This window comes from Mya arenaria, chromosome 5 (genome assembly GCF_026914265.1).
Source record: "Mya arenaria isolate MELC-2E11 chromosome 5, ASM2691426v1".
Classification (NCBI taxonomy): Eukaryota; Metazoa; Mollusca; class Bivalvia; order Myida; family Myidae; genus Mya; species Mya arenaria.
Window position 1 is genome coordinate 14,289,553 of NC_069126.1, and position 72,089 is coordinate 14,361,641.

The 72,089-nt window shown below is 35.2% G+C and overlaps 4 protein-coding genes across 6 annotated transcripts; 2 read left to right on the top strand and 2 right to left on the bottom strand.

The window, feature by feature from the left end:
* Positions 1–436: 436 nt before the first annotated feature.
* Positions 437–7,562, bottom strand: LOC128233673 (uncharacterized). The gene is made up of 3 exons (XM_052947469.1): positions 7,443–7,562; positions 5,202–5,304; positions 437–3,501 (listed from the first exon to the last, which is right to left on the bottom strand). Exons 2-3 carry the CDS (start codon positions 5,302–5,304, stop codon positions 2,681–2,683), a joined length of 924 nt encoding a protein of 307 aa, XP_052803429.1. The 5' UTR covers positions 7,443–7,562; the 3' UTR covers positions 437–2,680.
* Positions 7,563–10,412: 2,850 nt separating this feature from the next.
* LOC128233665 (ATP-dependent zinc metalloprotease YME1L-like) lies at positions 10,413–40,818 on the top strand. Of its 3 annotated transcripts, none has more exons than XM_052947451.1 (20): positions 10,413–10,573; positions 14,349–14,498; positions 15,297–15,480; positions 16,510–16,593; positions 16,901–17,010; positions 19,018–19,249; positions 26,945–27,021; positions 28,786–28,876; positions 30,106–30,165; positions 30,953–31,045; positions 31,987–32,119; positions 32,375–32,437; positions 32,712–32,827; positions 33,806–33,850; positions 34,826–34,936; positions 35,573–35,724; positions 36,272–36,395; positions 36,933–37,006; positions 37,460–37,543; positions 39,336–40,818. In XM_052947451.1, the coding sequence occupies exons 1-20, from the start codon at positions 10,544–10,546 to the stop codon at positions 39,600–39,602; spliced, it is 2,280 nt and encodes a 759-aa protein (XP_052803411.1). In that variant the 5' UTR covers positions 10,413–10,543; the 3' UTR covers positions 39,603–40,818. The 3 variants fall into 3 exon arrangements, with proteins under 3 accessions (XP_052803411.1, XP_052803414.1, XP_052803413.1); XM_052947454.1 differs by having other exon boundaries at positions 26,951–27,021; XM_052947453.1 differs by having other exon boundaries at positions 15,300–15,480.
* A 2,878-nt stretch (positions 40,819–43,696) lies between these two features.
* On the top strand, positions 43,697–46,123 carry LOC128233674 (GATA zinc finger domain-containing protein 1-like). Its single transcript, XM_052947470.1, has 4 exons — positions 43,697–44,074; positions 44,383–44,445; positions 45,186–45,366; positions 45,702–46,123. Exons 1-4 carry the CDS (start codon positions 43,772–43,774, stop codon positions 46,004–46,006), a joined length of 852 nt encoding a protein of 283 aa, XP_052803430.1. The 5' UTR covers positions 43,697–43,771; the 3' UTR covers positions 46,007–46,123.
* Positions 46,124–46,989: 866 nt separating this feature from the next.
* On the bottom strand, positions 46,990–59,860 carry LOC128233672 (probable mitochondrial glutathione transporter SLC25A40). Its single transcript, XM_052947468.1, has 9 exons — positions 59,688–59,860; positions 58,682–58,899; positions 56,808–56,875; positions 56,096–56,226; positions 55,406–55,579; positions 54,803–54,912; positions 53,579–53,660; positions 53,176–53,253; positions 46,990–50,347 (listed from the first exon to the last, which is right to left on the bottom strand). The coding sequence occupies exons 1-9, from the start codon at positions 59,770–59,772 to the stop codon at positions 50,232–50,234; spliced, it is 1,062 nt and encodes a 353-aa protein (XP_052803428.1). The 5' UTR covers positions 59,773–59,860; the 3' UTR covers positions 46,990–50,231.
* Positions 59,861–72,089: the final 12,229 nt, after the last annotated feature.

Genomic DNA, 72,089 nt, shown 5'->3' on the forward strand with positions numbered 1-72,089 from the left:
CCAAACACATTCTGATTAAATTTGGTGATATAGCGATATAGCAGGTTATCAATCTTGTCCAAGATAGTATGCCAACACACATCCAGACACAATTCGATGGTGACTTGAAAAAGGCTTTTAAAGTTTTTAAGCGGACAAAACCATGTTTAGGTAATTTCTGAAATTAAAGGGCAATAACTCCAGAGAGACTAAAGCAATATGGCTGGTCATCATCTTTTTTAAAGATAATATGCCAATACACATCTGACCAATCATTTGGTGATGACAAGACAAAGGCTTATAACATTATTAAGCAGAAAAAAACAAACTGCATGCCACCTGCCCATTCGTACGCTGCAAGTACAACCAATATGCGTTTTGTGCATGTTTGTTTAAAATAGGCATGTGAAAAGTTAAACTAATATGATAACCATAAAAAGACAGTCAATTTAAGAGATAATTTTATTTAACTACGTACAAAACTTATATACAAAAAAATATGTCAAAGAACAGAAATACAACATTTGTAAGTTAAATGTTTGTAACATCAAAACACTGGCACTGGTAATTACACAAATTTAACCTGAAAAATAGTCTTAAGAGACAAAAACATTTTATGATACACATAAACATGTACAAAAATAAATATATTGAAAGAATTTGCAAAAAAGTTGTTAACATTCAAATAAAAATGATCTTTATTCATAAACATAAACAAATTAACAGATCAAAATAGAGTATGTATGTGTCTTTAAAGTTTTTCCCCAATGACAGCAAGGACACCAGGTGTATTACCACACCACAGCTTTTTTCCAAAAACATACGAGCTAAAACACGAAATAAATACTCTCAAAAGATTGTATAATATCCCTTTATAATCACAACTAATGAATATTTAAAATATCATCACTTAAGTAATTATGCAGATAAAGAGACAGATAGAAACAATTACAAACTGTGTAACATACAAATATATATAAAATTGCTAACAAAATCTATAAAGCTCAGCTCTGATTATTATTAACTTGTTAACTATGACTTCAATTGAATAATAAGTTTTCTATCTCATACTAACAAAATCTGATAAAACCTTTTCACCTTTGGAAGTTTATCCAAAATGTTGGAAGTTTTTGTTCTTCGAAGGTCTCAATTTTGGAGGTTATATCCCATTTCTAGGGAGTACTACATAATTGAATAGACGCTCTAGGGAAGTAAATAAAAAATATATAGATGTACATGTATATTATAAAAATAAAACAACAAAGTACACATACTACCATATATCACAAACTTGTAATGCCGAGTAATTGAACAAGCGATGAGTAATTCGCCAAAAAAGGTGAATGAAATCTTTGAGATTTTTATCTTTTTGAGTATCGAGTATTAAGAGAATGAATAGGCCTGTGAACTCTTTAGACCCATTTGAATTGCATTATGATTATAGTGAGGTATATCCATGTCTTGAGGAACACAACTATATTGGTATTTCACAACTCAAATTAATAAAATAAAATGTATGTAAAATAAACAAGTCATGAATACAAATCATACCCTTTTGCAAGACATTAAGCAATAATAATAAAATGTGAAGGAAAAACCAAAAGATCTCTTGAGTACAACTTAAAAAATACAAAATATAATATATACAGATCCACTATAAAATGCCATATTTGAAAACAAATTCTAATTGAGGTATCAAAATTACTAAGGTTAGGGTTTTAGCTCAAGAGAAAAAGAAAGGTGCTGCACCTTGTATTTTTTTGGCACCACCATGTTCCCATGGGCACCCTTCATACAACTAAATGCCAATTAAGACAGTCAAATATTTCTTTTGTTTTGATCAAAGCTTTTTATGATTAAATTACATACACACTTAACATGTTGGCAGTTGAAACCTATTATTACTTGAATTTAACACAATTCCTAACTTTTTCATAATGATTAATTAAATTATACACAGCTCTATACAGTGTGCCCTTTTCTTCGTTAGCACCCTGTCCCTCTTCTGCAGCACCCGGTCCTTTATAAAAACAAAGCTAAAACCCTAGAGAGGTATTCACAGTATAAGACATGGTCACATAATTCATTATACACAAGCCATGATTATTTTCAGAAAAGCATATTTATTTTTTATGCCAAGTTATTGTCAAAGAAATATCACAACATGGTCCATAATGCTTTAAAACAGGCCACATGCTCGTTAAGATATTTACCCAAAGAATTAACAACCACGTAACCATACAATTCATATCTGTGTCTGTCAAAGCAGATTGATTTAAGGTATCCTGTGGGGTAGTGTGAATTTTGGGTGCCTGGTGACCCTATAGAATTTGGGTATCGCCGAAAGGGTTTATGAGTAGAACAAGTATACGTGAAACAAATACCGATAACAATATTGAAAACTAGCCCTTTGGGCCATGAAAGATTGAAGATTAAGCCATTGAAGAATAAGCCGTTTTATGTCCAATTTCAATGGAAAAAAAGAACAAAAATTTGAACTGTGATAACTTCATCAAAACTGTTGTATCAGTCATTTATTTTACATGATCTCATCTTAATAATCAGCAATCAACACATTTTTCAAAAGATACCAGAATAATATGGGGTCCCCAGGCACCAAAATTTAACATATAGCGTAAGTATTCATAATAATGCCCACTAATCAGTATACAGTAACCTCCCAGGTCCACAATTTTAGATTCTAAGCAAGAGTTCCTCCTTTAACTTCATCTGAAACAGTGCCGGCAATGGGGCGTGTTCTAGCTCTGACGAACATAATGACAAACTTCAGCAACAGAACAAGACTGCTGAACGCAAGCAGAGCAACAATGAAAATGGAGTTGCGGTAGTTGTCATCCAAATCATAGTTTTTCAAATATGATCCAACCAAGGCTACCACAACCACGATATACGGGGTTAAGGTGTAGCGAACATACTTGTCGAAAACAAAATGATCCAAGATGAACCATACAATGACTTCGAAGCAGAGGATTCCAAGTACAATGCTTGATGAAGCTTGCATAGCCACGCCCCAGTAGTAGGTCAAGACAACTGCGAAGTTCAGAAGAGTTGCAATGGAAACCCATGTGGCAAAGAAGGCCATTCCATTCTGGAGGAACAGTCTTACGAACCAGATCTCCTTTGAAGCTCCATTTTCTTCAAGTCTCTGGATATTATTGTACAGCCCCCTGAAGCTAATGATCAAGCAAATATAGAGGGTAAAGGGCGTGAAAGCTATGTCCAGTAAGGCCCAGTTTAGATACAGTCTATCCCAAAGGAACAACCAGGCAGTTACAATGACATTATTCAACATGAACACAACATAAAACGCTGGAGGTAGGATGTTAAGCTGGTAGATGTATTTGCTCCCGACTCGTCGGCAGATGGTGGTGAAGGCGTAGATGAACCATATGGCATTCCATACATAGATGATGCCCCATATCAATCCAAACGCCCATCCGGCTGGTACAACACTGAGGTAGTACGCATCTGATATATCACCAGTCTTATTTTTGTAAAGGCCTGAAATAAAAGAATGACAAGAAATTGTAGGAATGATGTAATCTACGTGTATGAACACAATTAAGTCTCAGAAAATATTTTTCACTGATTTAAAAAAATAGCCCAAATATAGGGCAGGATTTTTGTTTTTATCTTATTCTCATTTCAACACTGAAAATCATTGCCATTCTGTCTTCGAACATTTTTGTCTTGGTACATTGACATATCTTTCTTGCAGGAAGAAACGACCAATATTAATTCCAAAAGGAGAAAATCAAGAGCTGGCAGTATCAGAATAACCGCTTGGTGCTTAAAAAAAGATTATGTTAGGAAACTGGACACAATTGCTATGCCTTACTAAATCTGCATACTGAAAGGTAGAGATCACTTGTCTTTTTATAAACTATCAAATATTCAAAATTATGTAAGATTATTAACATGATAATATGATGAAAGAGGACCAACTCCCACTTCAACAACATGTTTCAACTTTAGAAATCTTCATCAATTGAGAGCAATTAAGAATAATGAAATAAAAGTTGTATCATAACCTGGGCTTCCATTAAGAATTTGAAACTGGAAGTATGAACTTCCTGTCCATCAATATTGGAAGTTTTTCAATGAAATATGGAAGTTTAAGTCTCCCCAATACACTTTTCCCAGTATTTTTAAAAGAGGATGACAGATGTTAAAAATCAAATAATTTGAAACTATATATAAAAAATTATCTTGCCGAATTCACAGATTTATATTATAATAATTCATTTCACTTTAAGACTGATTGAAATTGTGAGCATAGAAGTAATATTGACACCAGGTTTTGATATTTTGAACTTCCAAGCTTTTGACTTTGGAAGTTTTTTTTCAAAATTATGGAAGTTTTTGTACTTCCAAGGAATTAAGTTTGTTAAGTTTAAACCTATTTCTAGGGAGTAATATACTTCCAAACTTCCTTCAACGGAAGACCTGCATAACAATTTGATAGTCATGAAAATAGTCTTAGGAATCAAGGTACATGTTCACAAAGGTGGTATGTACAAAGAATTAATGAAAATAAGCAAATACTGTCATAACTTTTCATTTACTTTTACCTTGAACATTAAAACGTACTGTCATTTATATTTCCTTCCTTTTACTGATAAAACATTGCAGGCTTTTCCTGAACTAAGAGAGTCAAAGACCCTGACTATATTTTCTAACCACAAACTCCCAATTAAGTGTTTTTGAACTTAAAGGCCTAGTTTAATCCTTTTTTAAGTGACCCCCCCCCCCCACAAAAAAAAAACAACAACGTGTATTTGTACACATCGTCTGTGTATTGATCATAATCTAATTGCCTCATTGTCTTATCAGATCTCTGATCTGAATTTCTTGCTGTGCAGTTTTATTATAGAAATGGAACCTAATTGACCCTGAGCCAAAAAAACAAATATTAAAACCGGAAATTGGCCCCTACTATGACATCAGTGCAATTTGCAGGAGATGCACAGCAGGGGATTGTCATGCCAAACATTCATTTAAAAAGTGCATCTATAGGACCCCAAAATAAACATCAATTGAGTGCAAACCACATTCTGGGACCCCATATTATTACCAGAGACTGCAATTTGTCAAGCATCAGTGGCACTGGAACCCTAACTGATAATTCCTAGGAAAGACCCTGCATTGCCGACAGTCCGGCCCGTGTTAATAGAAAAGTTCTTTGATGAAAACTCTCTTACCTGGAATGACATCAGTTGAAGATAGGTAGGACAATGCTAGTGTTATGGCATACACCAGGGCACCCAGCAATATGACTGCAATTCTTCCACCACTATGCGGCATCTGAAAATATACACCGATATGGATACATAATAGGATATGTTTCAATAATATAATATGTATCTAGCTATTGATTAAGAATGGTTGTTAGGTTTAATTACACTCATAATTTAAAGGTTGACCCTAACTGTATGGTTATCCAGAAAAAATTAATTGCAGATTTAAATATCTTGGTTCTCATTTTCTCAATCGTGCACAGTCCTCTGCACCTTCAGTCAGTTTTGGCTTACATACTTACACTTCAGTCAACTTGGACTATTATATTCTAGTCATCTTGAACCCTCTAATTTTCTGTCATCTTGTACCCTTCATTCTCATTCTCTAGAGTGATGATGCGGGTCACGGACATTACAGACCAGACATAATGGACCATATTTGGGGGCATTACGGACCACATTTCGGGACATTAGAGACCATGATTTATTATTTTACACACAGCTTGTTTTAACTTTACAACGTACCATATTTACGGACAATTAGTTATAATTGAACTCACGGTTTGTTTTCACATTAGAATGTAACGTATTTTGAATATTCAGCAAACAAATTTCAACTAGCAGTCACCTGAAGGCATGTGCGGGACTTTATCAGTGTGTGTATAGTGTAAACCACATGATAAATTGCGTCATAAATGCTATGTCAGTATTCAGTAGGCAATATTTTGCTTCGGATAAAGACTTTAAACAAAGCTAATTTTACTATTTCTTTACCATTTTAAATGAAACATAGCGCAGTCTACGCCGCTTACAGAGCCCCGCCTTCGGTCTTTTACCAGAGTTTGATTGAGAGCTTAGTTTCTTAAAACACTTCGACAAACCTTTTCACAATACTGACGGAGCACTGTCAAAACATTATTTGGCAAACATTGCATAGACTGCCTTTTGTATTATTTAAAATGGTGAAGTAAAAGAAAAGTTATCTTTATTTTAAGCAAAATAATATTTAATATTACCTTCTGATGTAGCATTTATGACCTAATTTACCACGTGGTATACACACTGTTTATGGCCCGTGTGAATAAAAATGCTGTCATTGTTTGATGCGCTATATATATGTATATATATTGTTCTTGTACATTTGTGTGCCATGTTTATAAATATATATAAATTCTTATATGTGCTGGATTTCTTTTTCTGTAAATATTTGTTTGTGTTCTTTAATCTGTTTTAACTGATGATATTTCACATTTCTTTCATCATGGACATTATTATTTAACATATTTATATTATATTATTAAAAATAAATTTAAAATAAATTTAAAATAAAAAAAGGGTTACAAAATGTGTTTTGGTTGTTTATGATGACAGCTGCGGGAGATAATAAAATCACAAAGTACGAAATGACTGTAAACCATACTGTATGGATCCAATACAATGCAACCGTCTCTGTGGCCTAGTGGTTAAGCATCTGCCTACGGAGCGGGAGGTCGTGGGTTCGATCCCTGGCTGCGTCATACCAAAAGACGTTAAAAATTGGTACAAGTAGCTCCCTTGCCTGGCGCTCGGCATTTAAAGGGTAGTGCTTGGAAAAGTGGTGTACTCAGTTCTGGTTTAACCTAGGAAAGTTGTACCCGGTGTATCGGTGCTTTACACTGAGCACGTAAAAGAACCAAGGGGTCTCTTCGAAAAAGAGCTAGGGTATCGCACCCGGACTTTCTTGTATCCCACCACTGTCTCTTCAGCGTGCTGTCCCTTCAGCAAAAACAAAGGACCCCGTTGGAAATAAGTGCTTGCACTTTCACGGGTTATCCTTGACCGCAAGGTCTAAAGAAATACATACAATACTCCACTCCCACTCAGTTTGGACTTTCATGGCCACACCCTAGTCATTCTAAAATGCCGTCCAGGCTTCTTCTTTTTTTTAAAGATGTTTAGGACAGGCTAAACATCATTAAAAAAGAACCCTAGACAGGCTAAACATCATTAAAAAAGAACCCTAAACAGGCTAGACATCATTAAAAAAAGAAGCATGGACGGCATATTAATTAGAATGACTAGGCCACACTCTCGACCTCACTCCTTTAATCGTGTTGTTCGTCTTGCAGTTGCAACTAAGAATTACAAACCCTGAGGCTGTGTAGTTCCATAGCCATTTCCTCATCAAATACATAATGGTAAACAACAACTTTTACTAGTTATTACCTTTAGTTTTGAGTAGTCCAGACAACACTGTACCAGTACTCTTGTACTAAATCTTGTTACGCAACTGACTTTTTGTGTAAACAATGTACATAAGATTGCGAAACGTGCCGTGATCGTGCAATTCCGTTGTGCCTCAGCTATCTGTACGGATATTGCCGACAAAAAATAACGAACAGATTCGGGCTGTTCCGTATATTAGGTCAAACAGCAGAAATATAAAATATTGTGAATCTAAAGAAAAAAATCTGAGAGGACATTTATAAAATGTACAATACAAATTTTGATGTCTGACATCAAAGACGAGGCCGACTAGGTTTAAATGTGAATCTAAATGAATCAGAATTCGAAGGAGGGTGACAGGTGTTTCGCGTGAATCTAAAGCGATTTTTCAAGCGTAGTACTTTCCCTTGACAAATGGTATATATATAGTAACCTGACTGCGTCAGACGGGATCTGGACATGAAAACAGTTCCTTAAATGCATAGTTTTGAATAGTTGAAATAAATGTGAATTGATAAGTATTCGATGTAAAAAATATCCATAGTCCCTTGTCCATTGAAAATAGTACACACGTATCCATATATAGACGCGGGCGCCGCGTCTAATAAAATGGGCACACCTACTAGTCTGCGGTCAAAACAAGCGTTATTGGCAACAATTAACGTGCACATTCAAATAGCAATACATTGCAAAACGAGTCATTAATAACGGACTGTGTCTTCCTACATTTCAAAATTTTGAAATCACGCTTACCGGCACAAAATAATTGCTATAGGTCCGACTGCCTGCATATATTTGGTTTGCCGCTCCTTTACCTCGTGCGTACGTTACGCCGAGATCCTGTTCAATTATTCAAAGGAATGGCGCCCTATGGTTTCCTTTGACACTGCATGCCAATTTGTTCTGAGTATTTGTACTGGCTAGCAGAAAAGATGGTGCAAGAATTGTGCTATGGGAATCAAGTCTATCTACAGCAAAATGAACACCATGAAGGCAGTACTGCTTCTGAGTTAATTTGTTGAATGCAAACTTGTTGTTTTATACTTTTATAACTGTATACTACTGGTTACACGGATACATCTTTACCACAAGAGGTCTAGAGCAATATGCTCTTATTATTCTACTGCTATCAATTGGAGAAACACGTAGCGCTAATTATTATTATACCAGATTTTTTGAGCGCTAATGATCATTATTCAAAAGGGGCTGAATTTCTCCTATATCTGCACGGGAGTGCGGTTGGGTCATTCCAAAAAAAGCAGCAAATAAGCGCGGCCAGACATCTTAACATCCTTCTCCTTGTCTAATCCTAGAAGCAACAGCTAGATTTAAAATGTTATGTTTGTAGCAGCAGCTGTATAGTGGGCCTCTTATCTTTTTGTCAAGACCTACAGAAATTATGAAAATAATAAAACTGAAAGGTCGGTATCTCAGACACCTTGCATTGGAATGACCCTGGTAAGGGGTTGATTTCTCCTTTCAGCGACCATGTACAGGACCGCCTGGATCCTAATCGTCTAAATTTCAACATATATTGCGGCGAGCAGTCTTTCTTGGCGCTACGTCGTATAAAGACGTACCTGAGGTCGACAATGGGACAGTCTTGAGTAATAAGAATTAACGGCACTTAAAGGCCTGGTTTAAGCTTTCTTTAAGTGACCCCCCCCCAAAAAAAAAAAATAAAAAAAAAAAAAAAAAAACAAAAAAAACAACAACAACAACAACAAACGTGTATTTGTACACAAACTCTTTTAATTGATCTTAATCTTATTACCTAATTGTCTTATCAGATCTCCAATATGAGTATCCCGCTGTGCATTTAGGGATGGACCCTAAATGGCCCTGAGCCAATAAACGAATACACAGAAAATTGGCCCCTACTGTGACACCAGTGCAATAAGCAAAAGATGCACAGCAGGGAATCATCGTGCCAAAGATTCTTTAAACTGTGCCTTTAAAGTATGGCTTTAAAAACTAAAAAAAAACAATGTACGTAATCGCATTAATAAAGGAGCAGAAGAGACACATCACTTATTACAAAGCAATTTGACGTTCATAACGATTTGCCCGTGAATCGTATGTACAAAACTACCACAAGGCTGTATAGATTAATGTGACGTATAAAAAATAAATAAAAGTGTCATGTCAGAAGTATCAAAGAAAATTAAACAAGTGACACCAATGACCAGGAATAAACAATAAATTTCACACGTTTTAATTATTTTAAACCCAACTGATCAAATTAAAGTTGTTTCGCATCTCAATTAGCACCGCGTTAAAAATTTACCAGTGAAAGGCAGACGTCTTTTAAAGGCTCGTATGAGATTTTTTTTTCCATATATATGTTAACTATTTGAATCTTTATTCACCCCATTATTGTTTTCATATGAAAAAAAAAACACTTAAAATATAGGGTACGAAATGACTATCAATAGCTATAGGTACGAACTAACCAAAAATCGGAGGGTACGAAATAGCCAGGGTACAAAATGACTAAAACCTTTCCTATCCCATATGCGAGACGACTGGCAGGAAGGCAATCGGTACGTATTCCAATGATATACAAGTACCTTGATTTCTCCAATCATTCTTACAAATTATAAACATATGTACGCGTCATGGTATCGTTACCTATTAATGTTTAAAAGGTGTGTAAGCAGTCCGGTAGCATAATATACATACATTATATAAATATGATTCATATAGACCAATTCCGCCCATATTATTTAAGAAGATTTAATAAACAATACAAGACAATATTGGAATGGTATGAATAAAATACTGACGAAAACGGAAGTGAAAATGTAATATTTAAATGAGGCAAATCACCCTCTAGCCGTACTTTGATTTAATCTAACAATAAGTGCGTGCTGCATGGCCTAATCCGGATCCACAAACGTTTGCAGTCTTGATCTATTTAACGCTTTGACCAGTAAACCTATTTTTCATTGGTTGATTGTCATGTATTGTCCAATTAAAGTCTTCCTACCAAATGGCCAAGTGAGCTGAATGTCATCGAAGAAAATGTGATGAAAATTAGGAAGACATTTCTTACGTAATTGAAAGATTTTACTATTTTTAGATAGACAACATAATCCGAAATGTTTGCCCAGGCCACACTACAACCACCGGTAAGTGTTTGTCATAGTGAGATTCTATTTTGATAAGTAATTCGATTTTTTAAGATGAACGTTATGGACATATGCGTTGTTGATAAACCTGGCTTCATAATAAAGATTTAATTATGTAATGTCGTAGAAATCACCATCTACTGACAAAATCCTAGCGAAGGAAATAGACTGCCCAACTTCATTAGAGGAGTCTGGTTATCACCAATATCACGGACACATTCTGCTTTTAAGACATGGATTGGAAATTGCCAGCTATTGGTCAAACAAAATGAAAAATATAATTTCCCACAGTACTGATTGACATCACAATTCCGAACACTTTTGGAGGTTCTCCACATTTAACTTGGATAGTTTTTGTTGTAGTGAGTTAAAATTGCATATGAAACATCTTTGGTTAATGTGACAACATCTGTCAAAGTACAGATTCACGATCTCATCAATTTTATGTCGAAAATCGATCATTTTATGGACAGCAAATCACCCTTAAATTTATGCTATGGAGGGCACAAATATAATTAATAAGTATGCTATATTAAATAAACACTTAGCTGCAAAGTTATTTATTGTATGCGATGTTTTTCAAAACATGCAATTCAAATGTACAGCGTGATTTCTATTTATAAATATCTTGAATGTAGGTCAACATAACTGCAAAACCTAAAGATGCGCGTGCGCCCTCTGACGTCATTCCCTCGCGTGCTACATTTTGATCTTTTGCGTATAAACATTGAATGGCATTTTTTAAGAAAAATACTCAACAAAACAAGATGAAACTTCGCAAGTGTGATCAAGGCAAGCCTTTGTATTGATCTAGATCATCGAATGATCGAACACGGTAAACAAAGGCGTGTTTAAGCTGGTGTTCGGGCTTTGTGCCCTGTTCGGATATGTTCCGTCAACCAGTATGTAGCGTGCAGTTATTTAGTAATTCTGAAAGTCTACGGTCAGAGATAATTGGTGAGCTCCGTAAATTTCCATCAGCTCCGATATGATATGCAAATTAGCAAGGACATTATCATATAACCACTAAAAAGAAAAACAATCTTTTTGTATTTTTTAATGATGCAAACCCATTTAAGTTGATATTTATTAATTTATTATGAATTAGTTATGAATTATTTGGGTAAATAAATTAAATATTATCACAGATGTGGTCTCAGATGATTTTTCACTGCTCAGGAACATTCAAGATAAGCTTAGTCAACAGAGGAAGTTTCCAATCCATGGTTTATAGGACAGTGCCAATATATTGTACTCCTGACATGAAAATACAATGTATTTAATGGTTCAAACTTTGAGACTGTCTATAATAGTCCTATTGTAATGAGACAAGACCAACTTTCTAGTATAGTCCTATTATAATGAGGCAAGACCAAGCCGGTGATGGTTTAGAGTAACTGTCCATAAGAGTGTGCGAAGTTAAACAACAATGACTAGTGATTTTCCATAGTAATACTGTTCATTTCAGCCACATATAGGGAAGGTTCCAATAAGATTCAGTACAGTTGAATAAACACACTGAAATAAAGTGGTTTATATTAAGAGTGCATGTTCCTAAAATCATAAAACACTCATTAATCATTAACACTTCTATTCGGAAGGTTAAATATCTCTAGGCAGTTCAAATCTGTGAAGCCTATCTTTCATCTAAGTTAGCTGTCTTTGTGTTGCCGTAAAACATCCTGAAGAAACCACAAGTAGTTGAACCAACAATAGTTTTGTATCACACGTTACAAAACCTTTCCTAACATCATTTGAAAAGCTTTTGATGGCTTATGACGTAATACATATCCCAACATGGAACTGCTTACAAAACTCCAAGAACTTAAAAAGGGCCAAAACGCAGTCAAGAAAAGCAGTCAACATAAAATATGAGAAATGCAGCAGACAACACTTTTAATGAATGTCGAAATATTCACATATATATATATATATAATATATACAATAATTACCTTTTGTTAAAGTTGTTTTCTGAACGAATTAGGGCCTAATTTAATTTTAATTTGGAATATTTGGCCTACATCCATGAAGCTGTTTATTGAAAATAAAACAATTATTAAGGCTGATATAGTTTTTGATGTGTGAGTTCAACTTAATTATGCAGTAAAATTTAAAATATTTTTTTTTGCATCAATTATAAATATTGTGTGCCTTTAACTTGAAATATAACATTGTTTTTATGCCCCCGAAGGTGGGCATATTAAAATCACACTGTCTGTCCGTCCGTCCGTCCGTGTGTCCGGCTCAATAACTCGTGTCCGGGCTGTAACTTTCCCTTGTATGGACAGATTTTAAAATAACTTGCCACATGTGTTCGGCATACCAAGATGACGTGTCGCGTGCAAGAACCGTGTCCCTACCTCTTAGGTCAAGGTCACACTTAGTGTTTATTCACAATGGAATGCTGCATATAAGGACATAGAGTATAGGTTGTCGTGTCCGGACTGTAACTTTCCCTTGTATGGACAGATTTTAAAATAACTTGACACATGTGTTTGGCATACCAAGACGACGAGTCGCGTGCAAGACCCATGTCCGTACCTCTTAGGTCAAGGTCACACTTAGTGTTTATTCACAATGGAATGCTGCATAAAAGGACATAGAGTATAGGTTGTCGTGTCCGGGCTGTTACTTTCCCTTGTATTGACAGATATTAAAATAACTTGCCACATGTGTTTGACATACCAAAACGGCGTGTCGCGTGCAAGACCTGTGTCCGTACCTCTAAGGTCAAGGTCACACTTAGGTGTTTATTCACAATGGAATGCTGCATATAATGACATAGAGTATAGGTTGTCATGTCCTCGCTCTAACTTTCCCTTTTATGGACAGATTTTAAAATAACTTGCCACATGTGTTCGGCATACCAAGACGACGTGTCACGTGCAAAACCCGTGTCCCTACCTCTTAGGTCAAGGTCACACTTAGTGTTTATTCACAATGGAATGCTGCATATAAGGACATAGAGTATAGGTTGTCGTGTCTGGGCTGTTACTTTCCCTTGTATGGACAGATTTTAAAATAACTTGCCACATGTGTTAGACATACCAAGACGATGTGTCGCGTGCAAGACCTGTGTCCCTACCTCTTAGGTCAAGGTCACACTTAGGTGTTTATTCACAATGGAATGCTGCATATAATGACATAGAGTATAGATTATCGTGTTGGGGCTGTAACTTTCCCTTGTATGGACAGATTTTAAAATAACTTGCCACATGTGTTCGGCATACGAAGATGACGTGTAGCGTGCAAGACCCGTGTCCCTATTTCTTAGGTCAAGGTCAAACTTAGTGTTTTTTCACAATGGAATGCTGCATATAAGGACATAGAGTATATGTTGTCGTGTCTGGGCTTCAACTTTACCGTGTATGGACAGATAATAAAATAACTTGCCACATGTGTTCGACATACCAAGACGACGTGTCACGTGCAAGACCCATGTCCCTACCTCTAAGGTGAAAGATACACTTAGTGTTTATTCACAATGGAATGCTGAATATAAGGACATATGAATGTAGGTTGTCAAGTATGGGTGGTATTTATTTATGTTCAGAGGCAATTTAAAATAACTTGCCATATGTATTTGTTTGATCTTTAACTTTTCATGTACTGACCTTGTTCATAGGTCAATTTCACATTCGGGGGGCATTCGTCACATACTGTGACAGCTCTTGTTTTGATGTAGAAATTACAACATCACAATGACACATAATCATATTTTTTATATTGAAAGGTTAACTTCAGTTCACACCTTTTTTATATTGTATGTTACAGCTCCTGGCTGGTGTGATGTCACAAATGTCCACATTGATTGCTGCTGCCAGACAGAACATCCATTTGGCCAGACCACAGGCTCACAGGTCTGAGACCACTGCAGCATATACAGGAAGGCACAGCAAGAACACAGAAGAAAAAAGGAGCGAGGTAATGTTTGCTAAAAGCGATAATGGTTCAATGCATTACAAAGATCTATAGTTACAATGCATACATGGGGTATTAGCTAAAGAATTATGGAAGAGTGCTGCACTATTTTAAGTATCAACCTTCTGCCCTCATGGAGACCAGCATGGGCACCCTTCTGCCTTCATAGAATTAAATGTTAAAGATGTTTATTTTTTTTAATCAAACATTTCTTTTTTTAATAAAACTTATTATATGATTACGCATGCATGCACATTTTACATATTGGGCAGTTTAAACCTATTTAAATATCACTTCAAATAAACACAGTCATTGAAATAAGACTTTTGGGTGAACAAGTCCGAATTCTTATCCTTTTGCTTGGCATCAAGTTTTTGAACAAGCTCTGCTATATAAAATTCAGAATTTTAGCAAGCCCATATGACATTTTACCAGTGCAAAGCTCGGGGTTTGTGTTTATTTTGACTACTGTTTCTGTCACATCTGATGTTCAGATTCTATTCAGCCCAAACAATGTGCCCATCTTACCACCCTGCCCCTCTTCAATAGCACCTTGCCCATTTTGAATACAGTGATAGATCATAATGAGAGGAAGTGAAGTGTACAGGAACCGCAATTTTTTCTAACTTTTAAAAACATAATCAAAAAATGAATAACTGACGATAGTCCATAAAATAAAGTTGTCATTTATAGGTTGACTTTCCAAATAGTTGACTGCAATTTCATATCTAGTTTTTATAGTTGACATCTTGTAACATCTTATTATCTTTTTATAACAAAAAGGCGCCTATTTTCTTTCAGCAGAATAGAAAAGCAGATATCTCTCTCAGTGCAGACCTTCAGCGATGTATAGAACAATTGTTAGAAAATAGAAATTTGCAAAAAGTGTGGCCAATGTTCCTAACCCCCCAACCAGATGCCAGGAGCTACCAAAACTGGCGGAGCTCCTATATATCCTCGCCAACATTCTTTGAAAACAAATCAGGTATGAAATATTATTTAGAGAACTAGATACAATAAGTGGAAATGTGATGTGAAGTTACAAGTTCATAAACCTTAAATATACTTGTTGTTTTTTACCTTCTGCAAATTTTATATCATTAGAAAACACGAATACTGTAGCATACAATTAGCAAATTTGATATCGTTAGAAAACACAGATTCTGTAGCATACCATTTGCAAATTTGATATTATTAGAAAACATGGATACTGTAGCATACATTAAGTAAATTTAAAATCATTAGAAAACACGGATACTGTAGCATATATAATTTGGCAAGTTTGATATCATTAGAAAACTAGGATACTGTTAAAAATGTTAGTAAGCTTGCCAGTCACATGAAACAACTGAGATAAAATATCAGAAATAGAAGCCTTTACAGAAGTGTTGGAAATCGGTTAGGGTTGACTATTGATAATCTGTTTCACTCTAAGTATTAAACCATATTCAATTGGTTTTTGAGAATACCTTAATTGTTTATTCTTGTTCAATAACTCGTTATCCTTAACTATGCTTATGTTATGTGCACGTTAGAAGTTTTTTACTGATGTTGTTGCTTTTGGTCATATTGTTAATGATTAGAACTGAACACTTCTGAATTAAATAAATGAACACAAAGAAGAAAATTGGCGGAAACTCACCAAAGCAAATGAACTGGAAAAAGACACAAAAATCGCCTGTTGAATTGATGATGGATTATGACCAAATACAATTCATTGTCACAGATTTCAGGCCCATCCAATCAATTTTCAATTCGTTTCCGCCAATTCTCTTCTGCATTTATTAATTCGGAAGTGTTAAGTTGTTATGATCGTTAACAATATCGATCGTCTGAACATCACTACTACACAGCAGTTTTTGAAATACACCTGTTTTATCTGACAATGAATATCACTCAACTTAACCAATTGTTGTTGGTTTTTCACCTCACATTTTTAATACAGCACTGTAAATGTTATATTTCTTTCTTGTTTTGTTATGAAATTAGCACTTGTTATACTGTTAATTTTCAGGTTTTGCCGAAGAGCTTCTTTACAAGACTAGTCATTTAAATCCTGCTCTTTTGAAAAGTATTTCATCCCTAACACAGAATCAGGGTATTACCTTTGTTTGTATTTTCTCTAGTTTGTAATATTCAAGTTGCTTGGAATTTTAAACCAGTACTCAAACTGATTTTTTTGAATTTTATAATAAAAAAAGTTTTGTTTATTAATTAATGAAAAATGGAAATTTTGTTCTAGTTTAGAACTTGGGGTTAAATAAAGAATATAGAAATACTTGACCCTGATCAAAATCAAGTAAGTTTTACAACAAAATAAATAAACCTGCCCATTCTTTCCTTGTAATTGCTTTTATGTCTTCAGTGACGTGTAATTAGTTATACCGTAGATGAATTTGTTACAGCTGCAGTGCTGTTCACACAGAAAAGGTTCATTGGTTTGTATATGAATGAATCAAGGAACCCAGTGAAGGGGACCAAGAAGAGACCACTCGGATTTGGATTTAAAAGCAAGGTATGGAAAAAAATGTTTGCTGAAGAAATTTACAGGTATAAAAAGGAATTGAGGTAACCTCCTGTTGAATATTGGCTATACCTTCAAATTCATAAGCGTCAGGGTTCCTAGTACACTGACGTTTTGAAATTTGGCAGTTTTTTTTGCTCAGATGCTGGCATTTGGAGTCTCTTTTAACAATAAATTACTGAAGTTAGATGGACTGACACTTCTTATACAGTGTGTGTATACCATGTGATAAATTATGTCATAAATGCTGCGACGAAAGGCAATATTTTGCTTCAAATGAAGACTTTAAACAAAGATAAGTTTAAAGTGGAACTGTTTTATTCCAAAAAAGAGTCATAAATAACCCAGATAATAAGGTTGGGGTATGTTATCGGGCAGCGTCAATAATTTGTGGTCTGTTAATCAAAGTCAAGGTCACACAAGGTTTCATAAGTGAAAACTCTTTGTATTTTGAATTGTCAAGTATGTTACTTTACCATGCATTTGTTGGTTTTAATATTTACTTGGCATAAATGTTCCCAGCAAAACAGAGTAATGTCTGAGGTGTCCCACAAAGAGTTGCTCTGATTGTTTTTTATGAATATTTTGATATTTATCCCCCGCCGAATCGAAGATTTCGGGAGGGGGAAATTGTTTTGGCGTTGTCCGTCCGTCATTTCGTCCGTCCGTCCGGTACCATATCTTGGTAGGCATTGATCAGAAAATGTTCAAACTTGGTCATAATGTTCCCCTTGATCATATCTCGACCTATTTTAAAAGTGGGTCACATGGGTCAAAAACTAGGTCAATAGGTCAACTCTTTGGAACATACTAGAGGCATTATACATGGTCAAATATTCATGAAACTTTATCAGTATGTTTTCCTTGATGAACTCTTGGTCGTAAATAAAACTGGGTCACATATGATCGAAAATTAGGTCACTAGGTCAAATCTTTGAAAAATCTTGTCCGTAACCATATCATGGTAATGATTGGTCAAGTTATGTTCAAAATTGGTCATGATTTAAACCTTGATCAAATATGGACTACTTTAAAAAGTGGGTCACATGGGGTCAAAAACTAGGTCAGTAGGTCAAATCTTAGAAAAATCTTTGGAACATATCAGAGGCATTATACATGGTCAAATATTTATAAAACTTAATCAGAATGTTTTCCTTGATGAAATCTTGGACTTATTTAAAACTGGGTTTCGGGAGGGGGATATTGTTTTGGCGTTGTCCGTCCATCATTCCGTCCTTCCGTCCGTCCGTCTGTCTGGTACCATATCTTGGTAGGCATTGATCAGAAAATGTTCAAGCTTGGTCATTATGTTCCCCTTGATCATATCTCGACCTATTTTAAAAGTGGGTCACATGGGGTCAAAAACCAGGTCAATAGGTCAAATCTTAGAAAAATCTTTGGAACATACTAGAGGCATTATACATGGTCAAATATTCATGAAACTTGATCAGAATGTTTTCCTTGATGAACTCTTGGTCGTAATAAAACTGGGTCACATATGATCGAAAATTAGGTCACTAGGTCAAATCTTTGAAAAATCTTGTCCGGAACCATATCATGGTAATGATTGGTCAAGTTATGTTCAAAATTGGTCATGATGTAAACCTTGATCAAATATGGACCACTTTAAAAAGTGGATCACATGGGGTCAAAAACTAGGTCAGTAGGTCAAATCTTAGAAAAATCTTTGGAACATACTAGAGGCATTATACATGGTCAAATATTTATAAAACTTAATCAGAATGTTTTCTTGGTCCATTTCTCTGCAGCCATATTACATGTTAATATAGGAGTATTCCACCTTCTTTTCATTTCCAAATCATGAATCTTGCCTAATCAGGCGGGGGATATCAATTCAACGAATTTGCTTGTTTATATATAGCATGTTCAGGGTTCACTGAAAGAAGGACAGCTGTTAAGTTCCATTGTATTTACAAACTGAATTGAATAAAATAATCTTTGTACACTTGCCGTTAATTTCTTCGCATTTATTTTCAGCCCGTAGATGACATAGATCACCTCAAAATGCCGAAGGTTTTGACAGAAGATGACAGGTCAGTGCAGAAGAAAGTAAAACTGGCGTACACACTTGGTTTCGTGAGCGGCGTAAAGTCGCCACAAACTGATGACAAAACGAAAATGAAATATGGCCGAATACTCCTGGGTGGACTGGTCGTGCTGGGATTTTTTCTATTTTTGAGAGCCCAAGTTGATGGAATGGGAAAACAAAGTATGTGGATTTTAAATGTATATTGTTTTCAGTAGATATTTACACAATTTTATTTTTGAAAGCCCAAGTTGATGGAACGGTAAAACAATAATGTAGATTTTAATTATATATTGTTTTCAGTAGTTATAATTTTAAAGACATATTTACACAAAGGTTTTTCTTTGTATTAGCATGTCTGTTTTTAGCTCAACTATTCAGAAAATAAGGAGGGCTATACTACTCGTCACAGCGTCGGCGTCGGGTTAAAGTTTTAGGGCAAGTTGGGATTTTTATGCCCCCACAAAGTGGCGGCATATAGGGTTGCCCTTGTCCGTACGTACGTACGTCTGTCTGTCTGTCTGTACGTACGTACGTCCCGAAGATTGTTTCCGATATAATTCTTGAAAACCGTTTGTCCAATCCTCACCAAACTTTAAACACATGTTTGTGACCGTAATATCTTGATCAAGTTCGATAGTCATGGAAATCGCTTTAGTCATTAAGGAGTTACGGCCCTTTTTTGCCAAAAATACTTCAAAAATATATGTTTCCAATCTAATTCTTGAAAAGTATGTGTCCAATCCTCACCAAACTTTACATACATGATTGTGACCATAATATCTTGATCAAGTTCGATAGCCATGGAAATCGCTTTTGTCATTTAGGAGTTACGGCCCTTTATTTGCAAAAAAAGACTTGAAAAATACGTCCCGAAGATTGTTTCCGATCTAATTCTTGAAAACTGTTTGTCCAATCCTCACCAAACTTTTAACACATGTTTGTGACCATAATACCTTGTTTTTGGTAAAATGTTAATTGCAAAAAGACATAACTGTCATTTTAAAGTAGGTTATTGATGACTAAATCCCAATGTTAAAATGAGTGTAGAAAATTACAGTAAGTGCAAAACGTTAATCATTGTGCAGTTTTATTTTTATCGCTTATTATATATAATTAGTCAACTAATATGATTAACAAGGTACCAAAGCTTTAAATATCTCGAAATTATGTTTGCTTGTTATGAAAACAAAGTGTATACTCAATGGCAAAAACATTTTAACTGTTTTGAGTTTTGTCATATTTTTTAATTTATCATTTATACTGATAACATTTTTATGCCCCCACAAAGTGGCGGCATATAGGGTTGCCCTTGTCCGTACGTACGTCTGTCTGTCTGTACGTACGTACGTCCCGAAGATTGTTTCCGATCTAATTCTTGAAAACCGTTTGTCCAATCCTCACCAAACTTTAAACACATGTTTGTGACCATAATATCTTGATCAAGTTTGATAGTCATGGAAATCGCTTTAGTCATTTAGGAGTTACGGCCCTTTTTTGCCAAAAATACTTCAAAAATATATGTTTCCAATCTAATTCTTGAAAAGTATGTGTCCAATCCTCACCAAACTTTACATACATGATTGTGACCATAATATCTTGATCAAGTTCGATAGCCATGGAAATCGCGTTTGTCATTTAGGAGTTACGGCCCTTTATTTGCAAAAAAAGACTTGAAAAATACGTCCCGAAGATTGTTTCCGATCTAATTCTTGAAAACTGTTTGTCCAATCCTCACCAAACTTTTAACACATGTTTGTGACCATAATACCTTGATCAAGTTTGATAGCCATGGAAATCGCTTTAATCATTTAGGAGTTAGGGCCCTTTATTTCCCAACAATACTTAAAAAATATCTTATCCGATCTAATTTTTGAAAAGGATTTGCCCTTGTGCAGATTATCCTGAATAATCATTATGGCTTATTTTCTGTGACAAAAAATCGAAGTGGGGGCATCCGTGTCCTATGGACACATTTCTAGTTACTTATAAGTCCAATACCCTTCATTCAATTCCCTTAATACTTAATATACAGTTGTTCAGGACCATCACATAATGAGGTTAGACAACTCCATATTATCCTTTATACAAATTATAGCCTCTGATTGACTGTGGAAATTAGGTTAAAGTTTGAGGGCAGGTTGGGATACATATTTATAACTTCTATACCCTTCAATTAATTGACTTAATACTTCACACAGTTGTTCAGGACCATCACACAATGAGGTTACATAACTCCATATTATCTTTCATACAAGTTATGCCCCCTGACTGACTTACAAACATTGGTTAAATTTTAGGGCAGGTTAAATTTTTAAGGCAAATTGGGATTTTTTCTTGTCCCATACCCTTCATTCAATTGACTTAATACTTCACACAGTTGTTCAGTGCCATAACATAATGAGATAAGATAACTCCATATTATCCTTTATACAAATTATAGCCCCTGATTGACTTAGGAACTAAGCTTAAAATTTTAGGGCAGGTAAAAAGTATCAGGGCAAGTTACAATTTTTTCTCATAAGTCCTATACCCTACATTCAATTCACTTAATACTTCACACAGTTGTTCAGGACCATCACACAATGAGGTTACATAACTCCATATTATCTTTCATACAAGTTATGCCCCCTGATTGACTTAGAAACTTAGGTTAAAGTTTTAGGGCAGGTTGAAGTTGTATGGCAAGTTTGGATTTTAATAAAAAATATTTTAAACCCTTCATTTAATTGACTTAATACTCTGCACAATTAATAACGACCATCTTACAATAAGGTTATATAACTCCATTTAAACCCTAAATACGAATTATGGCCCTTGATTGAATTTTTTTTTTTTTTAACCATGTTTTCACTAAGGGAAAACAAGTTATTAGAATGACGTATGTCATTGTTCCGGTGGGCTGGTCGGAGGGCAGTGTCAAAGTCACCTTATGTATCAAATAATTTTAGCTAGGTTTGACATATAGCAACCAAACTTGGTATATAAGAAGAGATGATAGAGACCTTTCATGGGAGTGCATTTGAGACACCTAGGATCAAGGTCAAGGTCAAAGTTACTATTAATAGAAAAATGGTTGATATTGAATAACTTAAATAAGGGTCGACATATTGTGAGCAAACTTGGTATATATGAAGAGTTAAAAGAGACCTTTCATGAGATTGTGTTTTAGACCCCCGAGAGTTTTGGTCACTGTTTACTTTTTTATTATGCCCCCCTTCGAAGAAGAGGGGTGGGTATATTGCTTTGCACAGGCATGTCGGTATGTCGGTCGGTCGGTCGGTCCGTCGGTAGACCTCATCAAACTTCACATGAAGGTTGGGCCTGACCAGTAGATGACCCCAATTGATTTTGGGGGTCATCGGGTCAAAGGTCAAGGTCACAGTGACCTTTAATGGTAAAATAATTTTAAAGCTTGTCCGAGTGATAACTCAACAATGCCTGCACCCATGGCCCTCAAACTTGACATGGAGGTTGGGCCTGACCAGTAGATGACCCCTATTGTTTTGGGGGGTCATCAGGCCAAAGGTCAAGGTCACAGTGACCTTGAATGGTAAAAGGTCGTCCGAGTGATAACTTGACAATGCCAGCACCCATGGCCCTCAAACTTGACTTGGAGGTTGGGCCTGACCAGTAGCTGACCCCTATTGTTTTTGGGGCTCATCGGGTCAAAGGTCAAGTTCACAGTGACCTTGAATGGTAAAAGGTTGTCCGAGTGATAATTCGACAATGCCTGCACCCATGGCCCTCATAATTGAATTGGAGGTTGGGCCTGACCAGTAGAAGACCCCTATTGTTTTTGGGGATCATCGGGCCAAAGGTCAAGGTAACAGTCACCTTGAATGGTCAAAGGTTTTCTGTGTGATAACTTGACAAAGCCTGCACCCATGGCCCCCAAACTTGACTTGGAATTGGGCCTGACCAGTACATGACCCCTTTTGTTTTTGGGGGTCATCTGGCCAAAGGTCAAGGTCACAGTCACCTTGAATGGTAAAAGGTTGTCCCGAGTGATAACTCGACAATGCCTGCACCCATGGCCCTCAAACTTACCTGGAGAATTGGCCTGACCAGGAGATGACCCCTATGGTTTTTAGGGGTCATTGGGCTAAAGGTCAAGGTCACAGTGACTTGGAATGGTAAAAGGTTATCCGAGTGATAACTCGACAATGCCTGCACCCATGGCCCTCAAACTTGACCTAGAGGTTGGGCCTGGCCAGAAGATGGTCCCTATTGATTTTAGGGGTCATTGGGCCAAAGGTCAAGGTCACAGTGACCTTGAATGATAAAAGGTTGTCCGAGTGATTACTCAACAATGCCTGCACCCATGGCCCTCAAACTTGACATGGAGGTTGGGCCTGACCAGTAGATTACCACTATTGATTTTAGGGGTCAAAGGTCAAGGTCACAGTGACCTTGAAAGCGAACTCGACAATTCCTGGACCTATGGTCATCAAACTTGACATGAAGGTTGGGCCTGCCCAGTAGATGAGCCCTATCGACTTTGGGGGTCTTCAGGCCAAGGTCAATGTCACAGTAACCTTTAACGCAAAAAAGTTAACAAATCTTCTCCCACTGATATCTCAACAATGCCTGAACCTATGATCATTAAACTTGACATGGATGTTAAGCCTGACCAGTAGATCACCCTTATTGATTTTAGGATTCATAGAGCCAAAGGTCAAGGTCACAGTGATCTTGAATGGTAAAAGGTTGTCCGAGTGATAACTCAACAATGCCTGAACCCATGGCCTTCAAACTTGACTTGGAGTTGCATCTGACTTGTAGATGACCCCTTATGATTTAAGGGGTCATTGGGTCAAAGGCCAATGTCACAGTGACCTTGAACGAAAAAAACTTGTCTGTGTGATAACTTGACAATGCCTGCACCCATGGCCCTCGAACTTGACATTTAGGTTTCTGGTGACCAGCTGATGACTCTGGATTTTGAGTTCATAGAGTCCAAGGTCATGGTCGTAACACAATCTATCCTCACACTTTAATGGTCATAATCTTAAAACTGCCTTAATGGCAACAAATCAGCTGTCATTTCGGTCCATACGTATTTCATTCAATTGTCCATATAATCCTGAAAACATGGCGCTCAGGGGGGGCATAATGTTTGACAAACATCTCTTGTTTGATTTTTTTATTGCTATTGACAGGCACATATATCATTATTATATTCATTTCTAAGTTAAAGCGGCGTAGTCGAGCACCCTGTCTTATGACAGCTCTTGTTTCTCTCAGTATTAAGTATTGTTTATAAGCTAGAAATGTTGGTACTGCTTTTTTATATATTACTGAGAATATGAAAAATTTCATTAACAGAATTAGAAAATTACAAATGAGGGTGTTTTTTCCATTAACGAGAATTCCTAAAAATGCCTCCTGTTTGGTAATGCAAATATTCATTGATTTAGATGTAATGAAATTATTTAGTTCATTCTATATAAAGATTGTATCATCAGACATTCCCAGAATAAGACTTAGTGTTCTATGGTTTCTATCTCCATGTAACAAAAGTCACATAGATTGGTTTCTTTTAATTTACATATATACAGATATTTATTTGTTGGTATTATTTTTAACAAAAACTTATACTGAAAACTTCTAGGGAGGAGTCTATTGACGTTGTTAACGTTTGTCTGTAAATAGTTTTCCATGGTATAATGTCACTTAAGTTTGGAAAAACGTGTTGCCATTTAATTTCAGATTGTGGTTTGAAAATATCTTTTTGCTGTAGTGAATAAAGAAGTTTGTTTAATTTTGTTTAGATGCTTGTATTTTATCAGTTTATTTTGCTGTTGCTAAATGGTTGATAATTTCACCTTTAAGTTTCAATTTAAAGGCTGCTGGTATAGAGTTAACAAGTGTTAGATACTTTAGGAAATCTTGTTTATGAATATCATATAAAATCTAATTTCATCAAATTTGTAGCAAGAGTGGGTTCTATAATCGTATATATATATGGGTGAATAATTTTATACCTTTCTGAAACCATCCTTTATAAAAAAAAGTTATTTTCATTTTGTTTCATTAATTTATTATTCCATATTACTGATTCACTCAAAGGTGTGTCATGGTTTTCATAATGTTTATTTTGTATGTTTAACCATGACGTTAAAACATCGTTAAGAAAAGTTTTCTCATTAGCGATTCGCTTGATGAATCATCGGTCTGTGTCGCATTCAAAAATTAGGTTATTTCCATAGTTTTTTAGTTTTTTCTTGCATAAAAACCTTCCAATCCCCTGTATTAGATGGGTCTAGATATCTTTTAATCCATAATGTTTTTAGTGAGCGAATAAAGTTTTCTATATCTGTTAGTTTCAGACCACCATATTCATGGTAATACTGATGTAATACTTTTCTTTTGATTTTGTCAGGTTTATTGTCCCATACAAATTCATACATCAATTTTTTGATATCATCAATTGTTTGTTTACTTGGGTCTTACGACAGCTCTTGTTTAAAGAAAAGAATAGAGGTTTTACCTTGTGATATATGTCAGTTGTGTGCAGCAACTTGAATCTAAGCCATAACTTATAAAACTATAAGAACATGAGACTTGGAAGCCATGTTAATACCGTCATATAAGTAGCGAGTCTCAGTTGCGAATAAAGCATTCCTTAAGCTTTTCCTGATGTTCATAACAGACAGGCAGTGACATCTGCATGTATGCTATTTTTGTTCAAAATCTTGAAAATAAAAATAGCTGCATTGCGCTTTAAGAGTCTAGTTAAAGTACTTCTCTGTTGGGCCCAACATTTCCAACCATGTTTCACATTATTTTATCATTAGGTATGAAGTGAAATAAATGACAAGAGTTTCGTATTAATCACTTTTGCAAGTAGGGCCCAAAAATGGTTTGGTTAGGGTTACATCCTTTTCAACAACAGGTACCCTACCAAAAAAAAAATGTTTTTTTACACCACCTAAGAGCCCATTCTATCACAAATTTATGTTCATTTAAGCCTTTGGTGGAATTTTACGGGAAATATATTCTACAGCCAAAAATGCATTTCAGTACAATTTTTTGTTCTTTAAAAAATACTTAGTATATTTTATGATCTAGAATTACGGTATTTGTTTTTAAATATTGACAAAGTCTTTCTATCAACACATTTTATGAGAAAATATTTTTCCAAAAAGAATGAAAACATGCAAGATTTTGAATACTAGTATGGTAAAATGAGTTGAGATTGAGATTTGACTTGAGTATTTTTGTGATATTGGGGTCAAGAGTGCTTCCATCTAAGCTTTGTTGAAGATATACGGTACATAAGACAACTCTGGAAAGTTTGCTTAAATTTCCTTTGGGTAACAGATATTTTCCTGCCAACTGTTCCATGGACATGATAAGGGAAAGAGCATATTCAAGGTCATTATTATCAGGCCCGATACCACAAAAATACTTAAGTCAAATCTCAATCTCAGTCTCAACTCATTTTACCACATTTCATCAAAAGTTATTAAAATCATGTATATTTTACACCCTTAAAAAGTGCATTCTATCATAGAATATGTTGATTAAGGTTTGGTCAAGATTCCAAGAGTAAAATATTCTACAGCCCAAAATGTATTTCAGTACAATTCCTTTGTATTTTAACAATCAATGAAGTATAGGTTTTGCTCTAGATCTAGTTTTCTTTGAAATAATGACAACATATTTTTATCAACTCATTCTATGAGAAGACATGTTTTCAAAAAAGTTAAAAATCATGCAAGATTTGAATCATGCTAATATTCATTCATGTGGTAAATTAGGTTGATATTGAGATTTGACTTGAGTGTTTTTGTGATATTGTTGCCAGATTTTGGCTGCCTTTATGGTGTAAAGGTAACAATGCTTTTGTTGGAATGATTGTTAGTCTTTTAGTTTCAGACTTGATGAACATGCAGAGCTATGAGATTGATCGAGAAATGGTCAATGTTACCTTTGCTGATGTCAAAGGGGTAAGTTGATAAGATTTTAATCAGTGTGTGGTACATGTAGGTCAATTAATACATCTTATATACGAGGGCCATTTAGAAATATGTGGACACTGCACATTGAACATTTCTTTGAGGTAATAATTACATTTAAACAAACCTTAAAATTTACAGATTCTTTTCTCTTAACGTGCAAAATTTGATTAAGGTACATTGATTTTGCTTTATGTAGTTATATTTTAACGCTGAGGTAGAAGAAGGTTGCACAACCTAATGACTTTAAATAACATTGTTTTCTTCCAAAATAAGATTTTGACCACAGAGTAATACACGTCTATAACAATTGCAAAGTTAAATTCATCTTGTTGTTAACCAGGTTTTCAACGAAAACCGGGTTATTAGAATGAGGTTGTCGTTGGGCGGGCGGGCGTCTAACATTGGTTTCTGTTCAATAACTTTAGTTAGCATTGATATATATTGATGAAACTTGGTCTGTAGGTTGAGAGGGGTGGGGCTAAGGTCAAGGTCACTGTTACTAAAATAGAAAAATGGTTTCTGCCCAATAACTGTAGTTAGCATTGATAAATATTGACGAAACTTTGTGTGTAAGTTGCTTATGTGAAGAGCTAGCTTGCGATTGCTTTTGAGTGGGGAGGGGCTAAGGTCAAGGTCACTATTACTTGAAATAGAAAAATGGTCACGGTCACTGTTACTTAAAATAGAAAAATGGTTTCTGCCCAATAACTTTAGTTAGCATTGACAGATATTGATAAAACTTAGTGTGTAGGTAGCTTATGTGAAGAGCTAGCTTGGGATTGCTTTTGAGGGGGGTGGGGCTAAGGTCAAGGTCGCCTGTTACTAAAAATAGAAAAATGGTTTCTGCCCAATAACTTTAGTTAGGATTGATAGATATTGACGAAAGTTGGTGTGTAGGTAGCTTATGTGAAGAGCTAGCTTGGGATTGCTATTGAGGGGGGAGGGGCTAAGGTCAAGGTCACTGTTACTTAAAATAGAAAAATGGTTTCTGCCCAATAACTTTAGTTAGCATTGACCGATATTGATGAAACTTGGTGTGTAAGTTGCTTATGTGAAGAGCTAGCTTGGGATTGCTTTTGAGTTGGGAGGGGCTAAGGTCAAGGTCACTATTACTTAAAATAGAAAAATGGTCAAGGTTGCCTGTTACTAAAAATAGAAAAATGGTTTCTGCCCAATAACTTTAGTTAGGATTGATAGATATTGACGAAATTTTGTGTGTAGGTACTAGTAGCTTATGTGAAGAGCAAGCTTGGAATTTCTTTTGAGTGGGGTGGGGTCAAGGTCACTGTTACTAAAAATAGAAAAATGGTTTCTGCCCAATAACTTCAGTTAGCATTGATAGATATTGATGAAACTTAGAGCGAAGGTAGCTTATGTGAAGAGCTAGCTTGGGAGGTGGGGTCAAGGTCACTGTTCCTAAAAATAGAAAAATGTTTTTCTGCCCAACAACTTAGTTGGAATTGATGGATAGTGATGAATCTTAGTGTGAATATAGCTTATATGAAGCTGCAGATTGAACTTGCTCATACAACAAATTAATTGGCTATAATTTCTGATTGCCCATAACAAAAACCAGGTTTCGTCGCATTGCTGCGCTTCTAGTTTTTTGTTTTACATCTTAATTTCATACATTACATGCTTCGTGTAAGCCTTTGATTGTTATGTGTTTTTGGAAACAATGGATCTTATAAGATATAACATGAATATTTTCGTGGGATTTCTTTGTTCACATAAATGATTATTGTATTACAGTGTGATGAGGTGAAGGAAGAGTTGATGGACATTGTGAGCTTCCTCAAGGATAATGAGAAATTCGAGAAGATGGGTGCCAAGCTGCCCAAAGGTACCTTTATTTTCAAGGCTTATTGTATTAAGGTCTCTGGGGATAATTTCATTATGAATCCTAGGAGCTGTCTTGTACCAAGGAGAGATTCTATTAAATAGCCTCCTGGCCCATGTACAGAAACATAAACACAAAAACAGTTGTGCAGTTAGCACAGTTGTTAGTGCACTTGCTTCTCACCTAGGCGACACGAGTTTAATTCCAGGCCTGGGCGCATGTGAGTTTGTGGTCGCTAAGTCAGACAAGTGGGTTTCCTCCAGGTCCTCTGGTTTCCCCCACAACACAAGACCAAACTCTCACGCAACATCATGCCGACGAGATTGATTAATATAAGTTGCAAATGCTTGTTACACGATCATTAAATTAAATAAGTTTTAACTAAACAGAAAAACACACAGACATGTACACAAACACAGAAACACACAGGCATGCACTCAAACATAGAAACATGCAGACATGTACACAAACACAGAAACATGCAGACATGTACACAAACACAAACATGCAGACATGTACACAAACACAGAAACATGCAGACATGTACACAAACACAGAAACATGCAGACATGTACACAAACACAGCAACACACAGACATGTACATAAACACAGCAACACACAGACATGTACATAAACACACAGTCACAGACATGAACACAAACACAGAAACACAAGGATATTAACAGAAACACACAGACTTGTACACGAACACTAACATGCAGACATGTACACAAACACAGGTACACAAGGACATGAACGCAAACACAGGTAAACAAAGACCTGAACACAAACACATAAACACGCAGACATGAACACATAAACACAAGGACACGAACATAAACACAAAGACATGTACACAAACACATTAACACGCAGACATGAACACAAACACATAAACATGCAGACATGAACACAAACACATAAACATGCAGACATTTACACAAACACATAAACATGCTGACATGTACACAAACACAGGTACACACAGACAGGAACACAAACACAGAAATACACAGACATGTACACAAACAAAATGATGAAATGAGGTGAAAACCAGAGAAAGATAAATCTGACTTCAAGATTGGCTTAAGTAGCTGTTTTGTCACCTTTTTTTTGTTAGTTGGTTATCTCAGGCCAAACATACTATTACTTAATTGAGGCCTTAAGTTATTACCACTTTGTTTTTTGGTTAATGTCCGATTCATGACTGATGCTTTACTTTACATTTCAGGAGTTCTGTTGGTGGGTATTCCTGGTACTGGAAAAACTCTTCTTGCCAAAGCTGTAGCAGGTACTGGTTTCATTACAGGTCTTTTATTAAGAATTTGGAGCGGGAAGTATGAACTTCCTTATAATTAATTTTGGTAGTTATCTCTGAAAAATGGTAGTTTATGACTCTGACATGAACATTAAAGAATTTGTCCATTATTGTACTGGCAAACGTGAAGCAACATTGCCAGTAGCTGGGCAAACATGAGTTTGTGTGTTAGATGATATGATTGGAGATATAGTAAATGTCATCCAACCAATTGTGGTGGTAAGTGGACAACTATAATTATCAAGCAGCTTGTCTGTTTTTTGATATTTAAAAAAGAAGAGGTATTGTGATAGCCTTAAGTGTTGATGGCATAGGTGTCATTATTGTATTACAAACACTTAAACATTGGCCAGAAATCATGAACTGTTCAAGGTATTCAAATGAAACTTAGTAGGCATGTTGCCAGAAACAATACACACAAATACAGCAAGGCCTTTAACAAGCTTAAATAAGTTGATTTTATGCCCTGTTTATCAAAGAGAAAAAAATAGGAGACAAGCAGTGGCGTTGCTCCTTGAAATATCTGATGTTTATGTAGCGTTTTATTTAGGTAATATAAAAACAATTCAGTCAAAAGGAAAATGAACATGATAATAAGCTTAAGTTGTCTGTATTGCTCGAGCTTAGTATTTTTTCATTACAATATTTTTATGAACTGTTCTTTATGCTACAAGCATTGAACACTTTAGTTTATCCAAATTTAATATGCTATATGACTGTATGCATTTGACATTGTTAAAAGATCTCTTGTGTGATTCAGGTGAGGCTAATGTTCCCTTCTTTCACGCATCTGGTTCCCAGTTTGATGAAGTTTTCGTGGGATCAGGGTCAAAGAGAGTGAGGGCACTCTTTGGTAAGCTGATATTTTATTATTAAGGACTTTTTTAATCCTTTGATTCAATTAGATACATGAATGAGTCATTGTTCATGTAAATGCATGATGGATATGTTAACCATCTCATGTTTGCTAACTTTTAGTTTAAATATATTTATTCAGGTAAATTATTCACCTATGAACAACAAGTACAAAAATGAATAAAGGATTGGAAAACAAGTTTGGCAAACCTATGTAAATTCCTCTCCCTGAGGTGAAAATTCAAAGATAGCAGTTGTCATAGAAAAATTGAATGTGGTACAAATTCAAGTGCAAAAAGGTTATCCTAGTAATAGTTAGAGTAAAGACAAGGGCTTTTATATAAGAAGCTAGTCACGTATATTTTGAAAGAGAAAAATTGAATAGTACAAGAAAAGAAAAATATATAGAATAAAATTGTCTTTTAATGTTTGAAAGGATTTGTAATGGATTGATATTCATGAATGTATGAAAATAAATACATGCAGGTATTATCCCTTCAATCGAAACAATTATAAAGGAACTTGTTAATTTGCAAGAAATTAACTGATTCAGTGTTTACATCAAATGGATTTGATATTTACATTAACTAATGAAAAATTGAGCTGTTCTTGGCGTATGCCTTAACCCCAGAGGTGATATGTGGGACGAATTTTACCCCAGATGTCATTGGTTTTGGTGTTTGTCTTTCACCTGGCTCATGAGTGGGGGTATTGGTCTTTCACCCATGAGGTCATGGGTTGGGATGCCTGCCTTTCACAAGAAGTACTTATTTCTATCTGGGAAACCGATTTAATCTGAACTCATTTTTTGTCTTAATCAAGTTGAATGTAGTCAATCTGAGAAAATAGTTTCATTTGCAGGCAAAAGCAACATATGATGGCACACGATTTTTTATTATTTGAAACAGTTTTTTATCAATCTCCATTACACTATTACAGAAGAGGCCAAAAAGCAAGCTCCATGTATAATATTCATCGATGAGATAGACAGTGTCGGGGGGAAGAGAACAAAGTCAAGTATTCATCCATATGCGAACCAGACAGTGAATCAACTTTTGGCAGAGATGGATGGGTAAGTAATGGCAAAGTACCTGTATTTGTAGGGTAATTTTTAAAAAAACTAAAATCATGACTTTCAGGAGTCTTTAGTGCATAACTGTACATGCGTAAATGTATTTGCATGTACATGAGCTAGATTTAATATCGTACAAACATTTAATACAGTCAGTGATTGGTGAATAATGTGTATGTAATTGTAAGCACAAACTAAAACAACACTTCTTAAAAAAACAGTCTAATGAGCATATACAAAACCTTTGTTTTACAGTTTCAATACGCGAGAGAATGTTATTGTTATTGGTGCAACAAATGAGAAAGGCAACTTAGACAAGTAAGTGTTTAAGCTTTAATGTTATTATATATAATAAAGATATGCTCTAATATAATTTGGAAAGTGAGTTGTTCTGTCTGCAGGTACTGCAGGTAGCATACAAATAAATGAAGCCCATTTCAATGCATCACTTGTAATGTTAACATTAAGAAAAAGAAAATGAACTGTTTAAAGTGTTATTGTACCGCTTTGAGCTCCAAGTTAAATACAGTTGAACATTTCAGGGCTTGACTGAGAACAGGCAGGTCTCATACAAAACTGTTATACATTTCAGGGCTTTACTGAGACCAGGCAGGTTCGATACACAGATAGAGGTTCTGGCACCGGACATGGAGGGAAGGAAACAACTGTTTGAGCTTTATCTCTCCAAGATAAAGACCCGCAATGCTGGTTAGAATTTCTGGGTTTTTTTTGTCTGTGTAGAGTGTAGTTTGGTCAATTAATTATGATTCAGATTTTTACTTGTATATGTATATCAAATGTGTTTAGAAATCTAGTTTATAACTGTTCTAAATTTAAAGATTTATAATTTGTTGTGTTTAGTGAAAAAAATGGATTATTGGAACAAATAAGCTGTAGGTAATTTCATTTAAGCATACATCCCACCCAAAAAACCAAAACAAGTTCAATAATGGGAGAGTTCCTGTTTGCCGTTTGCTATATGTTTCAAAAATTGTATCTTAAAATGAAATAGTTCTCTTAAGTGTTTTTTGTATAATCATCATTTAAAGTCTGTGATACACCATGACTTTGTTCAAAAATCAATTCTCAAAAGAAAAATGGTACTGGCCATTAATAATTATAATAAACATGTATAATTATTCTTGAATTTATTCCAAGTATAATGGTGAAATTATTTCAGAAATGTATGAGTTTGGCATTATTTTATCCTGGACAAGTTTGATAACTTGAGTTACTGAATTGTTTCCCTTAATTATAGAAATCACCTAAAATTGGTCTTGTCTGATCAAAATAACTTGAGAAGCCTTTGTCCAATTATCACCAGATTTTGTCAGAATGTGTATGGGTATAATATCTTAGACTATTTTGTTAAAAAGCCATATAGCTTTGGTGCCGCATGTGATCATAGAAAAATATCTCAAATTGATTTTGTCCGATCCATAACTTTGTCTTGTCATCACCAAATTTGGTTAGAATGTGTATGGGCAGAATATCTTGAACAGTTTGATAACCATCCATATCGCCTCAGTAGTTCCAGAGTTATGACCCTTGTTTATACAGTGTACGCTCTTTAAATTTGGCTAATGTTCAACCACTTATCACCAGACTTGGTGATGGTGTATTATGCGACAGTTGGTGCTCTTGTTCCTCTTAAGATTTTATTATAATAGAATTTTTCTCTTCCAGACATTGATATTGACGCATTAGCAGCATTATCTAGAGGGATGACAGGTAGGGTAGCTAGTATGACTACATTCTTGTAAATAATTACCCCAGTATGCCTTTTGTTATAAAAAATAGAAACAAGAAAGCTTGTTTGACATCTCAGCTATTTGATAGAAAATTGCTTTTCTAAACACAATTAACACCTCCTTCCATGTGTTTGGAAGTTGGTATGGTTGTAATTTATATATAGAGGTGAAAATGTCAGGACTTCCACATCCACATTTCTACTCCAATCTTATTCAAACTTGGACATAATGTAAATGGAAACAATATCTTTTTTTTCGATTAATGGCCAAATCTGACAAGTATGTCAATAGTTATTGCCCTTGATTTATAAAAAACAAAACATTTAACATTGTTTCCAAGCTCTAGCTTGACTTTTGTGTTTACTGCCATATTTGTTCTGTCATTTTTTCCGTTACCATTATTTTCCAGACATCTAGGTCAAGTTTGAATTTAGGTTTGTTTGGTGAAAAAGTAGGACACTATAAAATAACAAAACTAAAAATGAGTAAAAAAGACAGTTTATATGTTATGAATGTATTAATTTAATGGAAATTGCCTATTACAGGGCCTAAACAAAATTACATTTGGTTCGGGTTACCCGATCCTACCTACGAAATAGGCGCCGACCCTGCCATTTTTATAGTCATTTGGGAAAAAAATTAAAAAAACTATAGTGAGTTTTAATATGTAGGTCAAAACCTTGAAAGCTTCATACAGAAAAATACTTCAACACCATTCTCCAATGATGTTTATATAAAGCCTTATAAAAAAAAGTGTACCTACCATACCTATTTTTGAGGACGTAACCCTTAACAAACCTCTTTTTTTGACCTAGGAGAAAAAGTAGAATAAGAAGTATATGAAAATAAATTCCTGCTATTTTCTCTTGACCTCGATCAGGGTATAAATCAAAATTATTTCTCGGTTTGACCTGAAATTGAAGCATGTCTGTCATGTTATGATGTACATTCTCAGGAGCTGAAATTCAAAACATGGTGAACCAAGGGGCCATCATTGCCACTCTGCGCAATGGCGAGAACATCACAATGGATGACCTGCATGAGGCCAGGGACAAGGTTGCCATGGGTATGTCCTTTAATCATTGAAAATCCATTGCAGATTTGTTGGCACCATATTCTTAAAGTATTAGTATCTTGGAAAACATTTTCTTATTTTTGACAACAGTAATTTTAAATCCCATCTACTTTTCATCATTTCTATTCAAATGAATTTATTATTTAAACCATTTTCTTGCTCATTTTCATACATTTGATGTGAGAACAGTGTTAGATTTCTTTGAAATTAGTTATATATTCCTCAGGTATTTAATTGTTCAACACAAAATAATTTTCTGTGTCACAACATGTTGACCTCAATTTGTCATAGTGAAAGTGTAGTGTATGGTTCTTTAAATAGCACCAACAGCTCTATTACTATGCTGATAATCTGTGGGCCATTTTAAGAAAGATCTTAGTCGAATTTGGTCAGAAATTTGAATTATCTTAGTATTATAGTTCTAATATATTGCTGCATATTTGAGTGAATTGAACTTTAGTCAGTATTATGAATATGGAAAACGCTTAGGAAATTGAATCACATTTTTGACGTTACTATAGGATTAAGTTAATATAAATTACCACTAAAATTTGTTATTTAAACAGTCCCCTGAATACATGTCCAACCTTGCATTTTAAAGTCTTACATCATTTTTTTTATTTGAAGGCCCTGCTTGGAAGAATAAGAAGATTGAAGAAAGTGAACTGCTGAAAACTGCGTACCATGAGGCAGGCCATACAGTGGTGGCATTCTACACGAAAAATTCAGCAGAACTGAAAAAGGTCACCATACAGCCCAGAGGGAGAGCCCTCGGACATGTGAGACAATTTACAGTTTGAACGCCATAATGCGAACAACAACTTGGTGTAAAGGGCCTTCCACAATGTAAAAGTGGGTGGGGAAGGCCAAATATTAAGATGTTTGAAAAGTTCATGTTTATGTAAGTTTTGAGGGACAATCTTTTTCAGGAGTAGAACAAACACCCTTTGCAGCATATTTTGGGGTATTAGAAAATTTAGTGAAAACAAGATTTTATTCGGTTTAAAAAGCATTTGCATTTTTTTAGGAAAGTCATAGAAATGTATTTTTGTATTGAAATGCTCTAGACTACCCAATCAACAATGTCTTGTTGGTATCTTAATGATATCTTTTCAAATAAGAAAGATTTTCAAGAAAATAATGCGAAATATTGGTTTAAACACAATTGGTTAATAACATAATTTTGAAAGACAACATATGTAAAATGAAACTTCTCAGGCTAAGAACACATGTATGTTATAATCATTGGTGTATAAAATGCAAATTTCTTCTTAAGACTTCTGCTTATATTGACCATTGTGAAACTCTTTATACCCTTGTTCACAGACTTCAGCATTGCCAACGAGGGAAGGAAACACCTCAAAATCCGAATGTCTGGCATCCATGGACTTGTGTATGGGGGGCCGGGCAGCAGAGGAACTCCAGTATGGGGCAGACAATGTGGAGGCAGGTGAGTTCGCCTTGGCCAGAAAGTTCTTATGTTCATCATAACATGCCATACTTTGTTAATAAGGCTTGGCCAAAACTCATTGTGAAGTTATGCTTCTCTTTTAAATATTTGATAATTCGTTCAGCCTTTGAGAAAAAAATACAGTAGCTTGTAAATGTAATACATACATAATTGGAAAACGTCTTCAAATGAAACTGATAAGACTTGTAATGTGAATGGGCGTCTGTATGTGAGTTTATTTTGTAATCTAAGACAGACTAGTGAGTTTTCTCTGGGTTCTCTCGTTCTCCCCCCCCCCCCCCCCCCCCCCCCCCACAAAACAAGACCACACTCATGTATTATCTTTCCAAGAGAGTGGCTGAGTGAAAATTAATATACCTTTTTTCACAATTTTAAAAGAAAAATAGTTTTAAACTCATATTATTCACTGTAAAAATGTACCTATTACACTAAATATAGATATATACAATTTTATTCTTGAAGGCTATTTTTAAAATTTTGTTTTCAAATTTAAAACACCGTATTTTTTTCTTATAGGAGCAGCTAGTGACTTTGAACGGGGCACTATGATCGCTAAAGCTATGGTGATGAAATGGGGAATGTCCGATAAGGTACATGTATATCCTAAACTAGATGATTTTAAAATCTTTTGTCTTGAGGTACATTGCACATATTTTAAGATTAAAAATGTAAAAATATCCTGGTTCTTGTGCTGTTTTATTTCAAAACATTAAATAATGCAAAAAATAATGGGCTTCCTCACGTTTGCAAGGATGAAATAATATTTTCACCTTGATGGTTTGATAAATTTATAAAAAATATCCCCGCATTTGAAAGATCTTTTCATAGTATTATCCACACTTTATATTATTGTAGGTTTTCCAATCTCTTGGCTTAACCTCTTGTAACAATTAGTAGCAGAGTGCCAGTTTATTTATAGAATAATACATGGTTAACCATGGCTTTCGATTGATAATTTCCCCAGTGGCAGTGGGAAGAATAATTGCTGTGGGTAGTAAATAGTAACGTCTATTATGATGGATAAACTAATCTAACATTTTTAGGTTGGAAAACGGTACTTTGATGAAGGGGGTGCTAGTCCTCAGATGCAGGAATTGGTGGACCGGGAGATCAACAGGCTGCTGGATGTAAGTCAGCACTCCTTATTCCATAGTTTGTGTTTAATTGAGTTTATCAAGGTCTGCCCGCGCCCATTGGCTGCATTATGGCTTGACCCGGCCATGACGCCATCACGACTTCAATTGTGTTTAAATGCCAAAAGTGACATGAGATAGAAGTGACAGCAATTCGCAGTCAAATCCAGACATTGGAAGACTTGAAGAAACACACTGAGATACAAGAGATCCGGGTGCGATACCCTAGCTCTTTGCAAAGAGACCTCTTGGTTCTAATGTGCTCTGTGTAAAGCACCGATACACAGGATTGTGACACAATGGTCCATGGTCACAATATGTTTTTTTTTAATAAGTTCGCAAAGTTTCTACATTTTATTTACAAACAACACAATGGTGGAGTTTTAAAACCATATTTCAACTCAGAAGCAAATGTCCGACTTCATAGCTTGGAAGTCCGAACCAGACTTTTAGGCTACCGGCAGACGGCCCAAAGCACAACATTTTGCTTACGTCATATACATGTGACCTCACCTGGCTAGCTTCGTAGCTCAGGTATTTCCCCAATATGTGCTCACGTGAATATGCAAGACCGCATTGTGTTAAAAGGATACATCTTTCCTGGGTTGAACCAGTACTGAGTACACCACTTTTCCAAGCACTACCCATTAAATGCCAAGCGCCAGACAAGTGAGACAACTTTTAACGTCTTCGGTATGACGCGGCCCGGGATCGAACCCACAACCTCCTGCTCCGTAGGCGGACGCCTTAACCACTAGGCTACGGAGACGGTTTCCATATTGCATATCAATAAACCTGAATTTTTATAATATCGCATACATTTATGTACATGTACTTGGCTGCATGAAAAGGAACATACTCTAATCGCTGTATAGAAATCTCATTATTAGCAAGCTCAGCAATTCTGTAGCTAGTGATTGACTTTCAGTGTCAGACTTGTGCTTATTCTGGTGACTGTGTCTGTAGCTTAATTTAAAACATAGGAACATGACAATTGATATTACATTTGTTTTATTAATGCTTTCCTGAATGGAAATAAAATATCTTTTTATTGTTGTCAAGGGCTGCAATTCACAATGTGAAGGATACTTTTCTTTTTCTGATCATCATATGAAGTCACAAAGCCACATTTCAGTTGATTCAAACAATACCAGGCTGTGGACTGGCTGATCGTTATAAATGATTAAACAAATTTAAACTTTCATTGTCAAACACAGCTCAATGACAGCTTTGTTTCATCAAAGTTTTACTTAAGTAGATCCTATCAGACAATATGAAGATAAAAACTTTAACAAGAAGGAAATACAAATGGCTTTCAATATGATGTTAACCAATCCTCATTTTCCTACTTCTATGTGAAAAAAGCTCATACCATTTCCTACTTTGAGTCAGCACTGGTAAGCCCATCGATTATTACACTGAATGTTGGTATACATTAATGTACCCCCTCTTTACAAAGTGAATTGGTTGCTGAATAGGAATCACACACATCATCCCGTCCGATCCGTCTGTCCCATTTTTGTGTGGTACATATTTTTCTTATTCATGGTCAGAATTTTAAATTATTTGGTAGAAGTGACCTTCATAGCATGAGGTTGTGTCATGCACAAGAGAATACCCTACCCTATCTCCCTACCCTAATGTCCAAGGTCACAGCAACTTTTTGAACTTTGTATGCGTCTGTCAGTCCATCGTCAGATTTGATTTAACAGTTGTCTTCACAGGATTACTAGCGTTCTGTTCAGAATGAATTTTGGTATTATTTGTAATATTTTTATCTTTTTAGGAGGCCTATGAAAGAGCTATGAACATCCTGAAAAGTCATCAGACAGAGTTAAAGAGACTTGCAGAAGCCTTAATGAAATATGAAACTCTTGACGCTGATGAGATCAAAGCCATTATCGAAGGAAAAAGCATAACACGGAGGCCAAGGGATAAGAAAAAGAAGGAAGAAAAAGTCAAATCTGCTCCAGGAATTTTAAAACTTTTAGATGAGAAGGATTCTGTTGCCACTTTGAAGTGCAGTTCTGAGTCAGAGGGGGGCACGGGATGATGTTGTCGGCAAACATAAAAATATGCTGGGTTATTGCGGCATCTGAGCATTCATAATGTGGTACAGTTCATCTGGTTTATAAACACATTCTTCTAGGTTTGTTTTGAATCATTTTGAAATTGACTTTAATGTTGTGTTTAAAAGACAATAGAAACAAGGACACTTTCTGAATGTTTTTTTTAAATTTTGTATGAGAGTATTAAAACTACACTCCTCAAATTGATTAAAAATGTAGAAGCATAAATCAACTACCAGTGTTTGTTTTCCAGTTGAAATGAAATTTAAACATTTGCATTGCCTGGCACATGCTTCAGGTCATGGAAAACCACAGCTCATATACACTATATGCCTATCATAAGGGGCAAATCTAATGCTCATGTTTTTATCATATGTTTTATAACTAAAAGATCACTCAGACAGTATTATCTTATTAGTTATTACCCTAAGGGTTGTTTTACCTTTTAAGGCGGGTATTTTAACAGATAATTTTCGTTATTTTGTTATATAGTAATCTTACCTTTATGATCAACAGGAATCAAGTGTTCACAGTGTACCAAACTATCATTCACTTGTTAGCTATCAGTATGTTTGTACCGGGGTAAACATTTTTATCATTCAGAATAATTTGTGCGTCAACACGGTTGAAAATGGTTACCAGGTTGACAGAAATAGACGTGTAACAAGTTTTAAGTCGCTGTTTCCCGTTCACACTTATGTAACTGGTCTTTCACTTAAAACTATTTCAATTTATTTTTGTAATGTTAAGGCACATTTCAAATAGTTAGGTATGTAAATAAAAGACAATTTAGGTTTTAGCCAAGCAGCCAATGAGATTGTATGTACATGAGTGGTTCATTTTAACGACAAAGTAAATTGTTTACAAATATCATTGTATTACAGCATTTATTGTTCATCTTCATGTAAAAAGAAAAGCTTTAATTTTGATTGGCAATGTTTCAGTTTTCTTTTCAAATAAGAAAATTAGACTATTATTTTTACAAGCCCTACTATATAAAATTCAGAACTTAAGCAAGCCCATAAAGCATTTTACCAGTGCAAGCCTTGTTCTAATCAACCACTGTGGTTTCTGAACTTTGATGCATGAAAATGTTAACTAAGGCTCAAAAGACACTTATTACAAGTCTTGAGATCATGAAATGTGAATAAATTCTGTACAAAATAAGTTGTTGATATTAATAAAATATTAAGAATTAAATATATATTGTTTGTTATTGTTTTTGATATTAGACCTCCAATCAAAAATAAGATTGATGTTAGCAAGATGCCTAATCAATGAAAAGGTCTTCGTATGCAAGACGCCCAATCAATGAAAAGGTCTATGTATGCAAGACGCCCAATCAATGAAAAGGTCTATGTATGCAAGATGCCCAATTAATGAAAAGGTCTATATACGCAAGACGCCCAATAAATGAAAAGGTCTATGTATGCAAGACGCCCAATCAATGAAAAGGTCTGTATGCAAAACGCCCAATTAATGAAAAGGTCTATTTATGCAAGACAGCCAATTAATGAAAAGGTCTATTTATGCAAGACGCCCAATTAATGAAAAGGTCTATTTATGCAAGACAGCCAATTAATGAAAAGGTCTATGTATGCAAGACGCCCAATTAATGAAAAGGTCTATTTATGCAAGACAGCCAATTAATGAAAAGGTCTATGTATGCAAGACGCCCAATCAATGAAAAAGTCTATGTATGCAAGACGCCCAATCAATGAAAAGGTCTGTATGCAAGACGCCCAATCAATGAAAAAGTTTTTGTATACAAGACGGCCAATTAATGAAAAGGTCTATGTATGCAAGACGGCCAATTAATGAAAAGGTCTATGTATGCAAGACACCCAATCAATGAAAAGGTCTATGTATGCAAGACGACCAATTAATGAAAAGGTCTGTGTATGCAAGACGACCAATTAATGAAAAGGTCTATGTATGCAAGACGGCCAATTAATGAAAAGGTCTATGTATGCAAGACGCCCAATCAATAAAAGGGTCTATGTATGCAAGACACCCAATCATTGAAAAGGTCTATGTATGCAGACGCCCCATCAATGAAAAGGTCTATGTATGCAAGACGCCCAATCAATGAAAGGGTCTATGCAAGACGCCCAATCAATGAAAAGGTCTATGCAAGACGCCCAATCAATGAAAAGATCTATGCAAGATCCCAATCAATGCAAAGGTCTATGTTTGGAAAACGCCCAATCAATGAAAGGGTCTATGCAAGACGCCCAATCAATGAAAAGGTCTATATATGCAAGACGCCCAATCAATGAAAAGGTCTATGTATGCAAGACGCCCAATTAATGAAAGGGTCTATGTATGCAAGATGCCCAATCAATGAAAAGGTCTATGTATGCAAGACGCCCAATCAATGAAAAGGTCTATGTATGCAAGACGCCCAATCAATGAAAAGGTCTTATGTATGCAAGATGCCCAATCAATGAAAAGGTCTTATGTATGCAATACGCCCAATCAATGAAAAGGTCTATGTATGCAAGACGCCCAATCAATGAAAGGGTCTATGTATGCAAGACGCCCAATCAATGAAAAGGTCTATGTATGCAAGACGGCCAATCAATGAAAAGGTCTATGTATGCAAGACGCCCAATCAATGAAAAGGTCTGTATGCATGATGACCAATCAATGAAAAGGTCTATGTATGCAAGACGCCCAATCAATGAAGAGGTCTATGCAAGATCCCAATCAATGAAAAGGTCTTCGTATGCAAGACGCCCAATCAATGAAAAGGTCTATGTATGCAAGACAGCCAGTTAATGAAAAGGTCTATGTATGCAAGACGCCCAATCAATGAAAAGGTCTATGTATGCAAGACAGCCAATTAATGAAAAGGTCTATGTATGCAAGACGCCCAATAAATGAAAAGGTCTATGTATGCAAGACGACCAATCAATGAAAAGGTCTATGTATGCAAGATGACCAATCAATGAAAAGGTCTATGTATGCAAGACGCCCAATCAATGAAAAGGTCTGTATGCAAGACGCCCAATCAATGAAAAGGTCTGTATGCAAGGTGACCAATCAATGAAAAGGTCTATGTATGCAAGATGACCATTTAATAAAAAGGTTTATGTATGCAAGACGCCCAATCAATGAAAAGGTCTATGTATGCAGACGCCCAATCAATGAAGAGGTCTATGCAAGACGCCCAATCAATGAAGGGGTCTATGCAAACGCCAAATAAATGAAAGGGTCTATGCAAGATCCCAATCAATGAAAAGGTCTATGCAAACGCCCAATCAATGAAAAGGTCTATGCAAGACGCTCAATCAATGAAAAGGTCTATGTATGCAAGATGCCCAATCAATGAAAAAATCTATGCAAGATCCTAATCAATGCAAAGGTCTATGTTTGCAAAACGCCAAATCAATGAAAGGGTCTATGCAAGACGCCCAATTAATGAAAGGTTCTATATATGCAAGATGCCCAATCAATGAAAAGGTCTATGTATGCAAGATTCCCAATCAATGAAAAGGGATATGTATGCAAGGTTGCCCAATCAATGAAATGGTCTATTCAAGACGCCCAATCCATGAAAAGGTCTACTGGTATGTATACAAGACGCCCAATCAAGAAAAAGGTCCTTGTTTGCAAGGTGCCCAATCAAGGTCTATGTATGCAAGACATCCATTTAATGAAAGGTCCATGTATGCAAGATGCCCATTTGATGAAGAGGTCGATGTATGCAAGGTGCCTAATCAATGAAAAGGTTTATTATGCAAGACGCTCATTCAAAGAAAAGATTTTTGTTTGGAAGATCTCAAATCCAAGAAAAGAGGATCTATCTAAGTAGTGCTTCAAATATCTGTGAATTTATCAGTGAAATAAGTATGCGGAGATTTCAAATCCTTGGACACTAACAAATGTATATTGAAGTGCAATCAGAACAGTATCGAGTATTCCCTGCAAACTGAATTTTGTAATAATTGGTTTAAAATGGTACCAGTGCATGTTCACTGTCTTTTTGTGCAATACCTGTTGTGTGCTCCTTTCTTTCCGTTTTATTTTCATGTCGTCATTTTTTCTTTTTTATATATTTTCGTTGGCAGAATAAAACCAAAAACAAAAAAAGAAAGAAAAGTGCTCTTTTCGCATTTATTCCTGTCAAGATACAGGGATTGATGCAAACATGCCTTTGGGAGTGAAGCCAGTTTGTGCTGGTTGTAAAAGCAGCACATCGACCATGTGGAGCAAGAATGAAAAGGGAGATATAACGTGCAATGAATGTCTCACAAAACCCACTCCTGGCGTTGGGAAAGAAACGAATGGTAACGGAGTTATTCAGGTTAAGAAGGTGTCGTCTGCAGTCGAAAGTGCTCAAGATAGGGTGCTAAGGAAGAGTTCTAGAAATAAGCCATCTAAATACAGAGTCGCTAACTCCAAACCCATTGCAACGAAGGGGAAAAGTAGACGCATAATCTTCAAGAAAAGTGTAAGAAAAGTGTGATTTGTTATAAATTAGTACTGATTTGTCTTCTTATATTTGCAATAAATTATAGATTTGCGGTATCAATCCAAAATTGCTAGTACAAAAAGATAATGGGTTATTGCAGTGCTTTGACCGCTCCACCTCAAAAAAGTAAACAAACTTGAGTGTGTCCAGTGTATTCATCATGTTACTTTCTCGCAGAATCTTATACCTTATTCTTTTAAAGCAGTCAAATAGGTATAATTTGTTAACTGGTATAACTATATAAACTTCTTTTAAACTATATAAACATCTTTAATTTCCAATTTCAGCAACCAGTCAAAGCACCAACAGCAGTTTCCACTGTGGTGACTGGTAACAGCATCTTCCATGATGTAAGCCTCTTTAAGTGTCTTACTTAGAAAATCTTAAAAAGTGATTCTATCTCAAAAAGAGATTCAAACAGATTGCTTACTAAAAAAGATAAAAAATCAGCTCTCAGCATTCTACAAAATTAATTTTAGATTATGGAAGTTTTTGTATTTCAAAGGCATCGGCATGAGTTTTAGCTCACTTTTAGGGAGAATATGACTTTAAGGTTGTGGAGCATTGAATGATCATACCTTTTGGGATCTTTTGCTCTCATTAATTACATGCAAATTTTGTATGAAATACAACATCTATGGCCTGTTAATCAACTACACACATCAAAGAAAGCTGATTGCCACTTTCAGCGAGTGAGCATTTTCTTTTAGGTACCAAAGTTTACATACATTTATGTACTATAATAATGTAGCTTGCATTGGTTTCTCATCAACCAGCCAATTAAATTCGGTTCATTGAAAACCTGTGAACTTACTGTTTGAAATCTGTTTTGGGATGGTACAAATAGATTGTCTCTTTGTTGCTAATATGATCATGCTTTTATTAGCTTGATAATTAGTACGCTTTGCTACTTTTTAATGGTTAATTGGCAAACTGTTGTTCATTAAATATTGTCTTACATGATAGAGTTTCATATTATTTTAATCCAATTAAAAAAAAACATAAACTTGGTTTATTGGTGTTACTTTTTGTTTTCTTTTACTTAGGTAATCTTGATAACAAGATCACTATTTCTGTTGTTTTTCCTCAGGGTGTGTACTACCAGATTGGTGATATAGTGTCTCTGGTTGATGAAGACGAGAACCTGTACTACGCACAGATAAGGGGGTTTCTGCAGGATCAGTATTATGAGAAGAGTGCGGTTATAACATGGCTTCTTCCGACCAAAATCTCTGATAGAAGCAAGTTTGATCCAGCCACCTACATTTTGGGTAGGTGGAAATTATTTGTACAGCTTTAATCAACATTGGTACTAAGCAGGCAGCAGTATAACATAACCATGAGCAGTTAAATTTTCGGCAATATGTATTGTGAAATAAGTGAGAGTGAGGCATTACCCTACCTCGGGCTGATGTTCAGGGGCCTGTTTTAAATAAGTTCTTTACAAAATGTATTGATATCCTATCCTGAATTTCAGTTATGGGATAACACTTTGTAATTAGCAAGACTTTATCAAATAAGATAATCATATTTTACATCTATTGTAAATTAATTTCTTCAAATTGATTTAACAAATGGTTTAAATGTGAACATTTAAATTTTTAAGGACCAGAAGAGGACCTGCCACGTAAAATGGAGTACCTAGAGTTTGTATGCCATGCTCCATCAGAGTATTTCCAGAGTAAGACAATGCCATACCCTACCATCAACAGCAAACCAGACCTCTGCTATATCTGGTCGACCCTAGGGCCCGAGGTTACGGAGGCCCCCACTGACATTGACGACATTTACGGGCCCAGTGATTATGTTAAGAGTGACTCACCGATGCAAGTGTTCCCTCAGTCAAACAAGAGAGCGAAGATTGAGAAAGTGAAAATTAAAGAAGAAAAAAAGTTTATTGTTGTAGAATGAGAATTATATCATGTATCATGTTTTCATTGAATTTTGAATCAATTTCATTTGTAGAATGTTGAATTAGGTATATCAAGTTTTGTAAAAATGAATACTCGATATATAATAAAAGTACAAATAACCTTCGACAAGTTTCTTTGCTAGTGTTCTGTTCCATTCAATAGTCATGAATTAATTTTTTCATGCATACTTTATGTATGGTACAATATCTCAAAGCAGACAACAAAAGATGTCTTGTGCAAAAAACACTCTGTGATGGAGCACAGCTTGTTCTTTTATCAACATTCTGGCTCCAGATGGGGTTTTTGTTGTCAAATTGACTTAAGTGGTGCAACCAGGATTTAAAAAGGGCATAGTGCTAGGTCAGTAAGGACACTTGATGTGCATTGAATGAGCCTTAATGGGGCCTTTGTAAGGGTCAAAGTTCAATTCATATTATGTGTGTGCTGTAACTACTTTCAATACTAATAGTTTGATATTCATGAGTAAGTTAGCTGTTATCTTTTCTTTAGTATCAAAATTATGTTTATTATTTTTATGCTTTTTTTCTGAAAATTGACTTGACAATATGTCCATTAAATATCAAATATGGTTTAAAACGGTATTTAGAGAAACCAGATGTTATGCAATTGATTAAATAATCATCAAAGCTCTGTCAAACAAAAAAGGCATACCTAAGTAAAAAGGCAGCAGTATGTGGGAAAGTGGCAGCATGGCACCACTCTACCATTTAGGCCCAGTCATCGCTATTAGACTTGGATAAACAAGCCTGAGTTCTTCTACTATTGCTTGGCATCAATTTTTTTAACAAGCCCTGCTATATAAAATTCAGAATTTTAGCAGGCCCTGAAGGCATTTTACCAGAGCAGGGCTTTTGGGCTTGTGTTAATTTCAGCCACTGTTAAGGCCTAGCTGTGTGACTTCAAAAAAGGTAAGTCTGTCATTTCATTAATCTCCAATGGGAAATAATATACTGTAACACATTTCCTTTGTTTTTTTTTATTTAACAAATGATAAATACTGTGTCTTTTAGAACTAATATTCATACTTGTCAAAAGTTATATAATACTGGATAGTTATACAAAATTGGATAGTCTTGCTAATTTCTAATAGTCAGATACCCACATCAAGGTAACTAAACTCGAACAATAATATGATGGTCATACATATTCTGTTCTCTTCATTCATCAATCACTGTTAATGTATTGATATGATGTATCCAGATTTCCATGTAGTAAAACTGATGGAAGCTTTTCATTCAATTACTGGTGGAAGGTTTCAATTCAATAACTGATGGAAGTTTTAAATTCAATTACTGGTGGAAGCTTTACATTAAATAACTGATGGAAGCTTTACATTCAATAACTGATGGAAGCTTAAAATTAAATAGCTTGTTACAAAGTTGTTTGATTATTTCTAAAAAAATTTATCTTCCACAAGCAGAAATAAGTCATACAGTTGTGCAATTTGGCTATGATATGAATATAAAAAGTTCACCTTAAAAGAATTTTCAATGACATTAAAAGTACATATGACCTTGATACCAAGTAATTATTATGTATGCATTCAGGTCAACATCCTATTTCAGACCTACACTACGACAACTTGTAGAAACTTTCAATACATGGACGCAAAGCCTTCATCAAAAGAGAGATTGAAGGCTTATTATACGACTTGCTATTTAGATGAACACTGAACTTAACATAAACATTATCTAGAAAACAAAATACAATTTTGAATATTTAATTGCATTTACTGCAGTGTCTGTCTATGAGTGACTAAAGTCAACATTAAAAAAATAAATAATTCATTACAATTCATAATAATAAAGCTGCTTAAACAATCCCAGCATAAATACAACAAGAGTGCCAAATGCACATGCTTGTCTTGTTTTTTTCCAAAGCGTGGCATAACTCCACAATTAAAAAAAAAGTATAAGGTTATGGGCTTTGCTATAAATGTGTATTTTGTTTCCAGCAACATGTGTACCTTGTTTCGTTTGAATATCCGGATTATTTTTTGAGATATGACCCAGGTCAAAGTTTTTGCCTGTTTTCTGTTTTTAAAAAGGGACATAACCAAAATGAATACTAAAGCCAGAGTTATGCACCATGCTAAACATGTGGATATTGTCTCTAGCAACATGTTTACCCAACTGCATTTAAATATCTCTGCACGCTTTTTGAGTAATGGTCAAGGTTAGTGTTTGCACAGCATCAACATTGACACCATTGCTATCACAATTATTCTTTGAAAAACATACAAGCTGATAAAACTCTTGAAAACTGAGTAGATTGTACATGCCCATCCAAGATATTGTAAGGTAAAAGAGCAACATATTTTTGTTAGTATTTCTTGTCTTGTATATGAAATGATAGGGTATGCATGGAAGCTCAGTTTAAGTAGAGAATTGACATTGAAAGGTCACTTCCTATCACAGACACAAGTCGACAACTAGAGATGCTAACATTTTTTTTTGTACAAAAATCATTTAACACTTTAGAATTCTATTTACAAAACAAATTGAAAAGTATTAATTTGATATGAATCGAAATAATATGACCTTAAAACTGGGGATTGGTATTGTTTGAATAAACATTATTTCTTTCTTGGCAATCTTCTTTCATGTTTAGGGCTATTCCAGTAAAACATATAACCCATGAGGGGAAGGCAGTTATTTTAATAGTATATGGGTTGTGGGTAGTGTTGGGAATCGGTTGCAATTTTACTATCGATGATCGGTTCCACTGAAGTAACCGATTATCGATAGTACAATCGGTTTTTAAAATACTAGATAGTACCTGAGTTGTAGTTTTATTCATGTACAGTATTAAACTCTAATCATTATATGCATATACCTTATGTCTATGATTGAAGTTATTAAGTGTTGTTGTATAAAAAATAGTTCATTTTCTTGCTCATTGTGGCTTTCATCAGCCATTTTGTTAAAGATAACATCTGAACACTTACTAAAAAATTTTTTTCATAATCGATTATAACTAAATACTATCGATTGTCGCTGATTTCAGGCCCAACCAATCGATTTTCGATTATAGTTGATCATCGGAACATCACTCGTTGTGGGTGTCTTTTTTCGCTAATTCGTACCCCAAAAGGGTAAATTTGCTTCTGTAGGGGGTTGGTACAATTCAAAAGTGCCTTCCCCTGGGGGATATATGTTTTAATGGAAAAGCCCTTAGCAACAAGTAATAATAACTTAAAGGATAATTATTTGTCTTTTGATTAAATTGCCAATTTTATGCTTTTGCAATTTTGACCTATATAATAAAACATTATTTTAAAAACATATTGATGAATCTGAAACACAAACATTTGCAATATATCAAATTATCCATTATCTCTGACATAATTCACAGATCTACCGTATGTCAAATTTTTATTACAATTTTAATTATGTGTATAAAATGTACAGATTTATAAACTCTCTAAAAATCAAGCATGCTCTTCTAACAATGAACTAATGGGACATAAGTTATTTCACATTACTATACACAGACTTTAAAGTTAATGCTGACAAAATAAAAGCTACTGAGACAAAGAAAAGCAAACACGAAATGTTCCTGTAGACTGTGATTTGACTAGTATAATTTAAAATAAACTCAAGTGGCCACTGGTATTCACATTTCTAAACATGTGGCAAATGGTTGTATAATTATACTATTTACACATATATCCTTGGTGGCATGGACAACACGACAAACCATGACCTTGTGACCCAGGGTTTTCCCTGAAGGTAGAAAACTGGAGACGCAGACTCATTTTCTGCCAAGGGAACCCCATTTCCAGCCTACTTTGCATACATTGGACCCCAAGTTAGACTTTGATTGAATACTAACAGTTTTGGGATCTCCAATTGTCAATCATGACCCACCATCCGAAAATTATGTGGAAAAGCCCTAGGATCTTGAACATATCACATCCGCAATGGAAAAAGAGCTCTTTAAAGCTAATTGCTCTGCCATGAACTTTGTATATTTACATCAAGTTCTGATGCTTCAAGATGTCTGTTTTGTACATATGAGATGACTATAGGATGATTATAATCACACTGTTTTTGGAAGTATTCATTCTGCTTTCATATGTAACATTTTTGAGCATAAGCTATCTAACACCATTTGTTAGTCAGCACTAAGCACCATTACGCAGACTGGTCTTCCTTGCACCAATGTTTGAGACTGTTGCCTAAGGACTTTCCAACAATAATCTAGGTATTCTCCAAGAGTTCTAGGTTTCGTTTTCTGAAGAATGCTTTGGAAAACTCATAGGTGCTTATCATTATAGCACAAGCAGGAGCTACCTTCATTATTCTCGGTGTCAGACCTGAAAAATATAAACAAATACTTAAAAAAAAAGCATACTAAAGCAAAATGAATCATTGAAGCTGGAAACAGTTTTAAGGTGAAGAATGATGTGAATTATGGATCCCTGGTGACCCCACTTTATTTCTGTATCATTTAAAATGGTTTCATGAAACGAAATTAAAAAAATACACCAAAAATACAAACAAGCTTTTCGGACTTGAAAGATTGCAAAATTGATCATTTTACATTTGACTTTAAATGAAACAAGAAACGCAGCAATGCGACGAAACCAGGTTTTTAATGATTGACAGAAGAACTTCAGCCTGTGTCTGTTTTTCTATTTTTAGTAACAGTGAAATTGACCCTAGGGACCCCAAATGCAATCCATTGAAAGGTATCCATAAACTCTTCCTTTATACCAAGTTGTGTCAGGATATGTCAACCCTAACTTAAGTTATTCAGTTTCAACAATTTTTCTATTTTTAGTAACAGTGACCTTGATCTTAAATCTAGGGACCCCAAAACGCAATCCCACGAAAGTATCCATAAACTCTTCCTATAGAACAAGTTTGGTCAAGAAATGTCATCACTAACTAAAGATATTCAGTTTGAACCCTTTTTCTATTTAGTAACAGTGACCTTGAGCCTAGGGACCCCAAACGCAATCCCATGAAAGGTATCTATAAAGTTTTCCTGTACCCAAAGTTTAGTCGAGATATGTCATGCCAAACTAAATTTATTCAGTTTCAACTGTTTTTCTATTTTTAGTAACAGTGACCTAGACCTTGAACCTAGGGACCCCAATCGCAATCCCATGAAAGGTACCCATAAACTCTTTCTATAGACCAAGTTTAGTCAAGATATGTCAACCCTTACTAAAGTTATTTAGTTTCAACCGTTGTTCTATTTTTAGAACAGTCACCTTGACCTTGAACCTAGGGACCCCAAACGCAATCCCATGAAAGGTCTCCATAAACTCTTCCTACAGACCAAGCTTAGTCAAGATATGTCATCCCTAACTAAAGTTATTCAGTTTCAACTGTTTTTCTATTTTTAGTAACAGTGACCTGGACCTTGACCCTAGGGACCCTAAACGCAATCCCATGAAAGGTCTCCATAAACTCTTCCTATTGACCATGTTTGGTCAAGATATGTCATCCCTAACTAAAGTTATTCAGTTTCAACCGTTTTTCTATTTTTAGTAACAGTGACCTTGACCTTGACCCTAGGGACCCCAAATGCAATCCCATGAAAGGTCTCCATAAGCTCTTCCTATAGACCAAGTTTAGTCAAAATATGTCATCATTAACTTAAGTTATTCAGTTTCAACCGTTTTTCTATTTTTAGTAACAGTGACCTGGACCTTGACCCTAGGGACCCTAAACGCAATCCCATGAAAGGTACCCATAAACTCTTTCTATAGACCAAGTTTGGTCAAGATATGTCAACCTTACTAAAGTTATTCAGTTTTATAGGTGAGTTTGACGCCGCCCGCCCGCCCGAACAACGACGTTCGCCATTCTAATAACCAGGTTTCACTATGTGAAAACCTGGTTAATAAAGAACAAAAACACAAACTGCAAATCTGTCTAAAGTGTATCTCTACTCTCTTTTTGGTCACTCATTTTACATATAAGCTGTCAACAAGCAGAAATCATTAGATTGATACAAGAATCATATGACATCATCGGGGATCCAAAATTTTGCATTGTTGCCAAACCTAATTTTATACCTAAAATACAGTAGTTGTTAGATATACGTATTACTTGCAATTTTGTTGCTCATTTTACCGTAGTATAAATAAACAAGAGGCCCAAAAGGGCCTATGCTCTACTGGCATGGTTTTTGTGGTCATATCAATCCAGAGCATGTATGTATGGGTAAAAGGCAACAGACATATACTTTATGTTTTGCGTTTGGGTTACCTGAAAACGTAGCACGTTCAACATCTGAGCCCAGAAAGTATTGTAAGCAGGTTAGTTGCATGAACTATTTTAATATGTGCCAAGTAAAAGTCATCTGACAAAAAAAAATGCTTTCAAAACTGTACTCATAGTAAAAATTTCTGTAGTTTTAAAAGTTAAAAAAAGTTGGTCAAAAGGTCAACGTCAAGGGCATCCTAGGACAACATTGATCAATTTGAACAAACATTCACAATCAATTGTGCTGAGATGGATACACGAACACACAAAAAGATTTTCAAACCTTTCCAGATTTATGTTTACCAAACCTGGGAACCCTGGGTGTGGCCAGTAATGACACCAGGTGCATAACTTAAACATTCACAACCAATTTTGTTAAGATGAATGCGCAAACTACAGAACTTAAAGCTAAAAAATGGCCTTTGGGCTTTCAACAAGAACAAGGCAGAGTAATTCACAAAATCAACTGCAGAAGCAAATTGTCTCTCAAAATCCTAGACTTGCAAATTGTCTCCCTTAACTCTAGACTTGAATTTACATGTACATGTAAACTTGGCTAAAAATAGAATTCGCTCATGCAGACCTGGCTAAAAATAGAAAGCATTTCTTTAAAACTTTCATGGCCCATAATCTAGGCATTTATGGGCGGATCTGGCTGGTTTTCGAAAGGAACCGAGCTCTAATGGATATCTAGATACTGTACAAGTTTCATCGAGATACAATCAAAACTGAAGACTGTATTGTGTTCATAAGCAATTGTTTACAGACGCACGAATGCACGACCGCACGGACGCACAGATGCACATACTACGTACACATTACCATCGCATAAGCTCTTCTGGCCTTTGGCCAGTAGAGCTAATAACACTAAAAACTTTTAAATAACGAATGTAGGCAAATTGTTACCAAACCAAGATTGAAATACCTGAGAATATTGCATTGAGCCCCTGGTTCTGGTACAAATTGTGTATGAGCCGCCATGTGGAGGTCACTTCCTTCTTTCCTGTAATATAATGACAGTTTTATACAAAACAAGAGGGCAGCACAGCAAATGCTTGTCTGGGTTTTTTACAGTTTAACAAGAGATGTCAGATCATAAGAATGTGGCTACATTCAGGAAGAGCTATCATAAACTATAAGCATATATGCAGCCATACGCAGAACACCATGATTAATGAATTCAATTGTGGAAGAGTGATGAACTAAGAGGTAGGGGCCTTGGACTTGCATGTGACACATCCAGAGATAAAGACCTTTGTCTTGCACCTGACATGTTGCCATTTTGTGCCAAAAAAACTATACTGTTCTCTGGTTCACCCTGTTCATACCTTTACCAAAGACCACCTCCCCAAGTTCAATCTGTCTGTGGGTTTTTATCACATCGAACGGTAACGTCAATACACCAGCAACCTGGAACATAACACAAATTCTTTGATGCTATTTAAACCTCACATTACAACTAACAACTTTGAATCTATCAGTAATATGCAAACCTCATAACATGATAGGCAAGACTGAGTTTGCCTTGGAATTTAAATGATCATGTTGATGATGAAGTTTTTTAAAATGATACATCAATTTTGAATTTGCATGATCATGTTTTCTTTAAAATGATACATCAATTTAGAAACCAATCAGTTTAATTTTTATGATATATATCTTTTAAATGGGTCGTAACATTGATTTCAAAAGCAATCCCTTTAATGAATACTTGAATCATAGTTTTATCCATAGATTTTCAATTACAATTTTTATTCATTAAACAAATTACTTTTAAAGCAAATTTTCCTGATCTTACTTCACAGTTAACTTTGGTAAAAAAACTATATATAGCTTATGTTACCAAGTTTAATAAAATACCTAAATAAATAAATATTGACTTAGGGTTTTAGCTAATAGTTATGGAAGGGTGCTGCATCCTGCTTTTTTGGTAGCTTCCCTCTGGCCAAAACTTATAAGATACTGTTGTTGTTGAGTTTATATAGGTCTGCCCGCGCCCTATAATGGCTGCATTATGGCTTGACCCTGTCACATCCCCAAGTGTGACTTAAACAGAATTTTGAAGCCAAAAGGGGAGTTTTACCCCCATCGGTTGATGGGATATTCGTCAAAGGAGTAATTTTTTACCCAAAATGCCGCGAAACCTGCGATGAATGACATCTAGGGAGGTCCCACAGTTATAAGATACTGGTAAGATAATCTTTATTTAAAGTCGGTTATGATAAAAATGTGCACCCTTCTAGAATGGAATGGATTAGATAATTCACCACAAAAAATTCCTTTGTTTTGTTTAAAAGCTTAAATGATGATTTCTTATACATAAAAACTTAATATATCTGAAAGCTGAAACATACAACCTCTTCAATTGAACACACTTTCAAATTCTTTATGTCAAATTTTTTCGATTTCTTCACAGCCTGATGCAATATCCCCTTTTCTCCCTAAGCACACTGTCCCTTTTCTGCAGCACTCTGCCCTTTTTTAAAACCTGGCTGAAACCCTAATTGTCTTGAACACAGGAAGTTAACTTCACAGACGGTTCCTATACTCACACTTGCTGCCAAGCCTCCAGCTGTGAAACTCTCGAGGAATGTGAGCTGTGGTCTGCCTTGGTTCGCTAACACATGAGACTTCATTGTTTCGTAGCTGCCCCAGTATAATACTGAAAATATAATAGTCAATAGTTTAAGAAGTACTCACAGGGTTTAATCCAAACTATTATAAGGTCTTACTAGGAATGGGCTCAACAGGGAAGAAGGAACCAGCAGACTGCCTTAGGAAGTACTTGGGATACAACTGGAAAGCAAAACTGGTAGAAGCGTCCTGGGACCTTCAATGGAATTTAAATGCGCATATATACCTTAACAATACCAAGTGTTAAATCCAAACAATCAAACCCTTACAAGATATAGTCAGATCTGCAATTTGGGAAGCCCCCCGTACCCTCAACATTGAGAGGTATCCATTTTGCGACACCATGGCTTTCACACAAGTATGTACACACTACCATATAAAATATCAAACCTTACCAGAGAAATGCACATCTTATAAGCGGTGTTGCCTCTAGACCTGACCACATGGAGCAAGAACTGTCTTGCCTTCATCAAACTTGTATACAGACACATTAATAATAACAACAAACCGAAGATTTTTACCAGAGAAAGGCACATCTCTGAGTAGTGTAGCTCCCAGGCCCCGCCACATGGAGAGAGGCCCATTCTGCGACACAGTGGCTTTAACTGCCTCCCACACACGTACATACGTCAGCTGTTCAGATTGCATCTTGGTGCGGATAAACTCGAGAGGACTTATCACAGACACAGCAAACACTGAAATATTATCATTTAAAATAGTTTAATGCTTCAATTCCTGTACATATGTAATGCAATCGATAATGTTTTTCAAAGAATAACATTGAAACACAGGCTGTTAAAGTAACACTTGATTACTTAAGTTTGAAAAGAACAGTTTAAAAATTTGCTTGACTATTGAGGGTTGTGCATGGGTTGAAACCTGCACTAGCATCGAGTATTAAGCATTAAAGGCTTGAGAATTGCTCTGAGCAGAGAACCAACCACAAGGTGGACCCCATATTACTACACCACGGATCTCCAAAAACCTTAAAACTAACAGAATGCGAACGACTGACGCTACCAGCTTGAAATCATGACAAAATGTCAAAAAGAAATTAAATGGACTAAAACACAAAATATAAGAACTACATAGCTTATTTTAACACAGTTTTCGAATGATGAAAGATTAAAAGCAAGTCCTCGATTCTCAATGTTGGCATAATATAATGATTATCCCTGTTCATTGGCCCATTACTACATAACAGTCACTACCTCTAGCACTGCCCCCTGCCATGAGCGGTTTCCACCAATCAGAGCTCTGGGACCCATATGAATATCCCAGGTGCCACTTGATCTGCTCGTATGTGGTGAAATATACCACCGTGGCTGGTACTGCCATCACTCTGGAAAATATGGTTTCATATGGGGTCAACAATCTAAGATTCATACATGTATGTAAGTTAAGTATTGTCAAACCACACCATTTGGTTGTGTGCTGATCATATATTGTGGGCTTGTGATATTATAAGTATAAGCTGTCATGGCATATAATGTCAACAATGAACATAATAAATTGAAACATATATTATAGCTCGTTGTTATTTTTTCCTGGTCATGTAATAATGGTTTATAAATGACAATTAAAATACCCGCACCAATGCTGTGACAACATTGTTTCTTGATCAGGTAAAAGGTTTTGTATCTAGTAAAAGAAGCATTTTATTTAATGCATTTTAAGCGTAAAACAAACAAATATCTGACTAGTAATGTCATTGGTGATAACAGATAAAAAATCCCAACCCTTGAAATTGGGTTTGAGTTTGAAGGATTAAGGCCAAGAACATTACAGAAGTATTTGAAATGATAGTTTATACTAGTGCTTGCTATCTCCAAATTTAAACAAGCCCTGCTATATAGAATATATATAAAACATCAGAAAGCCAAGAAAGCAATTTACCAGTTCAAATCTTAGTGCAACACTTACAATGTTGGAGGCAGTCCACTCCATAAAGATGTGATGCCTTCATTTCTGGTAATCTTCACAAGGGCATCCTAAAACAGAGGTTACAGGTACATGCATAGTTCTTGAAACAAGCTAATTGTTTCTTTAAAATACTGTCAAAACTCGCTCCATTGAACTCTGTTGTCGGCATGTTCTGGTTATGTTGAACTTTTTGAATATGTTGGGTTTAGTAAGACATGGTTTGTATTTCGGTTATATCAAATGTTCGTTATCTCAAGGTATTTCCCGAGATCCCAACGACTTCGACAGCGAGTTATAACAATTTATGGGTTAATGCTGGAGAGAACCAAGTAACTCTTTAGATTCCTATCACTCGCCATCTATGGCACTAAATCCTTAATTGTACAACTTTTACATAACTTAACTGAATAAACTTCATGGGTTACATAACAACATAGTATATTTCTGATGACAATGCTGTCCTAATTTTTATACATCATTTTGCATATAATTTAAAAAGGTCCTTATAAATCAAAGAAATGTTCTGCAAGTTTGGATATGGTGCATCCCTTACTAAGTTTCACTTTACAAAAGAACCTCGGATACTATCTATAGAAATTTGCCTATCATTATATTATTAATGAAAAATGAACTGAAATAGCCACATTCTTCAGTTCAGATACACAAGTTCAATACACAAAGTTTTCTGCAAATCATCCAATATTTTAAATTTTTAAAGATTTGGAATAACTCCTTGAAGTTAACAACTATTATAATTTCACCACTATATGTTCTATACATGTACTATGAATTCATTCATATACACATGTTTTACATAGGACACATTTTGTGAGACTATTTTTGTTGATGCAAGCAAGGTGGGTGGTACGTTTTATTTAACCCCAAACTGCTCACAGTCATTCATATAACTACTTAGTTGCATAAATCTATTAACAAGTTAAAGTTAAGTATCGCTTTTCTCTGTTTTACAAATGTGAAAAACAATACATGTGGTTTAGCCCAGCACAGTAGATCATCAATAGTCCATGTTGTACATGTATAATAATACAGTTATAGTAATATTTTTTTATTATTTAGACAGTGATATATATTTAAGATTCAAATTATATAGATCTGTGTTTATTTCATAAACCTAAATATATTAAGGAAAGTTTTATTTTTTTACTAGAACTCCGCGAGTCGGATGTGTCGCCTGACGAATTATTTACTTCATTGAATTTGGCCAGGTAGTTTCAGAGGAGATGTTCTTTAAGCAATTGTTGACGGACGGACGACGGACAAAGACCGATCACAATAGCTCACCTTGAGCACTTCGTGCTCTGGTGAGCTAAAAAAGTGTGCAAGGTAAAGTTAAACATGAAAATTAACAAAGGGCAATAACTCTAATATGGAAGCAAGAGATACAGTTTTTGTGCACTGCGATCCCCTTCAATAAGATCTATCTATGTATAAAGTTTCAAGTTGATAACTTGAAGATATACCCCGGACAGGCGAAAATGGGACGTGGACGCCGCCGACGCCGACAAAAGTAACCCCTATATGTCGTCTTTTCAGGCGACACAATAACTACATGTATGACAAATGCAAGAGTGTGTTTGAATTAATTAAAATTAAAGGTTGTTCATGGATGCAAAAAATTACAAAAAAGAAAGTATATAGTGTGTGGTTGAATAAAAGTAACAAAAAAAACCCCCAATATATTCACTCTAAGTTGCTTAAAGGCAAGCATTGAAAAAATGGTTAATTCATATAGATTGTGTCTGACGTCCTTAAAAGTGTTCAGATCATATCAGAAGAGCACATGGTATATGCCATCTCTGAGATGGTACAAATTCGGCAAGCTTAAAATGTATGCTTATAATAAAGACAACTACCATAGTCCCATTGAAGTTCCCTGGTCGCTTGTACCAGTTCTGCTTGAGATGTTTCCGAAGTTCTTCCATGGGCAGCTTGCCGGTTCCTTGGTCGCCATTGAGACACACACAAGTATGGTCCATCAAGCCATTACAGTACTGATAGCAGTGGCCCTTTGTAAATGCCTGTGGCCTGTGCTGGGCTTGGAGACGAATCTTCACAACATCCAGTGGTGTTACTCAAAAAAGGAAAATAATTATTCAGTTTATTACAATGTCATGTCAGTCATCGAAATTAGACTTGAGGATGAACAAGCCCGATTTTTTTATTATTGCTTTGAATAAAACTTTAGAACAAGCCCTGCTACATGTGTATAAAATTCAGAATTTGAGCAAGCCCGGAAGAAATTTTACCAGTGCAGGGCCACTCGACCACTGTCAAGTACACAAACCTTGTTAGATTTCTTTAACCCAAGCTTAGAAAATGTCAATTTAATTCTAAGCAGAAATTTTCACTTAAGTATATTGAACTCCAATGAACATTGATGATCAAACAATTAATTTAAAATTTACTTTTAAACAAATCAATGGTATAGCCCCATTCATTTGCAGCAACAAATGTAACCTTGACAAAACCACAACCATATCTTACAGTTGTATAAACTTGCATACATTAATTTAACATGTTATATCATCAATATATAAATATGTGGTAATCGCAACAAAACTATTTATTATAGCATATTTGGTTTGTGCGACAAAAAACAAGCACAATACTCTACTGGTACCGACAGTGCATCAAGGGTCGAATGTTACTAAAATACAGATTAATTAAGAGAATATATACATGTACTTTGACAGCTCAACCAAATTTTGATTTTAACTGTGACCAATAATACAATGTAATCTTACTCACAGATTTTAACGACTCCCCTAAAACAGTGAGGATCTTTTTCAATAAAAATGATGAAATAGAACATTTGACAAAGTGACATTTGTAAATTTAAATAGAACGTGCCTCACTCACCAAACACTGATGTCAGAATTGCACCGGAACACGACGAAATCATCTGCTGACCAGCTGTCAGGCTCATTTCTGATGCTGTTGCCATGTCTACTTATGTTTCAGAATTGAAATTAAACAAACTTTTATGTAATTTGCGATTGCGACCTTTACACATGTTTGTAAACATGACTGAGACGGACGACGGAGTAGTCCCCCTTTTATCTGAATTCATCATTCAGGTTAAGTAAATATTGTCAAACCGGATTGTACAGTTTCATTGAGTTATCTCGCTTAGTAAGATTTTTTCAGGCGACAATGATGGTTTTAAAAGTAATCTGTCAAAACTGCCATTTTTCTTGCCTTTATCACGTGTTTTGTAATTGGATGTGACGTCATAAGAATGACGTCATATTAAAAAAATTCAAAATGGCGATACAATGTTGTTTACATTCGTACTAATTTTGTTGACATTGACGCCCGATTTCTCAACATGTTCATCGAGAAATCCCAGGAGTTCGAGCTCCTCACCATACGGTAAGATTACAATATTTTCTCTACCATGAATATATGATACCTCTTTTTGTTGCAAATAACCATCAAGAACGACTGCATGGCCACGGCTGGCACAGGTCAGGCCTGATGCGGTTTGGTAAAAAATGCAAAGGATAGTTGTATCTGTACCCTTATTTCTACCAAAGATACTTGTTTTTTCCTCACATTTGAAGGGTTAACATTTGAACGAGATTAAAGTTCGGAGCAATGCTATACAGGGCGTTGTCGTCGGTCATGGGAATTCAGTGTACACCTAGCATTAGTTTTGCAGTTGCCAAAGGATTTCAGATAAAGTAGTCAAGCCGTATAAAAATACTTCGTTTGACGACTGGGTTAGCTACATACACGTTGCACCAGTGTTAAAGTGTTTCAAGAGAGACTTAAACGCAAGTACAGGTACATCAAGCATAATAATATCTGATATGCATTAATTTTGTATCATCTTAATGAGGTACCTGTAGCATTTTTTACGCACGTACACATTATTTTTTCAAAGAAAACGCATAAATAATAAACAAAATGCTTTGAAATGGAGAATATTTTAATGCTGTCAACTTCACGCAACTAAGCCGCCAGGCGGCTAACTTCACGCCGCTAGGCTGCTCCCTTCACGCCGTAAGGCCGCTAGGCTGCTAACTTCACGCCACTATGCTGCTTAGTTCAAGCCGTTAGGCCACCTGGCCGCTAGGCCGCAAAGTTCACGCCGCTAGGCTGCTTACTTTACGTAGTATAATAGGTAAACAAACAAAACATACAGAACACTATCAAAACGTGTTTCTTTGAAAAATACATGTCAAAATAAAAACAAATGGTGGCACAATGTTTGTTACAATGTTCGTATCCCAACTGGCTCCTCTACCTGTACGGACTAGACGCTCAGGTCTTCCCGTTCCTATTTGCTGTACCCTAGCGCACCCCAATGTACCAGACATTTAGAAATCTGAGGGGGGGGGGGTTAACCCTAATCCTTGAATGACGCAAGGATTATTATAATACTTAATTTATCATTGATTCATTGGCTGCTCTGGTCAATTTTTAAAATAATAAGTTATAAAATAGTATCTTACGCATACTGGAAGCGAGACGTGTCGGTTTCCACAAGCTGAACCAAAATATATACGGAGCCCATCGTAAATGTATGAAAGAAAGGTATAATTGTATCTGTGGGACCTACAATTGTGAAATAGTTTACTTTTTTGTCGAAAATAGAAATACATATGTATATAAGTCGGAAATGTTGATAAAACTAACTTAATGGTATTCAAAAATACTAATTTGAATGTACTAGAAAGTCACGTTTTTTCATTATATGTCAAACTGATACAGTATGTGTATACCTCGTGATAAATTGCACCATAAATGCTACGTCGGAGGGCAATATTTTGCTTCAAACTAAGCCTTATAACAAAGACAACTTTACTATTTCTTCACCATTCTTAATGAAACATAGCGCAGTCTATGCCGCTTACAGAGCTCCGCCTTCGGTCTTTTACCAGAGTTTGATTGAGGGTTTAATGTCTTAAAACACTTCGCAAAACCGCTTCCTGATAGAGCACTGTCAAAAACATTACATTAGAAACAGGACTGGTTGTCAATGTGATTTTAGAAACGAATCACCTAATCAAACTCCGGTATTAACAAAACGAAGGCGGATCTCTTTATCTCTTAATATTAAGCAAAATGTGGCCTTCCGACGTAGCATATACATGACGTTATTTTTCAGCATAAATCAACGTGGTAGTCAGAGGAAACAGTTATTAGAATCTATGGTGTTTACTGATGTTTAGTTAGCTAAAGGGTTGTTAACATAAACTATTTTACACATTTTTAAGATTGAGTGCTGGAAACTGATTAATGCAAAAATAGAATGAAGAGCTGCGGGAATAATCCAGTATTTAAACATATATACTTTTTGAAAACTTAAGTACCACTCATATTTAATACAAAACAAGAATGTTAGAAAAGCATATAAAAACGATCAAAAGTGACTAAGTATTTAACACACTTGCCATTCAGCTGACACAAAACACAAAACACATTTTTTTTGAGAAATGAACGAACATCTCAACTTTGTAACTTTGTAATACACTTGAGGAAGAATTCCATTGGTTAGAAAGTTAGAATCTCATGATATCATGATAAACGACTGCTTAATGTCAACCGATATTACTGTCGCAATCAAAATGTTCCAAAAAATGATCGAATTGGTTTCGAATGAAACATTAAGCATGCACGAGAACTATTTCTGATTGTTGTGATAGCCATCAACATATATAATATAACCTTTATAAGGTTATATTTTTGATCGCTTAAGCATTTAAGAAATTGATGCAGTTAAGGTATAGTGTAATCGTGCGGCTAATTGAAAGTGTAGTACCATGCTTGATGTCAAAGAGATTTATTTACTGTAGTTTATTTATATTATGACTATATCCGTCACCTTAGATCAATAAGTCAATAACTGCATATAGAAATAGAGGCAGATATTGAGTCATTGCACTAAAGTGACGAATTATCGAAGCATTGCTGCAATATGTATGTGTAATTCATTTATTTTAGGTAAATGTTTCATTTTTGTACAGTTGATTCATGACAAGTTATTGTTTCATATGTGTGTATCTGTTGTATCATTTATTTACTTCTTCTTCTTCTTCTTCTTCTTCTTCTTCTTCGTCTACTATTCTTGCTAACCCATACTTATTACTGGCATTTTATACACAACAGACTTCTGCAATCCGAGCCTTTGTAAGTACAAGGGGGAATGTCGGTTGTACGGCAACAAGATCAAATGTGCTCCATTGTCTACTTCCAACAAGCGAGGGGCAAATCCATGGAACTCGATTGTGACTCCAAAGGGACCAAAGAGACCCGCGGGCACGACATATGGTACCGTTTTTTTCGTTTTATATATTCTCTTGTTATCATGTTCGTTTTTTCTGCCACACGTTGAAGTTTAATAATGGTATTATAGTTTTTTAACATACCGCAATTTTTGGACTCAGTTTTTACACAATTACAAAACTCACTTTTAAAAACCAACAACTAAATTCCGTGCAAAAAGTGTTAACTTAACCCAAATATATAGCATTAACTTAAGCAAAAAACTGTCAAATGCCAAAAAAAAATCTACTTCAACATACCGAAAATGATAAATGTCATGGATATTTGTTTTCGATAACAACATCGCCATAATATATATATTTTATATGTACACCATAATTCGTGGTTAGAAAACATCCATTTATATCTGCTTCCTGAAGAAAAACGAATTAAAATTTACTTTGAAACAGAAAATGATAGTAGGCTATTGATTCGACTTTCTGGGAATATGCTGATAATTCTGATTTGTTAAAACCAACTTTTTATCCATCATCACTTTAGAAGAAATCGCAGCAAAAATTTAGATAAAGAAAACATTTAAGGCCGATGTTAGGCCGCCAGGCAAATAACGTCATGCCGCTCAGGCACTGATCTGGATAATATACTTTTAGGGAAACGGTTGATAAACGCTTAAGGATGTAAATTTTTGAATACTAAGCACCATTATTTTTATTTGTTTTAGAAGAATAAACATGTTTTGCAATTGAAAGGTATTTGCGCCGCTAGGCTGTTATACCATACGGCCGCTAACTTCACGCCGCCAGGCCGCAAGGCCCCTGAACTGCTTGATCGATTTTTGGAAAAATGTTGAATAATGTACTAATGAATAAAATACATTAATTTATCATTATATATTTTAAAATAGAAAACGCATAGTAATTGGTCTAATTGCTAAAAAATAAAGAAAAGTTTTGGGCCGCCAATTTCACTCCGCTATCTTCACGCCGATAAGCCCCTAACTTTACGCCTCTCGGCTGTTACCTTGACGCCGCTAGACCGCCAGACCGCTAGGTTGGTAACTTCACGGCACCGCTTGGCGCTAACTTCAAGTCGTTGGGCAACCTGGCCGCTAGGCCGCTTAACATCACGCTCTGAGGTCGCTAATTTTAATAAACACAAAACACAAACACAAATGGTGATTCAATGTTATTATTACATTTTTCTGAATCCAACGTGCTCCTTTACCTTTACGGATTTGACGGAAAGGTATTCTCGTGCCTTTTAGTTATAACAGTAGTTAAGGAATCTGAAGGGGGAATGATCATTGAAAGAGGCAATGATTATAATAATTTAATCATCATTGATATAGGCTGCTCTGGTCAATTTTTAAAATACAATGTAATAAGTTATGATATTATATCTGACGCGTACTGGAAGCGAGACGTGTCGGTTCACCCAAGCTGAACCGAAATTTAAGGAGCCTATCATAACGGCCTGGAAAGAAAGGAATTATTGTTTCTGAGGAAAACCTACATTGGCGAAATAGTTAACTTTTTGTCCAAAATGGAATTATGTCGAAACTGTTGGCAGAACTAATATCGTGGTATTAAGAAAATGGTGGTGATTGAAAAACAACGGCAGGTTATTTCGTCAGGGTTAAAAAATAATACAGTTTATCAGTTTACATACTTAGAAATTATGTATTTCATTGGTAGCTCAAAAAATAACCATGGCGTGAATGAGGTCAAGTATTTAAAGAGTCTTTCAATTTAAAAATTACCTCCGAAAATACTAATTTGAAAGTACTTAAAAGTCACCTTTTATCATGTTTTGGCAAACTCCTAGTTCGCATACTGAGATACGGTTCAGAAGTATAGCGAATTTATCTTCGTTTCTTAAAACATTGTTAAGCGTAAAACGTTCAAAACAGAATAATTTAAGATATGGAGAATAAGGTAGAATTCCATTATATGTCCGGCATCTGTCAGCCACCTTCCTATTTATGTTAAAAAATCAAATTTAAGTATTATGTATTTTCAAAATCAACGGGATAGTAAGAGGAAACTGTTAATATAATCTATGGTGTTTATTGGTGTTCAGGTAGCCAAGGGGTTGGAAACATCAAGATTTAAGAAACGCATACAAACGATTAAAAGCGACTTCACGTAATTAAGATATTTGCCATACTGGGTGAGTACCTAAATTGGAACACTTTCAGCACTATTTTTGAAATATTTTTAGTTAGAAATGCACCACAACTTCGAAATTTTCCATCAGCATACTAGGATTCAAGACCAATTGGTTGAAATAAATGGTATTTTTCAAGATACTACCAATCTGCATGAAAAGTACTTTGTTAACCGCACAGTCAAGAACTTTTTTTTGTCCTCGGAGTACCAAAATATGGAACAGTTTTAATTTGTGTATTTATTTTTATGTATCCTTTTAAAATTATTGCTTCATGTTTTGTTTTAGTAAAATAACTATTTTATTTCCAGCTTGTTTTTTTTGTCGTCATTTTTTCAGATTTTTTTTATGATTTATGTCTAAAAAAATACAGACTATACCAGTATTCAGTGATTGTGGCAAGCATGAATGTTATTCCCCCGCGTGCCATATTGACATTTGAACATGAAAAACTTTGAATGATAGCAGCATTTAAAATATTTACCAGAGTATCATGTTATTTGGAACTTGTATCTAAGGCAAGCGTCTTTATTGATTAAAATCGTAATTATACCGATCGTGATCGGAAAAAAACGCTTTTATAACGGGTGTTCCATATTTAAGTACTGTTCCAATTAAGGTACTCACCCAGAACAGTTGTCACCAAACATAAAACACAAATAAAAACAAGAAATGATCGGAAATGTCAACTTTGTAATACAGGCGAGGAAGAATTCCATGTTTTGCTTGAATGCCCATTATATCATAATGTAAGTCTATTGTATGTCAACCGATACTACTGTCGCAATCAAAAGGTTCCAAAATTGATAGAATTTATTGCGAATGAAAAATGAAACATGCACTAGAACAATTTTTGTTTGTTTAAATAAGTGTGACAGCATCAATAAATAATAGAACCTTAATAGGTAATATATTTGATCACTCTAGCATTAAGAAATTGTTATAGTTTAGGTATATTGTAATTATGTGGATGTTGAATATGTATTACCATGCATGATGTTGACGAAATGCATTTAATTTAATAATACTGTTTTTCATCGTAACATTGCTTTAATCGAATTCATTTTTGTTTAGAATAATGTTTTATTTTTGTACAGTTGATTCATTATATGTTAAAGTTACTAATTTGTGTAAAAATATGAAAGTTTAAACTAATGTGTTTGAATAATGTTTCACACACGAGCAGATCAGCTTCAAATATATTTTGTTTGTTCTTTTTCTTCTTCTTTTTCTAACTGTTTATTTTTACACAACAGACATCTGTAATCCGGCATTTTGTAAGTACAAGGGGGAATGTCAGTTGCACGGCAACAAGATCAAATGTGCTCCATTGTCTAACAAGTCAGCGGCAACTCCATGGAGCTCGAGTGTGACTCCACAGGGACCCAAGAGACCCGCGGGCACGACATATGGTAATATTATTTCGTATTTTATTCTCTTGTTACCATGAATATATGTGACCATTTGATGTTGAAATAAAATATAACTAATTGAGAAGAGAAAGCAAAGCCTAACGGGAGATGCGTTGGCGTCAAAACATAATGCAAATGAGTTGGAGGTGTTAAGAGAACTTTTCTAACGTTCATTCTTAAAGATAGAGCACTATCCAATGTAGTTATAACAAGATTCTTGAAATCTGAAGGGGAAATTTACTCTCATCCTTAAATGCGGCAATGATTGTTATAATAAGGAAAGGCCTAAAAAAAATACATTTGGTTCGGGTTACCCGACCCTACCTACGGAATAGGCGCCGACCCTACCGTTTTTATAGTCAGTTTGAAAAAAAAAATGAAAAACTAAAAAAAAAAAAAAAAAATTTTCGTTTTTTTTTAATTGCTTTTTAATATTAAGTTTAAACCTTAAATGTACAGAAGATAGCTTTAACACCATTCTCCAATGATGAAAATTATATTCTTATATAAAACCTAATAAAAAAAAAAAATAAAAAAAAAATAAAAAGCCTACCTACCCTACCTTTTTTTTTAAGGATGTAACCCTAACCAAACAATTTTTTTTTTAGGCCAAATCATCATTGATATCTTGCCTGCTGTGATAATTTTTTTTAAATAATTGGTTATAAAATTATATCTTACGCGTACTGAAAGCGAAACGTGTCAGTTCTTATAAGCTGAACCGAACTTTTAGGAGCCCATTATATCGGCAAGGAAAGAAAGGTATAATTATATCTGGGGAAGACTTACATTGGTGAAATAATTTACTTTTTTGTCAACAAAGGAAATAGGTCGAAACTGTTGGCAGAACTTACGTCATGGTATTACGAAAAGGGTTGAGATTAACAACCTCAGATTGTTATATCATCGTAAAAAATAATATATTTAATAAGTTTACAAACTTTACCTGCTTTGAAATGATGTATTCCATTGGTGGTTCCTTTAAAAAACATTGACGCTCTTTGAGACCAAGAATTTTAAGTGCCCGTCAATTAAGAAATTACCTGTCAAAATACTAATTTAAAAGTCACGTTTTAACATTTTGACAAGCTGATAGTTCACATACTATACGTCCATCCAATGTCACCACCATCCTATTTTGTTAAAAAAAAAATACGCATTATTTCATTACGAAATTAACGGGGTAGTCAGAGGAAACAGTTATTAGAATCTATGGTGTTTATTGGTGTTCAGGTAGCCAAGGGGTTGGAAACATAAACTATTTTGACACATCTTAAAATTGAGTGCTAGAGATTGTCTAATGCAAAATAAAATGAAGAGCTAACGGAATCATCCAGAGCTTTAACATATATACCATTTGTAAACTTTTATACAGTTCATATCTAGACATAATACAAATCCAGAATTTAAGAAACGCATACAGACGATTAAAAGTGACGTCACGTAATTAAGATATTTGCCATACAGCTGGCACAAAACATAAAACACAAATAAAAACAAGATATGATCGAAAATGTAAACTTTGTGTAATACAGTCGAGGAAGGTTTCCATTTTTTGCTTGAATGCACATTATATCATGATGTATGACTATTGTTTGTCAACCAATAATACTTTTGCCAAAGGCTCCAAATTTAATCTAACTTATTGCGAATGAAAAATGAAACATTATACACAAGAACAAGTTTTGTTTGTTTAAAAAAGTGTGACGACCATCAATAGATAACAGAACACTTATTGGTCATATAATTGACCATTCTAGCATTTAAGAAATTGTTGTAGTTTAGGTATACTGCAATTATTTGGAAATTGAATATGTTTTACCATGCATGATGTTGTCAAAATGTATTTAGTTTATTAATACTATTATTCATCGTAACATTGGTTCATTCGAATTCATATATGTTAAGGATAACGTTTCATGTTTGTACATTTGATTAACTTGATTCATTATATAAATTAAAATTATTTATTTGTGAAATTGTAATAGTTTAAAGTAATATGTTGTAATTATGTTTCACACACGAACAAATCAGATTCAAACATGTGTTGGATCTTGCCAACCCAAACTTATAACTGCATTTTTAACACAACAGACCTCTGCGATCCGAGCCTTTGTAAATACAAGGGGGAATGTCGGTTGCATGGCAACAAGATCGAATGTGCTTCAGTGTCCTCTTCCACAATGTCAGGGGCATCTCTATGGGGATCCTCGGGCTCGAAGGTGACTGCACGGGGACCCGCAGGCTCGACATATGGTAATATGTTTTTGTATTATATTTTCTTGTTACCATGTTTATATGTGACCATTTGATGTTGAAATGAAGGAAAACCAATTGAGCAGAAAAAGCACAGCCTGACAGGAAATGCGCTCGTGTCAAACCATAATGCGAAGGAGTTGGAGGTGTTAAAGAATTTCTAACGATAGAGGCCCAAAATGAATAGTTTATAGTCGTAACCCTAAATTTTATTCAAATTATAAACGAAGAGACTAATGTTTAGTTTAACACATTCAAAGGGTTGACAACAAGTCATAAAACGGCCATAACGGAATGTTATTTAAGCACGATTGAAGTTTGGAGCCAGGCTACAAAAGAACGGAAACTCCGTTTCAGCGCTGTTTGTGGTCGTGGGTATACATTTGCCACTTTCACTTGGATAACTTTCAGCTCCCGAAAGGGATCATTTTTCTGCCATACGATAAAGTTTAATAATGGTATTCTGGAATTTCGACATATCGCAAAGCAGCAAAGTTCTATACATTCTTTGTCCTTTTCCGACGAAGTTGTGAACAGACACGATGTACTTGTTTTAATTAAAAAAACTTTAATCCAAAACAATATAGTTTGATCTCATATTACATTTTTGTAGCTTGTTTGTTTTTTAAAGAAAAAAAGTTGATGTTTGTTTTGTTGTTTTTTTTCAAAGAAATTTAAGTCTATAAGGGTTGCTTAAAACTGAACTACAACATGCATAGCAATGGACTTTTTGTTCGGCGTTAATATCACCTTTCAACAAATACACTAATTTGGAAAACAACATTTAATCATATACAAATATTAGACTAAGTTTTGACACTATAAGTATAACAACCATCTCTTTAAAAACAACAAATAAATAACGTGCATTCTGATTTATTTTGAAACAGGCAAAAGCCACGCAAAATCAATACTAACTCCAAATATATAGCTGCGACTTAAGCGGAAAAAAATCACTCTCAAATACAAAAAAAATCTGGTGATGTGAAACAATGCTATGTCTACTAAAATATACCGAACGTGAAAAATGCCATTTAGATTTGTTTTCAATGACTACATTAGCATAACATACATTCTTTATACGAACACCATCATTTTTCGTTAAAAAACATTAATTTATATTTGTTTTCTGAAAAAAGGCATTACAATTTGCTTTGAAATAGTAAACGATTTTAGGCTGCTGAGGTCGACTTTCGGGGAATAAGCAGATAATCGCCATAGGATATCAATTTATTAATACCAACCTTTTTCTATCAAAGTTTTAGAAAAAAGCAGCATAAAAATGCTTAAATAAAGAACACAAAGGCCAGTATTAGGCCGTAAGGCAAATAACGTCTAGCTGCTAAGGCACTGAACTGCTTCATTGACTATGGGGAAACTGTAAAAAAGCCTAAAGATGTCAATAATTGAATAATAAACACCATTATTTTTTATTTGTTTCAGAAGAAAACGCATAAACACGCTTTGAAATAGAATATAAGTATCTATCATGTGATCCCGGTATGGATAGAAAAATCCGACCCGGGGGCACGTGCGTAAGCCGGTAACGAGGCCGCCTGGCCGCTAGGCCGCTTACTTCATGCCGCTAGGTCGCTTAATTTGCTTAGTATAATAGGTAAATAATACAGAACACTATCAAAACAACGTATTTCTTACATGTCGAAATAAAAACAAGTGGTGACACAAATGGTTTGTTACATGTTTCTTGTCCAAACTTTCTCTTCTACATGTACGGGTCAAACGCAAAGGTCATCTCGTGCCAATTAACTGCAGCAGCATCATTGGATTAATTACGGTGTGCCCATGTCTGTTTATATAATTATGCGGATATTTAAAGTGTAATAACATGCACACAATGTATTTAGTTAATTTTTAATACTTATATATTCAGAGCCTTTAAGAATGGGGGGGGGGGCTGTCGGTTCTACGGCAAAAAGATCAAATGTGTTCCATTGTCAACTTCAGTGAGCTCGAATGCGTCTCCACGCAGACCGACGGGCTCGAGGGCGCCTTCTCGAGGACCAAATAGACCGAGGTTGCCTTCAAACGGACCCCAAAAAACTAGGATGACTCCACGTCACCCAAAGGGATCAAGTGTGACTATAGTAAGAAACAAGAAACCGACGATGACTGCACACAAACCCAAACCAAACAAACCCTTGTTAAGTTATGGTAATACTATTTCGTACTATATTCTCTTGTTACCATGAGTATATGTGACTATTTGATGTTGTAATAAAAGATAACCAATTGAGAAGAGAATGCAAAGCCTGACAGGGAATGCGTTTGGGTCAAACCATAATGCAAAGGAGTTAATAACGTCCATTCTAAAAGATAGAGGCCCATAATGGATAGTTAATGGCCGTAACCCTTAATTTCATTCAAATATATATTAAGATACTTTTTCACATTCGAATGGTTGACTCTAAGTCATAAATCGGTCTTAACAGAATGCTGATCACGATTTTAAGTTTGGAGCTAGGCTACAAAGGAACGAAAACTGTGTTTCAGCTCTCTTGGCGGTCGTGGGTATACAATGAACATCTACCATAACTTCACAGCGCCCGAAAGGGATATTCGATTCTGGTTTTTAAATATCGCAAACATACAAACTTTGTTGCGTTTTTTTCCGATGAAGTTTGTGAAAGACACATTGGAGTTGTTAAAAGTGTTATAAAAGATGCTTAAACGTAACCAAAACAATGAACTATCTAATTACGAATACAAAATCTTTTCATACATATGCAACCCTTTGGCCCAGTTTTGAACTGTTTACACAAAACAGTCAATTGTTAAAAAAACTACAACATTGCTCGCGTGTACACGTACATTCCGACTTATTTCCAAACAGACACAAGACACACACAATGTCAACTGAACCCAAATGTATGGGATAAACTTATGACAATTGTTTCACTGATGATGTGGAAACAGTTTTATGTCTAATAAAACATACCTGAACAATGAATAATGCCAGGGAGATGTATGTTTTGTAGGTATACCAATTTCGTCAATTTTCGACGATTATTCTATAATTCAAATACCATATATTTGCTTCTTTGAAATGGTATGTGTAGACAGTTACGATAGTGTAACGGACTCCTATTCGCCCGGAAATGGATGTATTTGAGCCGAATCCCTGACGCCTCCCAGAATGTTTTTCACACACTTCCGCATTTCTATTATATTTCTTGCA

Bases quoted from the DNA above. Each gene is read 5' to 3' on its own strand.
- LOC128233673 (XM_052947469.1), bottom strand. From the start codon at position 5,304: ATGCCGCATAGTGGTGGAAGAATTGCAGTCATATTGCTGGGTGCCCTG. The intron at 3,502-5,201 runs GTAAGAGAGTTT...CTTTTATTTCAG, and splicing joins TTCAACTGATGTCATTCCAG to GCCTTTACAAAAATAAGACT.
- LOC128233665 (XM_052947451.1), top strand. From the start codon at position 10,544: ATGTTTGCCCAGGCCACACTACAACCACCG. The intron at 10,574-14,348 runs GTAAGTGTTTGT...TGTATGTTACAG, and splicing joins AGGCCACACTACAACCACCG to CTCCTGGCTGGTGTGATGTC. The intron at 16,594-16,900 runs GTATTACCTTTG...AATTTGTTACAG, and splicing joins ATCCCTAACACAGAATCAGG to CTGCAGTGCTGTTCACACAG.
- LOC128233674 (XM_052947470.1), top strand. From the start codon at position 43,772: ATGCCTTTGGGAGTGAAGCCAGTTTGTGCTGGTTGTAAAAGCAGCACA. The intron at 44,075-44,382 runs GTAAGAAAAGTG...TTCCAATTTCAG, and splicing joins GCATAATCTTCAAGAAAAGT to CAACCAGTCAAAGCACCAAC. The intron at 44,446-45,185 runs GTAAGCCTCTTT...GTTTTTCCTCAG, and splicing joins GTAACAGCATCTTCCATGAT to GGTGTGTACTACCAGATTGG.
- LOC128233672 (XM_052947468.1), bottom strand. From the start codon at position 59,772: ATGGCAACAGCATCAGAAATGAGCCTGACAGCTGGTCAGCAGATGATT. The intron at 56,227-56,807 runs GTAAGTGTTGCA...CATATTTTCCAG, and splicing joins AGTGGACTGCCTCCAACATT to AGTGATGGCAGTACCAGCCA. The intron at 53,661-54,802 runs GTGAGTATAGGA...GTTATGTTCCAG, and splicing joins CTGGAGGCTTGGCAGCAAGT to GTTGCTGGTGTATTGACGTT.